Genomic DNA, 72,089 nt, shown 5'->3' on the forward strand with positions numbered 1-72,089 from the left:
TAACTGTAGACCTACAGTCCTACTAATAAACCGTGTATAGTTTTTATACGAGACTTATGCAGAGTTGAGACAGAAAACGTTACTAATAAACCGTGAATAAGCTATGGACGTATAAACAGGCTGTAACTATACAATGGGAATTGCTTTGCAGTAGTTATATACACGAAACCCCTTGTTTAAGCGTTGTATATAGGGAAAAAATGGCCGCCCCTTTAACAGCTGTTCGTATCGACTGTCATTTTATGATGATGTTTAACTTGTAACCACAGAAGAACAAACCAAAGATCATAGAATTATTAGATTAATATTGCTGTAGCTTGTACTCTTTGACCAAAATGTAGTGTGGTAATCGATCAGAGCAGTTGCACTATCGATTCTTAACACACCACACTAGAGCGCTCTACTGGATGCAATAGAGAACCTCAGATATTCTATTATCTTTCGTAACGAAGTAATGACGAAACTATGACGTAGCTGTGTAACAGTTATACTGTTATACACGACGTATGTAGTGATTATTAGTAAGGAATTTACACACGACGTATAAACGAGCTACTCATTGTATAAGTATAAGACAGTTAAACGTCTGTATATAGAGTTTTTATTAGTAAGACCGCTGGAATTAAATTGCATGGCACAGTACTGTATTTTCCTTTTTCGGCCTTATCTACTGTAGTTCAAAGTTGCAAAGAATTTACTGTAGTATGCTGTATTTAGAATTAAACTACAGTAATACATTTCATTTAAAGCATGGAGGAATACATAATGCATATTATAAATTTACTGTTAGATTGGGGGGCGTCCCTCCCAATAAAGGACACCTCCCAGATGCGGACAGATTGTTACGTCCCTTCGATGTCCGTAAATGAGAGGTTTCACTATATATATATATATATATATATATATATATATATATATTTTTTCCAACTTGTGTGTGTGCTTTTTTCAATTTCTACTTAAAATTGTAATACTATCATTTAACTTATGATATTATATCATGTAATATTCAATAATTCAAATTCCAAAAATTTATAAGGAATCACACTACTTGATAGCATATGATCCAATTATTGAAGATTCCGTTAGTTGTGTGGACACCTCAGGCCTAAACTCTAAATAAAATTGGGCACAGACTCAGTCTCTGTGAAAATATAGAAAAATCTCCACTATGTTGTCAAGGATGAATGTGGGTCCTATGGGTTCGTAGCTGGAAATGTTAACACTGGAGACGACCGACTAACATCGAAGTGTCGAGGAGGTTCAGCTGTAATGTGTATCTGCTGGCAGTCTTCTAGGAATAATAATATTACTGGCACTCGTGATTATTGACAACTTATCTCTCACCTACGAATGATGACACAACTAAATCAACTGCACGTGGCTTCGCTTCTGGAAAACCCTTATTTTGCAACATATCAGCATTCCACTCTGTTTGAACGACGCCCATCGTGTCGCTGCAACATCCTTCTTCGCAGCTATAATCAGACACTAACACAATTAGCAGGTTCAGTAACATGTCGTACTGGGGGGCTGTGTGTGTATTTCAGTTTTCCTTCTGGACATTCTTCCAGTTAATAATGAGGAGGAGCGGTGGTCTAGTGGCTAGAGCGCTGGACTTATACTCCTGCGGACCGGATTCGATCCCCAGCGTACTCCCGATTTATAACTTCTGTTGGACTTCGGGGTTTTCTCCGGGAGCTCCGGTTCCCCTGTGGAATTTCAAATCTCCAACATCATCTCATCTTGTGGGGATGTAGTGTAGACCAGCCTCCTATGGCGCACCCTGGGCAACGACTCTGTTGGTAAATTGGTCTAGACAACTGGCTTCATGTGGGTGAATGACGAACATTATAGATTTATGAATTTGTCCTACAGAATAATATCTGTAATATTGACAAATAATATTTGAGGAGAAAAATTCGCTCCGGCGCCGGAGATCGAACCCGGGTCCTTGGTTCTACGTACCAAGCGCTCTGACCACTGAGCTACGCCGAATTCAATCCACAGCACCGGACCGAATCCTCCTCCTTCAATATTTCCCTTTGTGGCCTGATTCTAAGTTCGGCATATATGTTGACGTATATGTCCAATGTCAACTGCCATTATACTAGGAGCGCACTCAGCTGAGTGACTTGTTTGGCCGGGATTCCGCAGTTAAGTGCACAGTAATCTGTACAGACATATGCACTGCAGCTATGAGAATATTATATATTTATTAATTTGTCCTACAGAATAATATCTGTAATATTGACAAATAATATTTGAGGAGAAAAATTCGCTCCGGCGTAGCTCAGTGGTCAGAGCGCTTGGTACGTAGAATCAGGGACCCGGGTTCGATCCCCGGCGCCGGAGCGAATTGTTCTCCTCAAATATTATATGAATGACGAACAGTCAAGTACCCACCATTAACAATAAATGAATAAACAGATAAATAAATAAGCAAATAAGCAACAAAGAATAAACAAATAAACAAAAAACTAAACAAATAAATAAACACGTACAGGAGTAAACAAGTAAACGAATAAATAAATAAATAAAGATAATCCGGAGGAGCAAGATGTGATCTTTGTAAAATTCTCACATTTTTTTCTGTAGTAATACTAGTTTTTCCCAAATGCATTTACGACGCCAGGGCATCTGTCCAGCATATTGCAATATGTCGATGTCAATGAAACTGCAAGAGGCAGTGGTTTCGTTCAAATATTTCTCAGTCTAAGAAATATACTTCGCCTCCGAGAGTACCCCACATGCCCAGGTATTCTTCGCTCCTCAAATTCTGTTCTTTTAAGAAATAATTGCCCACTGTAAATGTTACGCGTATCATACGGCTATCACGAAAATGCAACAAGACGTCACTTAGACTCAAGTCACACATACACATAATAGTCAGCGCGTCTGGCCGCGAAACCAGGTGGGTTCAAATCCCGGTAGGGGCAAGTTACCTGACTGAGCTTCTTTCCAGGGGTTTCTCTCAACCCAGTAGGAGTAAATGCTGGATAACTTTCGGTGCTGGACCCCGGACTTATATCACCGGCATTATCACCTTCATTTCACTCAGACGCTAAATAACCTGAGATGTTGATACAGCGTCGTAAAATAACCCAATAAAAATAAAAATAAATATATGCGCGCAAGCAGACCTTTCAAACCCTCCACAATATTAAAGCAAACTAGTTATAACATATCTGGCAATACTAAATCTGTAATCATATTAAAAACAGAGAAATATAGAAGTGATGGTATCCAACTAGAAAAGAGAGTGGAGGGACGTGATTCCACGGTTCATTCCCAAACACGGGACAGAAGGTAGAATAAATCAAAGGCGTCCTCTCAAGAGATTCCTGGATAACTGAGGTCCAAATACTCCATCATGGTTGTACCTAAAATTATCTGTGGCTCAATTCATCCAATTAGATCGGAGGTATCCTGTGGTTGGCACGATGATCCCCCAGCTGTTGTAGCTAGTTTTCGTAGCCGGATTTCGCTGCCTATCATACCTCCCCAAATTCATCACGATGCTGGGTGGGCACCGGTACCATACGAGAAAATTCCTTCCCCATGAGGATTCGAACCAGCGGTCGTTCCGTAACGCGAGTCCAGACATGATACCTTACACCACGACGCCACTGCGCCGAATCCTGTTTTTTTTATTTAAAATGTATTAAAAATATCGCAACTAATACATCTTTTGGTCAGTTTTATCATAATTTGTAAACTAACTGTATCCTCTGTTAATTTTTTAACATCTTAACCGACCCTTTTTGTGAAAAATAAACTCACATATACTTCTATTTTGATAAAATTAGAGTGCAATGGTAAACAAATACTCTTTCTTAACCTATTAGATGCAGCCTCTCTTTGAGAACGTAGTCATCTCATGTGTTACAAAAATACCAGTTTGTTGTCAGTATGTGAAAATATACATATATTTATTACACACGTTCATACCTAAACTTGTCACTGTTTCTAGACCAAAGTCTTTGAACCAAGCAACTTTACCATACCGTATATGTTAACACTTCTCCATAACACCACAGATACGAACTGAAACCTGTATTCCTAGACATCACCCAAATGAGTAATACTTGATCATTTCCTTTTCTTGTCAGACAAGACCTTACTTATTCAATGACCCCATGTATAGACTTACACTAGGAACAACGTATGACAAACACAATCAACAGTTCATAACATATATCCATATTCTAGAGGTGCAACAGTTGTAGTTCTTGACAATTCTGGGAATATCTGCCGCTGTACTTTTGCTCAAAATTTTTGCGTTCTGTTGTTAGTATTTTTACAAATTCCTCCATCGTATGGGATGAAGCCGTGAGTTGGTAATGCAAAACACCTGCGGCAAGCCAAGCTTTTACGAATACCGCATTGTCTGTTGGAGGATCCATTAACAATAAGGTTTGATGCCGGTCATTCAGTTTTGACGTAGGTCATATTTGCTGCAATAGGTTTTTTGCTCCGTTCCAAGTCGTTTTTGCAGTTCCACGGTGTTTCAATGTGTCTATGAAACCGCATGTTTTACATGCAGGCGAGTCCGTCAGATGGTGTCGGTGTTTCCTTTCTTCCGTCGGTATAATTTGATTGATATAACAATAAACCGTTGTCTGCCATGCCGTAGGAATATTGGCCAGATGTATATTGTGCCAGATTTGTTTGTACCTATAGCACCAATATTTGTGGTGGTGGTGGTGGTGGTGATGGTAATAGTAGTAGTAGTAGTAGTAGTAGTAGTAGTAGTAGTAGTAGTAGTAGTAGTAGTAGTAGTAGTAGTAGTAGTAGCAGCAGTGGTAGTTATAGTAGTGGAGTAATAGAAGACTTACTCTTGAAAGATTCTTAAGCTATTTGTAGTTATATAAAGTACTCTCAATTTTCAGCACATATAGGCTAACGCAAGAAAACTTCATTTTCAACAGGTGATTATTTCCTATAACACACAATAACCTTAGCAGTATCATCTGTACACTATTCCCGAAAAATTAAACTTTTACTATTATTAGAAAAGCTGTCATCTGCTGCACGGCATGGCGCGTCCTCAGGTTGCGGATAGAGGAGACGGCCTCCAGATATGGAGGGTAGCTGCGAATATATTGAATAAGCATCGTGGACAGCCGATAAGGGGTGGTCCTCCAGCTTGGGGATTGGGCGAAGGGCTAACAACCCATCACCGTAAAAAACAGCTTGTTACGAAACCTTACAATGAGTACTTGGACTCTCACTTTGAGAGAGGAACATAGGTTAAGGGTGTTTGAGAATAAGGTTATTAGGAAAATATTTCGAGGTAAAAGGGATGAAGTTACAGGAGAATGAGAAAGTTACACAATGCAGAACTGCACGCATTGTATTCTTCACCTGACATAATTAGGAACATTAAATCCAGACGTTTTAGATGGGCAGGGCTTAGCACGTATGGGCGAATCCAGAAATGCATATAGAGTGTTAGTTTGGAGGCCGGAGGGAAAAAGACCTTTGGGGAGGCCGAGACGTGGATGGGAGGATAATATTAAAATGGATTTGAGGGAGGTGGCATATGATGATACTGTTCTCCAACCAAGAGATTAACCGTGAAAGGAATGTGCTTACTATTGCGTCATCTATTGGAGCGAAGTAGATAGATAATATTACCGTTATAACATCTGTTTAAAAAACATGCGCTCTCTTGCATATGTTATTTCCTGCATGGGGGGATTAAAAGACCAGGGGATTAACAGTGATCTAATTTTGTAACTAGGGTAGCATAAATATGTGTGTATCAGTGTTATCGTTTGTGCTGTGAGAGCTAGCCAATAGAGATGCGTGTACCCACGTGTGTGTCCTTATGACATCTTATGACATCAACATTCATTCACAGCATTACCCCGCTGCGTCTCACTCCCCCGAGACTTTCTTGTGGTTGGAGTACAGTAGAGACTGGATTAATCTTGCACAGGATAGGGACCGATGGCGTGCTTATGTGAGGGCGGCAATGAACCTCCGGGTTCCTTAAAAGCCAGTAAGTAAGTATCTGCTGCTGTCACTTCGAATGGGAAGACATAAAAGCGATAGGAGAAGATAATGTTCTGTTATCACTTCAGTCTACTGGGATGTCGGTATCCAATGCTCCACCCACGTTTCCACTTCAATTCACCTTGCAGAGTGTTTCTGTTAATATTTGTAAACTCTTATAACATATTCCGGATAGTACAAAACAGTGTAGGCCTATGCAAATATTTAAGCTATCTTTACTGACACCGTACACAACGTCCGTGAATGCTCCTGGATATTACGCAACGAATACGCTTGACCTTATTCGAGTCAATTGTCTATTTACCTACACAAAGAAGAAATTATTGATAATCATCCATACTGGTCAGAAAGTTTTCGTATTTTTTAAGAATGGTCTGTTGAATATTGCACCATACCACATTGTTACGGGTTACTAATTTCAATCCACAAATGTTATCCGTAAATATCCGTCAAGTCTGAATGATATTTCTTTTAGAAATCACAGTAATACACGCACCATTCGTCCGTTATTTCTACGTAAACTTCTAAAAGCCATGTTCATAATTTTATGGAGAACTTTCATAGTAATTCTGAACTCACACGGACCATAACTTTGCGATTATTTTGTAGTTTTTGTGTGATTGTGTTGTGGGCGGAACCGACCACACTCGGACTTCTTTTTTGTGGTCGCTTGAAGTCCATATGGGCTATTCCTATGAAATCGAACAGTAAAAAACCTCGCATTTTTTTATACTCTAATTTTTTCTCTACTTATACAAGGTGCTGAGGGGAGTGCATTTTCAAAAATATATTATCGAAAATCAAACGGTTTTCGTGTTGTTGAGCGACAAATTTAGCGTATTTTATAAAAACAAGCCTCTTTCAGCGCTCAGAACTCTGGAACCATTTATTGCAGAACATTGAACGAGAGCTTATTTTGAAGCTGACATTTGGTAGGTTATGATAAGAAGTAATCCTTATTTTTATTGTACACAGAGAGACAGATAATCTGATTTTACTTGCTTTTAGGCTTTTTGGCCATTTGTAAAAATGTAAAAAAATATTGAGAATAAACCTTGCATTATTAAGAGGGATTCGGCATTGTTTGCTTAGTGGCTCGGCAATAGGTTTCGAGGATATTAAATAGATTATTTTCACACGCCTGGACTTGAACGGCGCAGTACCGCACGCACTGGCCGAGAGCTGAAGATGAGCGAGCGTTGGGCTCATTTTACTCCTGTGTTTATGAAAACTTGTGATAAAGGTAGCACAGCCATGACTGCTAGACGACACATTACGTGTTTGTCTCCTGGCCTTGCTTGTCTCGACTACCTCCCGTCTCACAGTCAGCTGGTTAGTTCACGCGCGTACTATTTATTTTCTTTATTTGATATTTTCAATACGTTTTTATCAACGTACCACCAGTAAAAAATATGTGTTTATTTGTACTTTCAATGCGGAGTCTAACCATATATTTTTAAAATATTTTTTTTTCGTGGCCAAAGGTGTCTTAATGAAGAAAAATCTAAATTTCTCCATTTCCATAAAAAGTAAGAAAAACTGTTTACATGTCAATATAAACTTTAACTTCTCAGCATCAAAATAAACCATGATTTTGATCACTGGGTGAAAGGGTTTCGGAGTCACAACAGTTTAAAGTTGCTAATTTTATGAAAATACGATAAATTTTAAATATTATTAATTTAAACACTATTAAGTTCTGATGCCTCAAACTTTGCACAAAGCATTGTATCATAGTTGTCTACGGACAGAAAAAATTTCATTGTATTTAAAAATTGCAAGGTCAATTTTCTCTATATTTTGGTCGATTTGAGATGGAATAGCCCGTATAGACCACAGACAACCACATCAATAGCCCGCTATGAAACACTGCAGAAGTCTATAATTTGCTATATTGTCAATTTAAAATGCGATTATTTTGCCGATATAAGTGCTAAAAATATCTGCTAAATCCTTATATTAGTCATACAAATTTTACCCGCTAAACTGACACTGAAAAACGCCAGATATAGCGGGTAAACTCTGGTAACTATGGTGATTTAAGTAACTCAATTACGCGTCATCTTGTGTATCTGCGATCATGCGCAGTGTCTTGTATCTGGGACTTAGAATATTCTAACTATCCAGTCTTTCTTTGGGTAACTGCCATTTATGTTAAATATATTCCACTGGTCTATTCCGTTTTCTTATCTCTCTAGTGAGCTATAGCTTTAAGAAATTCTATTTCGCTTATATGTAATCGACTTATATCCTTTTTATTTATTTATTTATTTATTTATTTATTTATTTATTTATTTATTTATTTATTTATTTATTTTCACTGCTAGTAAGTTTGAAATGAATACAAGTTAATAAATAAAATGAAAGATAAACTAGCCCACTCCTGAATGAGTAAGACTCGTGCTCAGGAGGGGATTCCAATACAGACAAAAATAAAATTAAAATTGAGAGTGAATACAGATTAAATAGTGTTTAATATGTCCTTATCTATACATCCCAAAAAGAAAAGCGTCATAAGATGCTATGTTTGTCTTTGCACATTAATATATTCATAATTACAAATTCTAAACAAAAATAGCCCGAAGTAAAGAAAATTATGAAATAAGTAACAAAATTAACCAACGAGTACATACGTTCATCTATGCACAATAAAATTACGTGTTTCCAAATTGGAGTATCCTCTTACGGAGAGGCGTGTAATCCCTATGTCCCCCTCAGATATAAACCCGGTCACAATGTGAAGAAAATAATTAGTGGGGATTAGATAGACTTACCATGAAGCCGAGACGTCCATATATTCCAAGTAGGCTTGAGACCTGAAGCAAAAAACGATTCTGATGTAAAAACTTGTTTAATCACAAAAGTATTACTATCACTACTAACCTTACCCAGATGAAATGTTTTATTGAAAAGATAAGAAAATGAAATCCCTTGCTATGAAGACAATGAGAAACAAAAATCATTCCTTAAAAACTAAAAAGTATGAAATTTGACTACCTATAGTATTTTATTAACTGTACTTGTAGGCCTACGTTATTTACCAATACTATCTAGTACTATTGTACTATACTACTAAAAAATTAATTTATAAATGTTCGAGGAATATATTACGCCCGTTTTCAGCATTCCTGATATAAAAAAGCTCTGCGGTGTATCCCTGGAGAATGAAACTGGAGCTGTGTTAGTCCAATGTTTTATTTTTCTTTCTGTTTACAAGTGGATAGTATGGATCTATGATAAGAGAAGTGGTTAGTGTAATATAGGCGTATTTTTTCTTCATATGAAGCGACATTCCGAAATCAGTCCCAGCTCACTCGCCCAGTCCATTTGGCCTTTTTTATGATTTATACATTGTTATTTAGTTAACTGTACGAAGCCATAAGTGACACCAATAAGGCAACTAGGCCAGGAGATAATGGGGTAGGGTGGCAATTCCTTTCCCCCTCCATTGCATACAATCGCCAATTAGCTACATATTACACTAATCAGACTTCAGATGTATACAAACAATTGTTCTTCCTCTGACACATGTCGTCAAGTGAGATGTACTGCCTGGTAATATATGTACATATCAGCCAGAACCTCAGTCAGGATATATATATGATTTTTTTATAACTTTATCATTATATTTTAAGCTTATTCTCTTCCAAAACAACGCTGTTATTGCACATGTCACTTTCTTATTACTTAGTATTGAATGACAGATTGAAACAAAGCTAAGTAAATCACAAGCAAGACATCAATCGGCATATATGAACGGAGGGTTATAAACTTGTCAATTCATTTCCGTAGTCTATTACAATAAATATGTTACTTGTTTATCCCATCTTAAGTGTTGATCAATAATAATACGTATTTTACATGCGTGGATTTTGTCATAATATTATAATAATTATAATGGTATTACATGGTAAACTATTACAATGTATCAATTTATATAGGTTATATACTTGAGGTGCATAATTTAACTCTTGGATTAGTAATAGAAGAGGGATATCATCCTCAGAGTGGACCAATGCCATAAAGATGTCCACAAACATCGCAGCAGTACGATCGGTGCCAGGTCGTTCCTTTCAAGATCAAAACTGTCGTCTCCAGGATGCAGACGAAGTAGAAACCCTTGGGCATGTTCTGGGTTATTGCCCTAAAGGAGAACTACTGAGGAACAATTGCCACCATAAAGTGAGAAGCCCCATCGCAACCACTCTTCGGAAGGCAAAGTGGGAGGTTTATGAGGAAATGCACTGCTTGGCTGAGAATGGGTCAACGAGAAGAGCAGACATTATAGCCATCGATCGCCGGAATCAAAGAAGCCTCATTCTTGACCCCACTGTCCGTTTCAAGGATGATCAACAAGCCAATAACGTTAACAATGAAAAGAAGTCTATTTACAACCCATGTATTCCTCACTTCAGTGAGAGATACAAAATGAACATTAATACATGGGAAGTGAAAGGACTTCTTTTAGGCGCTAGGGGACTTCATTTAAGTTAAACAAAACCATTCTCATTTCTCTTAAATTTTCTAATGAGGACATTAACAAAATTTGTCTAATGGTATTGAGAGATTCATTATCCATTCTACACAATCACTTGTATAATACTATGTAATTTTTTTTTTCGCTTCATCTCATTACTCTTCAATGTATTTGCATCTCATGTTTCTCCGAACTGAAATTGTACTTTATTTTTAAATTTATCATTGTTCCGTATTCTCTCCGCAACTATATTGTATTTTTAATTTAACCTCTGCTTTGCATTCTGGATCCTAGTGGTCAGCCGTAGATTTCGGCCACATGTCCCAAATTGTGGAATTTGTTGTAGCACAATATTCTTAATCCGGTTTATAAAGAGTGCCTCTTGTGTGTAAACCAGAAAACTAAAATACATTGTTATTGCTGATAGGAACGGTGAACGGGAGAAAAGTTTGGGGCAGAAGAAGGTATCAGATGATCGACGACATTAAGATACGTGGGCCGTATGCGGAGACTAAAAGGAAGGCAGAAAACAGGAAAGATTGGAGAATGCTGAGTTTGCAGTGAAAGGGCTACCTTGGGCAGAAAACTATGAATTACTAAATTGTTACTGCGGTGCATATTAAATTATTTCATTTATGCGCTTCCAGCAGCAGCCTAAGAAAAACTATAAACAGTAATATATTCACAACATGGCAAGGGACCTGAATCGGTGTTAAAGGCCTATGGGAAAGCATGTGTCATCTCCATGGACATTATTTTATCTTCGAACTAACATAAAGACACAATTTCTCCGTCACAAATGTGGAGCTATAAAATTTCGCTTCTTTTCTTAAATCATCGCAGCTCAACTCAATTCCACTTGAAGGATATAGGCTAGTTCAAATATTTTTTCAGCACTTCATTGTAGACATAAATTATCATAATTATAAAATGAGTCAGATAAAGTCGCAAAGTTGTAGATGCGCAAATAAACGGGTTGAACTTCTCACCTTCGCTAGTCAACACGGTAATGGATCTGTTAATGAAGCCGTCTGAATGGGGAGCGGACAGTATAAAAGCAGGGGCAGCTGATGGTGTGGCACAGTGTACTCGAGGAGATCCTTCAAGAATCTGGAAGCAGCAGCGCGGATGAATATGGGACTTGTTCAGATTGTGTGTCTGGTGTTGGTAGCCTGCACTGCTACATTTGTGGACTCCAAGAAACTACGTAAGCAAAACTTTGTATCTTGCAATTTCACGCCTCATTACTCCAATACATGTTGTCATAATTTTATAAATCAAGTTGCACGTGACTTCAAGTGAGTAGGTTAAGTAACACATGTAGAAGAAGAAATTATTTTAAGATAACTTGAAGCGTTATTTTCAAAACGGTATCTGTAAAGAAATTGGAAATTTATCCTTTGAAGAGGTGGAAAAATTCAAATACATGGGAGCAACAGTAACAAATATAAATGATACTCGGGAGGAAATTAAACACAGAATAAATATGGGAAATGCCTGTTACTATTCGGTTGAGAAGCTTTTATCATCTAGTCTGCTGTCAAAAAATCTTAAAGTTAGAATTTATAAAACAGTTATATTACCGATTGTTCTTTATGGTTGTGAAACTTGGACTCTCACTTTGAGAGAGGAACATAGGTTAAGGGTGTTTGAGAATAAGGTGCTTAGGAAAATATTTGGGGCTAAAAGGGATGAAGTTACAGGAGAATGGAGAAAGTTACACAACACAGAACTGCACGCATTGTATTCTTCACCTGACATAATTAGGAACATTAAATCCAGACGTCTGAGATGGGCAGGGCATGTAGCACGTATGGGCGAATCCAGAAATGCATATAGAATGTTAGTTGGGAGGCCGGAGGGAAAAAGACCTTTGGGGAGGCCGAGATGTAGATGGGAAGATAATATTAAAATGGATTTGAGGGAGGTGGGATATGTTGATAGAGACTGGATTGATCTTGCTCAGGATAGGGACCAATGGCGGGCTTATGTGAGGGCGGCAATGAACCTCCGGGTTCCTTAAAAGCCAGTAAGTAAGTAAGTATCTGTAAAGAACTGTAGTTGTGAAGAACTGTACTCCACATGAGCCTAATTACGTATTTTCTGAGATAGAAAACGACCGGTAGGCTTGGACTATTCTTATCAAAATATAAGCATTACTGCACCAAATAGCACAGTTGAGTGCTTCCGTCAATCCGAAATATAGATTTTCTTATGGATAGTCATCACTAGACTGGGATTTTTGGACACTTAAATGAATACAGACACCTAAAAGAGGCTTGTAAAATAATAAAATAGGCACTTAAAATGATAAAGTATACCCTCAAAATTGTATGTTCTTCTAATAAATAAAAGTTAAGCCACCTTCATTAATGTTGGCTAGCTCTGAGGACGACCACAGAGGATGGTCGAAACGTTAGCTCTAGCAACAGACACGACGCCGCAGAAGCCCGGATAGTCACAACCCATGAATATTATAAAGATGAATAGAGATGATGATTGATGATGTTCAATGAAGATTTTAAAATGGTTGATGCAACTGTGTGAAGAGTCTTAGCTTATTTTTGCTGAAAGTAGCGCTAAAAGTTGACAATTAGAAGAAATAAAATCATATTATCATTTTACACATATTAAACTACCGAAAAACGATAAAAAAACAAAATTTCGTTTTTTGTCAAAATTCGGTGTACAGAGCGAATGAATAAATGAATTTCAAAATTTACGAGGTTATTATTCACGTCTTCGTTTACAAAACCACTACTTGGATTTAAAAAAAAATTGATATGTTTTAAATTCTCGAAATTTGGAATTTTTTTACAACTAATCAACATTTCCATCCTAGATCCCATAATTTTAAAAATATTGTAAATGTGTTCTGTCCTGCCAATTCCAGAAATTTCTGGCAACAACGCGAATCAGCATCATTAAATTATTTGCAGTGTAAATAGCAATTTTTATTTTTTATTTGTTTTTTTTTTAATTTTCCTGAAAATGTTTACTCAGAAATATTTTTATATTAATAATAGGACAAATCAAAGCAACGGAAATGAAATTTTTGAGGAGGACAGCAGGATATACTCTTTTAGACCGAAAAAGGAATGAAGAAATTTTAGAACAATTAGAAGTAGAGTCAGTAGAAGAAAAAGTCAGCAGATACAAATTCAATTGGCTAGATCATGTAAGAAGAATGGAAAATTCAAGAATCCCAAAAATTATGATGCAGTATAAACCTAGAGGACATCGTCGACCAGGAAGACCTTTAAGAAGACTGCTAGATGGGGCCGAAACAGGTCTACAGAGGCCTAATTCGTGAAGGATGATGATGATGATGATGATAGGACAAATATATTAATTCATATTACAGATCATGACCTATTATACAATAACCATGCAAACGTTCATGCAATTATCTTTAATAGTTTTTTAGTTTCGAGGGAAATGGTTTGAAAATTTTAAGTTTCGGAGGATAAGCGACAAACATAGCTGTGTACTACTATCCTGGTGTATATTTTAGCCATAAATAGGAAAGTTATAGAGATAATTAGATAAATATTTAACAGACAGAAAGGGGAATTCTATATGCCAGATCTTGAACAAAACAAAAAAATCAATTTTTGACTAGTTAAGATGGATGTGCCCCTGAACTTTCAACACTACTGAATAGTTGTGAGTATAGACAGAGTTGGGATGTTAGCGTTATGTTAAGTAGTGGGTAAAAAAATCATGTCGTGACGTAATAATGTTTCTCGCATTTCATCAAGTAAACAATAAAATTACAAAAATGAATCACTAACACAGGTAGCAAATCCACTCAAACAAACTTTTAGTAACAGATGTGCAATAAAGTTTAAACTTGTACATGAATTATCGCCCACAATAGTAATAATATTATGCGTTACAAGAGCGGTATGATGAAGTTTTCATGTTCGAGTAAAAGTTTGAAAAAGCGAAACGTAGTTGAGTTTTTTTAATTTCCGAGAACATGAAAACAAACATACCGCTCGTGTATCGTACATTATTTTGTGCGAAGATCGTTTATTACATACCTGAAAGAGGAATTTCTAATTAGTTGCAATGAAATCTCCAACTTGGTTTCTGTTCAATGACGGCAAATTTGTAAAACAAAATTATCTTCAACATTGTTGCTTTAAAATGTTTTCTGTGTTTACTATATTCCAGCAGGCCGTGATATACGTCTGTCTTCCCCCCCCCCAGTCTATAAATGCTAACTTAAAACAAACGGTAAGGTTATGTAATGATTTATTTTTAATTTTAATATTTTAACAATATTATTTATATAACATATTGCAGTATTAACATCGGCATCTGGAATCTTGTTGATTTTTTCACGGCTTCCTTAATGTTACTTGCATCACGAATGCAGTAACTTTAGTGGAGTTGTAGAGTTTACTTAATTTTTGCAAATATTTAAAAAGAATAATTAACAGTGCAATTTAGGTGAAATTGCAGTGGTAAGTTTCCAATTTATAATTATTACTATATTGAACGTCTCTAAAAATAATATGCTAAAAGCCTAAAGCAGTAAAATCAATATGTCACTTAAGCGGTAAGAAGAGGGAAATTGTTATGGGAATACTGAATGTGGAATTTTAGACTTACCGCGGATTGGTTTTGTGCGGAAACCAAGCAAATACGCACGATCTCGCACAAAACAATATTATCAGTTTACATTCTCTCCATTTAACAGAACTAGACTAAAGAACAGACAATGTATATTCTATTATCCATGTGCTAAAAAGGATAAATGTTCATCTCCCCTCTTGCTTAAAAAAGTCCCTTGTGCAGACACTTGCATTTCCCTATTTCGACTATGCGGACATTTTACTGACTGACCTCTCCAGCGACAACAAAATGAAACTTCAACGTGCTCATAATTTGTGTGTACGTTTTGTAAGCAATGTTCGTAAATATGATCATATTACCCCATCCCTGGAAGCAATAGGTTGGCTTAAACTAGATAAGAAAAGAAATTTACATTCACTTCTCTTTCTCTTCGAAATCTTGAACTCTTCTATTCCTTCGTACCTGTCGTCTCGCTTCACTTACCTTTCTTCCCACCATAATCGGAACACACGCTCTCGTCATGAAACAATACTAACAATACCATCCCATCGCACCTCCTCATACTCATCTTCTTTCACAATAGCCCTGCCAAGACTCTGGAATTCGCTACCTGCTAGCATCAGGGACTGTCGAAATAAAATTGAATTCAAACGAAAACTTACTAGGCACTTGGTCAGTAATTGATTACTTGTAAATAGTTTCTTTAATCTATCACAAAATATTTCAATATTCAGTAATTTCATCACTATACAATTTTGTTATTCTAGATTTAATTTGTAATTCAGTAAATATAAAATATTCTTTGTTTCTCTATGATAAATTATCTAGCTTTAATTATTCAGGTAATCTTTTCGTACTTTTATTTTATTGTAATTGTAAATTTAATACTAATTGTAATATTATTTGTAATTGTAATTGTAAATTTAATACTAATTGTAATTTTATTGTTGATATTGTAGTTGGAATCTCCTGATAGAGGGGCAGAGAAGGCCTGACGGCCTTATCTCTACCAGGTTAAATAAATAAATACAAATACAAATACAATGCAACTCAACACATTAATTGCACAAAGTAAGGCAATACAGACAACGTTGTTTACATTTCAGCACCTTCCTTCAAAACCTGCCCAAGAGACGCCCCCAATCTAGACGAATGTACCAGGGCGGCAGTTGAAGATGCCCTCACGAAGACATTGTATAAAGGTGAGTTACCTTCCACGTAATCTGAAGGAGTAAGACAACGGGAGCTGAATAAAATGCCATTCCAAAATTCTGAGATTATATTTATCAGATTTTATTACTAGAGAATCAGAAATGGAGAAGGAAACTTAAATTCAGTTACATGAAATACTACTGAAGTGTTCTAAATAATAATTATCAATTTAATGTTAGTTTTAATGTAAGACTACCGGATGCCGAATCGGCGGAAAACCAGAGATATTTCAATGTTCCAATTTATATACCGCATTGAAATACTAGTTACCCTAACTGTGTTAAGGAAAAAGTTTATTAAAGCTTTTCTTGTAAAGAAAAAAGGGTGAAAACTCGATATCCTCTCACGCAACACACGGAACAAAAACGTACTGTAGACCTTCCTAAATCACTGAAGATAACCTCAAAATTGTAACATACCACACCAGAGACGCGATGTAATCTGCAAAAGATTTATTTACTTAATAGGTAACAGTTCCGTATAGTATACAACACTCCATACTGGAAAATTAGCAAAGCAACATCTTTAGCACGACTTCTGGGTCATCCCAAACTCCAATCTCCAACCTCTGAGAGCGAGACCTTATATTTTATACTGTAGGCCTACTCGGTCAGTCATGATCTACTAATAATTAACAATAGCTATTTCAGTCGTAAAAACCTCATAAAATACCACATGAAGCTATGAAGTAATTACATAATTAAAATATGATCATCTGGTCCAGTGGGCATCCGTTTTTGGTGCAAGGATAATCGTTTAATATGTTTCTAAGTTAATATTGAATAGCTAGAAATTGGAACTCGCTTCCGAGTGATTTAAGGGGTTGTTGGACAATAACTTCATTTAGGTCAAAATTACATAAATTCTTACTTAACAGATGAATTCCTGATTAATATTTGTTACTTATAATGAAACTAACATCTGTCCATTCTTCTTATTATTATTATCATTAATTTCTCTAAATAGATTTACAAAACCTCTAATGGCAATTACATTAATATTCTCATTATAGAAATAGAAATATATATATTCTCCCTGCAACATAGTCCTAGTAAGCTTATATTAAATTAATTTTCATCATTTTACTAGCTATCTCAAATATTAAATTAATTATAATTCATTGAATTAAATTAGCTCATAAATTAAGTTACTACTTTACCTTATAGATTTATCTAAATTTAAATAAATGTGTAGTGAAGAATATTGCTGGAGAACCTTTTAAGTGTAGTGTAAATATTTGTAATTTAAATTTATGTATTGTATTGATTAAGGCTGGTTGAGTGGAAGAGATGGCCTTATGGCCTTAACTCTACCAGCGAAAATAAAACATTATTATTATTATTATTATTATTATTATTATTATTATTATTATTATTATTACATTGTTTAATAAATCACTTCAAGTCAATGTGAATATCCTATAATGTGAATTGTTTACGAAGATACTTTTTTGTATCGACCTGGTTGGCGAGTTGGTATAGCGCTGGCCTTCTATGCCCAAGGTTGCGGGTTCAATCCCGGGCCAGGTCGATGGCATTTAAGTGTGCTTAAATGCGACAGGTTCATGTCAGTAGATTTACTGGCATGTAAAAGAACTCCTGCGGGACAAAATTCCGGCACATCCGGCGACGCTGATATAACCTCTGCAGTTGCGAGCGTCGTTAAATAAAACATAACATTTTTTTTTACTTTTTTGTGTTAGCGCCGTTGTGCATCATTGTTTACATATATAACAGAAAACGAAAATTAATTTGGCACACAAACATTATTTTAATAAATAAAGGGAACAAATCCTCTGATTGAGGTTCTGTCTGATATCTTACATCTATTATCAGGCAGTACATCTCACTTGACGATATGTGTCAGAGGAAGAACAATTGTTTGTATACATCTGAAGTCTGACTACTGTAATATGTAATCGGCGACGTATTCAATGGAGGGGGAAAGGAACTGGCTACCCTACCCCATTATCTTCTGGCCTAGTTGCCTCATAAGTGATGCCTTCTTGGTATCACTTGTAAGGTTCAGACGTGTCTTCGAACAGTTGTCTAAAGGAAAAAGGGGAACAAATATGCCAGAAAGCAATACAAAATGTGTACTTAGAGAATAATGAATAGGTCTACTTAATATGTGCCACGTGTATACTTGTAAAGTTATTCCATTTCTCACTTTCATTTGATCATGAAATAACGTAACACAAATCAGACATCAATCCCGTCTATGTGTGATGAGGGAGGATAACGAAGTTTTAATAAAAGGAAAGTTACAGGTCCATCCATTCCATTGAAAGAAAAGTACTGTAGACCTAACATGAAATATGGAACATAAATAATTTATTCTAATCTTACCATCGCTCTCCATCCTCTTTGTATTTCCCCTAGTATTATATTATTATGAAAACAGTTTTTACTTCGTACATGCCTGCAAATGTCCTGGGAACGACATAACCACACTTTCGTAACTGCCGGTCTGCACTGTCGAAGAACATACAGTTTTGTAGTTATGGAATAGATGTGATTACAATAGAAAGTGATTCCTAATGTGTTGAGAGAATATGTGTGGAGTAATTTTATGCAGCAATTTACGTGAATTAAATTGTGAAGGATTTACTGGAAGCATGAATCCACGACTGAAAACAAGTGATTGATTGAACTGAATTTTGTAGCTACGAAGCTAGACGATACTAGCGCACACAAGTAAAATAGTGTACGTATGCTTTAATATTATTTGTATGTATTTGTTACAGGCGATCCCAGCTTAGGAATCCTACCTCTCGATCCGCTGGCTATCACTACTCTTGCTATTGGTAGAGGGACAGGCAGTGTGAACATCGATATTACGTTCAACAACCTCAAAGTATATGGGCTGAAGAACCTCAGCGTGGCCAAATTCCAGTAAGTCTCTATTTCTGTTGTGTTATTTCACCTTACGTTGTATAGTCTATTTTTGCAACTAATATACTATTTCGCAGGTCTTCGAAAATAAACAGTCATTATCAATTCTGGCTTCCTGAATACTAGGCCTATTCAATTCTAGTCTTCAGGATTTTACATCTTATCAGGGGAGATTTATACAATTTTGGTCCCTAGGTTGGCCTCGATTTCAACAGGCTCTCTCACTTCTGCCCCTTTACCGCTTGTCTGTATTAGAGATGGGATAAACTGTTCTTTTTAAGAAACAGTTTCCACTGTAACTGTTTCATGAACGAAGCTGTTCCAAAATAACAGTTCAAAGGAACAGTTTCATAAGAATATGTTTACAACATCAGTGCCAACTGTTCCAAGTGTTCCAACTGTTTCAATCTCTCAGCTGCTTCGGGAACATGTTTCAAGGCCCTTGAATCGCCTTTAAATCAGCTGTTCAGTATATTATGACGACGAAAATCATTTTTCGTAGGTTACTGTTAAAGAGTACAGTAAGTAACTACAATTCTTGGAGCAACAGTAACAAATATAAATGACACTCGGGAGGAAATTAAACGCAGAGTAAATATGGGAAATGCCTGTTATTATTCGGTTGAGAAGCTTTTGTCATCTAGTCTGCTGCCAAAAAATCTGAAAGTTAGAATTTATAAAACAGTTATATTACCGGTTGTTCTGTATGGTTGTGAAACTTGGACTCTCACTCTGAGAGAGGAACATAGGTAAAGGGGTTTGAGAATAAGGTTCTTAGGAAAATATTTGAGGCTAAAAGGGATGAAGTTACAGGAGAATTGAGAAAGTTACACAACGCAAAACTGGACGCATTGTTCTTCACCTGGCATAATTAGGAACATTAAATCCAGACGTTTTAGATGGGCAGGACATGTAGCACGTATGGACGAATCCAGAAATGCATATAGAGTGTTAGTTGGGAGGCCGGAGGGAAAAAGACCTTTGGGGAGGCCGAGACGTAGATGGGAAGATAATATTAAAATGGCTTTGAGGGAGGTGGGATATGATGACAGAGACTGGATTAATCTTGCTCAGGATAGGGACCTATGGCGGGCTTATGTGAGGGCGGCAATGAACCTTCGGGTTCCTTAAAAGCCAGTAAGTAAGTTGCTTCCTTTTCGAGATAAAAGTTGTTTTATATTAAACTTTTCATACAATTGGTCTTCCAGTGCTGCAGTTGTAGCCAATTGGTAAGACTTGTTTCCCCATATATTATAAAAATTGGGACCTTTGGAACATTAATATACCGGGTGTAGCTAGGTTCTGGTAGACCCCAAACATATTTTACGATTTACGTGAAAGTGTTTATGTGATATGAAAGTGTTATTTAAATCCAGTGGCGGCTCGTGATAAAATATTGCGTGTGTTCCAAAATCGAAGAGAGTTAGAAATCGTACTTTTAGCCTAATGTGAAATATCATGATTCCAATATTTCACTAGCGAAAAAAACCGTATATAAATTCAAAACAACATGTAATAATAATAATAATAATAATAATAATAATAATAATAATAATAATAATAATGAAACCCAGTCTTTTTATTTCCAATTTTTCCTGGTAAGCCAGTTTACCCAGTTCTTTACTATTCAAAATTACTTGAACAGAGTTAATTGTTTACGTTTGTTAAAAATTAATACATACCACAGTGCCGTTATTTACAAACGCGTGTGTTCGGTAATATATTTTGATTCACAACACACTGATACACTGTAGCCTATACCAGTACTGTAATCCCATTCGCAAAGATTGATTTCTATAAATACATGCCAGTAAATATTATTCTTAAATAATATACACCACATTCATATATTTAAATTCATACCACCATCACATTCAGCCAGCACGTGTTTGAAAGCCAAACTATGCTATAGTATAGTAATTCACAAAATACACTCTCGTAGCAGCACTGTACACACACCCACATGAAGTAAACGTTCTGACAGTGAGATGCTGACACCTATAGGCTATTAAATTTCCTCCTCGAGATATGGCACGTGAACGATAGGGATCGATGCACCTGACATCTGTAGGATAGATTCACTGTTCAATTAACGCTTTGTGCTCTTGACGAGTCATAAGCGGCCAGCAAAAGACACTTTTCTCCCGCGCATGCGTGAAATTCCTGTAACCTTCTTGAAAAGAGCACGGCTTGTACGTGAACGGATGTTGCCAAGTTTACATAAGAAGTTTATGCAAGATGCGGGAAGTTTAAAATACTGGATTCTGATATTATACATCCCCACTACGTCAATACGGTATTAAATAATAAAAGTAGTCGTGCATTAATGGAAACAAGGTGTTCACGTGCTCTTGTGCTCTTATTGACGCACCGCCACTGTTTAAATCCCATTTCCGCCTCGTCTTCAAATTCTGAATCTAATGTCCAGGTTTGAATTGATAGTCTTTTGCCAAGGAAACAACAATATCTGCTACGGAGTTATTGGGGTTTAAAAAGGGCGCTACTATGGCTATTTGCGCCCTTATCTGGTATGGAAGATCGCGGTTGAAACAAATGAGGTTTGTTGTAGCGGATGTGGACAAATTATTGCACAATTATTTAGCAATTAAAACCATCGGTGATGCAAACTGGAGCGTTACTATTATACTAGTGCAGAAGAGATGGCTATGCTTAGGCTATTAACATTTGGCGAGTGCAGAAGAAATGCACAGACAGCTTGAGTTTTGAATACTGATCGTAAACATCCAGCTACAAATTATTCGGCGATACCTGGCTAGGGAACAATGAATCTGTTTTGTGGCCAGCTAGGTCACCTGACTTATCAGTGTTAAGGTACGATCACACGTCGCTACTTTTGCAGCGATCCAGTACAAAAAACTGCGCAACTCTCGTACTGCGACGTGTGAACAACGGTGCAACCCGAAAAGTGGCGGCTGCCGAACCTGCTGCCCGCTACTTTTCCATGCTGCGCGCAACTTAAAAGTAGCGACGTGTGAACAGGGTTCTCAGGGTTGCAGCCGCAGCATTTTTTATATCGGTTTTGTTGAAACTTTTGCTGCGGTTGCAACCAGCGTTGCCACCCAAATGTGCCAATGATACTTTTATTGTTTGGATGCATTTTAATGTTAGATGTGATGAAAATAAATTATTTGTAACACTTATTAAATGCACAACACAGTCTGAGCATATTTGCTGATGATATAATTCATTTTTTTAATTTTCTGTAGCGTAGTTTCAAACAGCAGGGCTGCCAACATTATTACGTGAATATGCTGTTGGTTATCATTTAAGTATATAGGCGTTTTTAAAAGCTTTATAGTAAAAATAATGCCAATTTCTGAATACTAGATACGACAGAAAAGCAAATAATAGATAAGTAAGCTTTCGCATGAGTTTCTTAATAATGCGAACATAACCACAAAATGTATATTGGGAAGTCAACACGGAGATGGAAACCTGCAGCATGACTGCGGCTGCAAAAGTAGCGCCTTGCGTGTGAACAGACTCGCAACCTCCAGTTGCAACTTTTGCAGCACTCGGGTTGCGCAGCACGAAAAGTAGCGTGCAGCGCGCTACTTTTGGCTTACGTGTGAACACGACACGCAACTTTTGCAGCTGCAGTACAAAAGTTGCGCAGCAAAAGTAGCGACGTGTGACCGTACCTTTAGACTTCTTTGTGTTTCATCACTTAAAAAATTTAGTTTATTCAAAACCATCAACGACTTTACAAGACTTACAAAATCGACTCACAACAGCAATAGCTGCTAAAAATCCCGTAAATGAAAGAACTAGGTTATGTCAAGATGCTGATGGTAGACATTTTGAATAACTACATTAATTAATTAATAATTGAGGAGAAAAATTCGCTCCGGCGCCGGGGATTTTTTTCCTCAAATATTAATTGTCAACATTACAGAGATTATTCTGTGGGACAAATTAATAAATTCATAATAAACATACATTAAGTCATGCATTATTAATCAGGATTAATGCGTCGAAATGTGTTTGTTCTGTGTAAAGAACCCAAGTTTCAATAAATTATTATTCAAAGCCTATGTTACTTCTAATTTAACGTCATTTACAAAAAGACGAACAACACAAATTTCCTTCATTGTATATCATTGAACTCAGAATCTATAGATGATACGTCACATGAAAGAAAATACAGGGTGCTCCATTTGAAAATATGGAAGTTAACACCATGTCCTGTTAAACCGAAAATGGTAGTTAAATAACACTTGCAAATGTTGGCGTATTTTATATCATATAAACACTGTTCTAAGTTTCACGTAAATCGAAGCATAAATGTAAAATATACATATTTGGGGTGTACCAGAATCCACTTAACACCTGGTATACGTTTCGTATTATTATTATTATTATTATTATTATTATTATTATTATTATTATTATTATTACCACCATTTCAGCCACAACGTAGAGGAATATACAATCACTGCTGAAGCCATAGTTCCTGACTTGCGTTTAGAAGGAGATTACGACATGGAAGGAAAGATTCTTCTGTTACCCGTCACAGGCAAAGGAAAATCCACCATCTCATTCAGTAAGTACATTACTTTGAGAATGGTACTGTACAAAGCGCGCCCAGATTACACAGTTACAAAAAGCTTGAGATTAAAAATTAATTTCTTCGACTGTAGAAATTTTTTCAAAGGAGACATAAAAAGTAGATAACAAAATTGTTTAACAGACTTTCACGATGTAACATTTTATTTGGTGACTAATAACTAGAGTCCTGCGTTTGGTTACTTTGAATATAAGTTGGCTTAAACTAGATAAGAAAAGAAATTTACATTCACTTCTCTTTCTCTTCGAAATCTTGAACTCTTCTATTCCTTCGTACCTGTCGTCTCGCTTCACTTACCTTTCTTCCCACCACAATCTGAACACACGCTCTCGCCATGAAACAATACTAACAATACCATCCCATCGCACCTCCTCATCCTCTTTCACAATAGCCCTGCCAAGACTCTGGAATTCGCTACTGCTAGCATCAGGGACTGTCGAAATAAAATTGAATTCAAACGAAAACTTACTAGGCACTTGGTCAGTAATTGATTTCTTGTAAATAGTTTCTTTAATCTATCACAAAATATTTCAATATTCAGTAATTTCATCACTATACAATTTTGTTATTCTAGATTTAATTTGTAATTCAGTAAATATAAAATATTCTTTGTTTCTCTATGATAAAGTCGACCTGGTTGGCAAGTTGGTATAGCGCTGGCCTTCTATGCCCAAGGTTGCGGGTTCGATCCCGGGCCAGGTCGATGGCATTTAAGTGTGCTTAAATGCGACAGGCTCATGTCAGTAGATTTACTGGCATGTAAAAGAACTCCTGCGGGACAAAATTCCGACACATCCGGCGACGCTGATATAACCTCTGCAGTTGCGAGCGTCGTTAAATAAAACATAACATCATTATCTATGATAAATTATCTAGCTTTAATTATTCAGGTAATCTTTTCGTACTTTGATTTTATTGTAATTGTAAATTTAATACTAATTGTAATTTTATTGTTCATATTGTAGTTGGAATCTCCTGGTAGAGAGGCAGAGAAGGCCTGACGGCCTTATCTCTACCTGGTTAAATAAATAAATACTAATACTAAGTTAGGTGTACATCGATAATACTAGCAAGTCAACAGTTCACGCTTCAACCTCGCAGTTGATGCAGCGTCGTCAAATAACCAAGTAAAAAATACAATGCAAGCTTGTGTATCTTGTTAGCAATTTCTGACAGGCTTGCATTTCGTTAACCAAATAATCGGGAACCCAACAGTAAATTAATAAATATATCGATTGGGAACTGAACTCTCTGCGTTGAGATATTACTATAATCAGTTTACTGTTGCTTATTACAGCTGAATGATTTACTAAATATCCATTACACACAATTAACAGGTGACCTTAAAGCCGTCGTGAAGCTGGTCGGGGAGCCATTCACCAAGAACAATCAGAAGTTCATCAAGATTACCGTGTTCGATGTCCAGATGTTCCCGAAGAAAATGCAAATGCATTTTGACAACCTCTTCAATGGAGACCAAGCTCTTGGTAAGTTTTTATATTCACTTAGTAAACGTTACTTTTACTTAAAACTGCTGGATTGTACTAGGTGACCATTTTGTTCGTGGAACGTAAACAGCTGCGCTGAGATCTTATGTTGTTACTATGTTGGAAAGGGAAAGATATACAGTCTTACTAATAAACCGTGTATAGTTTTTATACGAGACTTATGCAGCGTTGAAACAGAAAACGTTACTAATAAACTGTGAATAAGCTATGTACGTATAAACAGGCTGTAACTATACAATGGGAATTGCTTTGCAGTAGTTATATACATGAAACCCCTTGTTTAAGCGTTGTATATAGCGAAAAAATGGCCGCCCCTCTAACAGCTGTTCGTATCGACTGTCATTTTATGATGATGGCTACCTTGTAACCACAGAAGAACAAACCAAAGATCATAGAATTATTAGAATAATATTGCTGTAGCTTGTACTCTTTGACCAAAATGTAGTGTGGTAATCGATTAGAGCCAGTTGTACTATCGATACTTAACACGCCACACTAGAGCGCTCTACCGGATGCAATAGAGAACCTCAGATATTCTATTACCTTTCGTAACGAAGTAATGACGAAACTATGACGTAGCTGTGTAACAGGTGTACTGTTATACACGACGTATGTATTGATTATTAGTAAGGAATTTACACACGGCTTATAAACGAGGTACTCAATGTATAAGTATAAGACAGTTGAACGTCTGTATATAGAGTTTTTATTAGTAAGACCGATAGTCTATGACTAGAATAAGAGAGCGATCGTACTGCACAAGCTTCGTAACAGCAGCACGCGGTGTTAGTACCAGTGGCGTAGCATGACATTTTCAGCAGGGGAAGCTAATTCGAGTTGTCTTCATGCAATATGAGAAAACGTATTACAAAAATACAGTCTTAAAATAAACAGTAGTCAATATCAAGTCAGCAGTCGAAGATTGGTTGGAACCTCGTAATACCAATAAGACATGACCTCAAATGGTACGTAGTAAAATATGATTTCCAGTGGCGTAGCGTCAATGTAAGCTAAAAAGCTAAGCTTCCCCAGTTAATAATAATTTCATAATAAACCTGCAGTTTATGAACAAAATTATTTCTTAATTTTAATAGAGTTTATATTTATGCGTTAAATATTGTGATGCGGCAGCTCAGGATGATTTGTGATGCAGCACTTTTGTTCGTAAGTCAGTCTTGATAGTACAATTGTCCTAAAAAATTCAAGTATATTAGTGTCAGAAACTGTTATTTCACTCATTATTTATTATATCAGCCACAATGCACACTAACACTTCAACTGAACACAACTGACGAAAAGGAATAACTCGGAAACTACTTATTTTCAATGTCAAAGCTAGCTTCTTGCTAGCCTTGCGACCAGGATAATTTATTAGAAAGGGATGGAAAATCTGCGGGGTGGGTTACACAGAAGAAACCAGTCTGCTTGGAAGCTGGTGTGTGCAGGCTTCTTGTTTACTGCTGCATCACAAATCATCCTGAACTGCCGCATCACAATATTTAACGGGTAAATATAAATTCTATTAAAATTAATAAATAATTTTGTCCATAGACTGCAGGTTTATTATGAAATTATTATTAACTGGGGAAGCTGAGCTTTTTAGCTTACATTGACGCTACGCCACTGGTTAGTACAGACCCAGAAACAAAATTTGGGCCACCTGAATTTTGTTTCTGGATCTGTACAAGCGACTGCCATTATTATTATTATTATTATTAGTATTATTATTATTATTATTATTATCATTATTATCCCCATCATCATCACTGTCACAGAAGATCTGATATAACATTCATTAAACAGACGGACAGAGCAACTAAGGTTTACAGTAACATGATTCTCCGAAGTTCCAACTTACTCGTACAGCAAGACCAGTCTTATAGACTTAAGCGTAACACCGGTATGCAACCATTTTACTTCAGAAAAATTGTTCATATTTTTCAGTCCCCCATTATGGGTAGTCACAAAACCCACATTTCATATCATTCACTATTATACCGTTGTTATTTAGTCAACTGTCCGAAGACAGGTCTGAACCTCGCAAGTGATACCAACATGGCACCACTTATGAAGCAACTAGGCAAGGAGATAATGGGGTAAGGTGGCAGTTACTTTCCCCCTCCATTGCATGTATCGTCGATTAGCTACAATTCACTATAATTACTTACTTATGGCTTTTAAGGAACTCGGAGATTCATTGCCGCCATCGGTCCCTATCCTGAGCAAGATTAATCCAGTCTCTACAATCATATCCTACCTCCGTCAATTGAATTTTAATATTATTCTCCCATCTACGTCCCAGTCTCCCCAAAGGTATTTTCCCCTTCAGCCTCCCAACTAAAAACACTATATACAATTGCATAAATATATTATTATTATTATTATTATTATTATTATTATTATTATGTTAAATGTGGTAATTTATACAAAACAATAATTAAAACTTAATAAAATGATATAAATGAACAATTATAAACAATGTATCTCTCAACGTCTTTCATAGAAAATATTGCTAAGAAACATGAAAAAATAAACTTAATTTTTGCATTTATTTGCATGGCTTTTCCTAGGAACTGGTAGGTATAAGCCTAGATCATATATGTAACAGATATGTCGGAGTTATAGGCTTTGAGGTTAACAACTTTTGTCAGGTTTACTACGCTGCCATCTAGTTGTTACATAAGGAGTCACGTCATAATTCCCATTTGAATTGCATTAGCAACTGTGCTGCCATCTCGTGTTCGTTTAAGGCGGACGGGTGGCGATCCTGGCGGTTGTTCTCTTCAAAGTGCTGCCGATTTTAACGTAGCGAGTAGTTATCTGTTACATATATGATCTAGGGTATAAGTTCCTTCAATTTATGCTTCTTTTGTGAAAAGGAAAGTTTTTTAAGAGGTGCTTAAAGTTACTTCGTGTTCAAGTGTACCGCCAAAGAAAATAATTCCAAAAGCACGTGCAGAGCTATATTGGTAACCTGCATAATGAAGTCGTTATTGTATCTTCCTGTTTGTCGCTAGTTGCAAGTAATTTACTTTATCAGAGTTTAAACGTCGTTGGACTTTTTTTTAATGTTTGTTTAAATTTTGAAGTTCTTCCTTAAATAATTACACAAAACCCTGACGTGATACAGAAGATCTGAATATAGAATCGGATTCAGGATACTTCATTTTCCCACAACAATTGACTGTTGCATGGTTACTAATTATGACGTGTACATATGACGTAGGAACAATATTTAATTATATTACTATCCACTAGAGGTACATATGTATCTTCAATGCTAGATATAGTGTTAAACTGAACGCACTGTTCAAACATTTCATAAGCCGTACTTTTTTCAATAAGCCTAATATGAATTTTGATCTTCTGTAGATTCCAGTTTAATGTTAAGCCTATCCTTGAGTCTGTTTTCCTGTCTCAGGCAAGACAATGAACAAGCTGCTCAACGACAACTGGGAAATAGTGATGGCGGACATGAGGCCCGGCATCGAGGCTGCCCTGGAACAAGTGTTCACCACCATCTCCAACCAGATCTACACCAACGTCCCCTACGACGACATCTACCCTCCGACATCGAACTGAGGCTGTCTCTGATGTGGACAAACGCGATGTCTAAACATGCTGTATTAAAAATGTTATGTTTATGCTCTTTCAATAAAATGTAGTAACAATTTAACAGACCTTCATCTTTAGTTAACATTTCAATCTACAATTCTTCCACAAGCCTTTCGCTAATTTAACAGTCCGTATCATGAAGATGACACACATTTCCTCCACATACTTTCCCGAGTATCGTAACAAATTGAGACAGGAAAATCAAGAACTCTCTAACTCCAATAAACCAAATTTTACTTATTATTTCTCTTACTAACTTTAAATATTATACATTTATCTATTAATATTGTGTAAAATTACATTATTTATTAATTAAATACTTCAAAACCTAAATTTTCACATTATCTTACGCTACAATTTGAAATAAACACTGCTGGAGTTAGTGGTTTTCTGACTTCCACAGTGTGTGAATTAAGTAAAGTGAATAAATATGAGCCATGTGAAGAAAAAAAGATAAGTATATCATAGTTCCCTTATGACACATTGGAAAATACGATAAAATGGAAGTTTATTATTAAGATTAACATTGCTATATTCTTTTTTTAATTTCAAATATATGAGACAGAAAATCACAAATTACCATAAAGCACATCAAATTACACAAATAAAACCACAAACAATATTAAAATGTTAACACAGTCTCATTCATGTTACAGATTATGTTTTTTTCTCTCACTCCCATGTTTTTCCTGTGCATCCAGATTCTAGATTATTCCTGTCCGCAAACAGAGTTTGGTAATTCATCCCACTTTCCTCAGAAATAAACTGCATTAAATTTTGCAAGTCCTTTTGCTTTCTTCTTTCAATGGCAATGCTGAATTGTACAGGGACATCATTTTATTTTTACTTCAATTTTTATTGTACCTGAGTTTTTGAATGTACTTCACTCCCACCCCTTCTACTAAGGAAGTTCCAACTCCACACAGAACCAAGACCGCAGATAGTAAGCAGTACTGAGTTATTGGGTATAGTACGTTCCAGAAATATGTTCGCGTTTTCCAGTGACGAAAGAGCTTTCAATATTGAATCATATTTTCGCACAGGTACTGTCCGTTTGCCTACGTCGCATCCCGATTTCCCCCACCTGCTTCTGCTCGCCCCTCTGTAAAAGATGGGCTGTCTTAGCTCTTATCTGAAAACATTAATTTCTCTTAGGAATTGGACGTTTACGTAATATTATACAGCTGTTTAATTTAACTTAAATAAAAGGGCCTCGTTAAGTAATTAACTGTCACGTGATTTCCTTCCTTTCTACAATCCTGCGGCATAACCACTTGGACGGACAGTGGATAGCATGTCTGAGTAATTTTATATTTTCGGGTCGGGCAGAAGTGAAGATTGAATTTACAGTACGTAAGGTACTCTTTTATAGAATAGGTACAGAATTATTTCAACATGAGTTACTAGTACGAAGGACGAAACTGGCAATTGGAATTAGATGCAATAGTCTATAGTGCGATAATATGCACAAAAGAACTGAAGCCTGTATCGAAATGAACGGCCACCATTTTCAAAATTGTGTTTAAATATCCATATTATGATTATTTTTCAATTTAACTTCTTTCTCTATATTGTACGCTAATGTGCTGTAGACAGTATAATATACACCGCATAATGAATACGTTCGAATGGATAACTCACTTCGTGAGTAAAAACACTTATTCTTAATACAGTACTGTACTTTGATTAAAGAAAAACCTAATGAAAATTATCAAACTCAAAATCGCGATATTTCCTAGTTTACGTAAATGGATGAACTACTTTTCTTCCATCCTATACCTAGTAGAGTGATTTGTGTTTTACGCCAGTATCATCGAACTCCAGTCTTGGAGGGGGGAGCAAGCGGTGTTTCCGGTTCTGTAAAGGTATAGACAGGTTAATATTAAAAATGTTAGTAAAAATAAAATGATGTCCCTGTACTTTAGTTGACTGGGGAATGATGCATCTGTATTGGGTTTCTGGAAGTTAATCGACTCGATATTGTGCCTTTAATAGTCTTACTTACGTGGATTTCATTGATTTCTGTCACATTTTGAATACCGTATCGTATCACTTTACTCAGCTGGTTGAGCGACAGTGTTGCCACCTACGGGAAATTAAGCTTTGAATGCAAAAACTCTCTTATTCCATGGAGTAAATGGAGTTCTGACTTCCACGAGTTTTAAAACAGCCCCCAGAATGCAGATGAATGTCGATATTAGTGTCTTCTTGCCTTCCACGCATGAGGGACAAACTGAAAAGCATTATCCAGCCCGTAACTCAATTTTGTCAAAAATTGGAGTTAGTGGATTTTTGATCTCCCTGTCTGAATTATTGGTTGCTTTATTCTATTGAAAGTAATGTTCCCGTTTAAAGTATAATTTTCATGAAGTAACATACAGAAGACATAACCTACACAAGTGCGAACACTCAGTTTAAATTGACGGTCTTACTAATAAACCGTGTATAGTTTTTATACGAGACTTACGCAGAGTTGGGACAGAAAACTTTACTAATAAAACATGCATAAGCGATGGATGTATAAACATGGGAACTGCTTTGCTGTAGTTATATACACAAAACCCTCTATTTAAGCGAAAAATAGCCGCCTACAGCTGTTCGCATCAACGAGTGCTCGTTGGTTCGAATCAGAGTGCTGCATCGGAGTTAAATCGCTCGCTTCAACTCTGCCGAGTGTCGCACCCTCGAGTGAGATACGATCGGTCGTGATACGCTCGTAATAAATAGAAGCACAGTACAAGGTCATCTCACCGACATGTCTTATCTTGTATGGAAGGCGACAGATAAGATACACTTATGTTTTGCTCACACAGTAAAAATAAGGCTTTATTTTCTGCGTTTATGACAAACGTTTAATGGAACGTATCAAAACAGGAATATGAAGTTATAAATAAAATAGTATGAAAAACTTCGATATACAGTTATTATTGCTAATCAATAATATTATTCAATATTTGATTTACCGCATTATAATATGATAGGTCCATACATAGTGTTCCGCCTATATACTGCGACAATGTAGAAACGTTTTACAAAATATTATTGATATAGCAGTAGAGTAATAACAATATTAGTACAGAGATAACGTCACAGAAAATATAACAAAACGAATAATCATGCTGCACAACTGTTACAGACGCAAAGATTGATACACGAATTATTAACGATTATTATTATTATTATTATTATTATTAGTATTATTACTAGAAAACTTGATACAATTCTTGCATTATCGTGATTGTGTTCTCCGTTTATAATAATTACATTTACATCCAATAACATCTATCAGATGTGGCAAAAACAAAATCATTCCTGTGGGGGGGAGGGACATTTACCTACAACATTTATATTACATTTTAAAGCAAGTTTTGTAGTTGTACTATGGAGAGGTTAGTTAAACACTGCAAAGTTTTGAAATGATAAACATCTATGATATCACTACACAGTTCATCACTGTAACAAGAACGAATGTCTAACGCTCGGCTTATACCGTTCGAGGATTTATCGCTCGTGACAATTTTACCCATCATACATGTGCGCTACCTATCGGATTATGCTATGAACTACTTGGCGCTCGAGCGAAAACGTCCGATGCAAACCTCTGGTTCGAATCGATTGTCACTTTAAGATGACGGTTGCCTTGCAACCACAAAACAACAAATCAAAGAGCACAGGATAATTCGAATAACATTGCTGTAGCTCTACTCTCAGATCAAAATACGACGTGACAATCGATCAGGCTCAGCAGTACTATCGATACTTAGTGCGGCACACTAGCGCATACTATCGGATGCAATAATGAATGTAAGTTATTCTCTTACCTTTCGTAATAAAATAATGACAAAACTATGACGTAATTCTATAATAATTATATTGTTATGCATGACGTATATAGTGATTATTGGTCAGGAACTACACACGACTTATAAACTAGCTGTTCACTGTGTAAGTACAAGACAGTTAAACGTCTGTATAAGAGTTTTTATTAGTAAGACCGAAAATATTTAACCACAATATGCACACCACACAGTCTATGGTTTTTGGTCTGACATACGCATATGCTAAGAGACTACTGAAGTGCTTTGTGTGGAGTATAACGCTGTAAGGGGGAAAACATGAATATTACGACGAAGTGGAGAGAAACGATCGGAAGCATTTGAAATGTGGATATAGAGAAGAATGGAGCTTGTGAAATAAACAGAATAAGAAATGATCTGCTTAGTCGCGTAGTGGTTAAGTCACAAATTTATCTAAATTGAGTTGGTAGTGCCCTCATATTCTCCATATGGAGAAGTATTGATTTCACAAGTGAAGTAAGTTCATAGCACATACATCTACAAACAGAGCGCACGAGTAAGGTCCTAGCACATAATCTAGGCCACAGTCTAATACATACAGTCGCGCAACTCATACGTATAAAATATGCCAACATTTGGCAACTGGCGCGACAGTAGCGCTCTAACGGCAGGCAAGTTAAATGTGTGTAGAGTATATAAGATAACACAACAGAGAAATGATACTGTGTAGTTTATTTTATATTTTTATGCCATACAGTAACTGTATGTGGTTCTTATTAATTTTATTTTAGAAAACTTCAAGACTTTTACACCCATGTAAAGTAGGTGTAACATTCCACAGAAGTTTCTTGCTCTCAGCATCCATTAACATAGGCCTGAACACAATGTGATATTATTGTAGGCCTACAAATAAAAATAAATCGAAACTTTTGTACGTTAAATCTGATGTTCCAAAATTTATCAGTATTTTCTACTCTTGAAAGAAAAAAATACAAGACGTAAGGTGGACAACTAGGCCTAAAGGCAAATAACCTGTAGGGTAAACATTGGTAATTTCGTGATCATTTCATGAAAATTAATTTATAATGCAAATGTGTAAATATATCCTTATTCCGATTTTTTCATCTAAAAGACGATAATTTGTTGTACAAATCTGGAGACATAAAATATTGGACACGTTCTTGAAGAAGTGCAAAAAACCACTTTTACAACTTAAGCTAAAAGGGTGGTTATTTCGTGATAACTTTGGTAATTTCGTGAAGGGTAGAAGAATTGTGTAAAAATTCATTAAAGTCAAATAGAATTCTCATTTATTGTTACAAGACTTCGAACATAGTAATTCCGTCTAATATTCATAGCAAGAAAACATAGAAATACTTATCAACACATAATAAGAATGAAATCAAAGTAAAAATTGAAATGGCATCTTCTTTGCCCTGAAAGGGTGAACACTTTTATTACGGACTTTACTATAGCCTATATTACTAGAGTAACTCCAAAAGTAATCCATAACGTTTGTTTAAAAATTATATTTTTATCCTACAGCTTTTCTATCTTCGCAGAATGTAGATACATCCTTTAGGAACAAAATGTCACTTTTCCACATAATCCCCGTCCCTTTCAACTGCCTTACGTAACCTAGGAACGAGGGCCTGTAGATCAGCACGGTAAAAGTCTGGACCAACACGTCTGAGCCACTCTTTAGCAGCGTGCACAAGGGAGTCATCTTCTAACCTCGTTCCGCGAAGGGATCCTTCAGTTTATCAAAGAGATGGTAATCGCACGGTGCCAGCTCAGGACTATAAGGCGGATGTTTCAGTGTTGTCTATCAGAATTTTCTGATCTGGTCTGTGGTCTTGTGACTGACATAGGCTATGGCTGTGCGTTGTCGTGCAATAGCAGAAAATCCTGCTTCTCCCGATGTCGTCGAACACGACTCAGTCGAGCTTGAAGTTTCTTGAGAGTTGCAACATACGCGTCAGAATTAATGGTGGTTCCGTGTGGCATGATGTCCACAAACAAGAGTCCTTCTGAATCGAAAAACACAGTAGCCTAATTTTTCCTGCTGAAGGTGCACTTTTGAATTTCTATTTCTTTGGTGAATTTGCATGATGCCACTCCATTGTCTGCCTCTGTCTCCGGTCCAAAATGGTGGAGCCATGTTTCATCTTCAGTCACAATTTTTGCACGTAAGTCATCTAGCACTTATCATTGACACTTAGCATGATAACAAATCAAACAGAAGCTACACTGAACCCATTGCGTCCCCCTTTTCTTTTTTGTTATCACATCTAATCTTCAGATTTCTAAAATTCGTATTGTAATACAATTTTTAAAATAATATAGAATGTAACGCTTAATACTCAACAAAATTTCGCCTCAAACAGCTAAGATTTCTATCAGTAAAGCTAAGCCTATATGGCGACTACAGATGTATCTAAAATTCCAAAAACATTTCCTAAAATTTCATTAAGATATAATAAATTTTTGTACCAAATATCATATGCTTATCTTTAGTAATAAGCCTGTAATGTAATTACAAACATCCACAAAATTTGTACAGCTCGACCAAGTTAAGTCTGCGAGCCGAGAGGGGAAGTTGGAGGCAGTTCTGTAGTGAAAGGAGGCGGTAACGAGAGGAGACCAGTACAGTCTCATATGAAGCAAAGTTTTCCTATTGCGCTTCAGTTCATAGAGCGGTAACAATTTAAGACGCTCTGAAATAGACTGTACTTCTACTTTTGCTTGACAGTGAGGTTTGGCGTTCTGATTGGCAAGCGTGGGAGTAGGAGAGAAAGTTGCAGGAGGGGGGAGGCTGGGAGGCAGCGTAACTGTTGCTTATCTGAAGACAAGGACAGCAAATGCGTGCGATCCGTAGTGTATTTTAAACGATGTGCACACGTTGAAATCTGAGCGTCAAGTGACCTATGTGGCAACTGTGTTTTGCCTCTACATTCCATCCCGATATCCCCACTCGCGTACTTGACGTGGACAAGCTGTACTCCTCAGAAGTCGACGCAAACTTGCTCTCTCCAAACATAAAAGCTCACTGAAGCAGCTACAATAGTCACACAAAGCGTAGCTGTATGTTTCTGGAAACTGGACAACATAAGGTTCGTTCCAACAAGCGATTCATGGATCAGTTCATGTACGGTTCCTGTACCATCTTATGCGCATGCGCTAGTTGAGCATCTGCTGTGGGATTGAAACTGGACTGGACGCTGTTGGAACGCTTTCGCGGATCGTTTTGTACTAAATCCAGAGATTCTGTAACTGTCATCATCTTTGCTAAGAACGGGATGCTTAATTATTATCGTTTCGCAGCTAATTCTAATTGCAGAAAATAGAATTTCGATCATTTTCTATAAAAAGATGACAAAAAATATGGAAGGCAAGAATTCCGCTAATTCAATATCGTGTACTGGGGGACTCGCATCTAAAAATAGTTCTTTTTTTTAATTATTAATATATGTACGTTATTTATTATACATTTAATCAAAGTTGCATGTTGAAATTGTAATTAACTATTTCAATACCCAAATAATTTCAATTCCCTTTCTTTTTGGCGAAAATTTGAATTAAATCTCTAGTTTTATTATTCGTCTGTACTGCCACTTTTCATCTTTGACCTCATTGATGTGAACAGTCGATCAAGTCTTTCTTCAGTATCCAGGAGACGTTGGTGAGCTTATGCGCATGCGCGTCTCGCGTACTCTTCCGTACATGCCTCAATCCGCGGACTATTTCTGACCGTTCCGAACCTGTGTCAAAAGCTTGTTGGAATGCCCGAATGCAGTACATGTTTCCGGTTCAGGACTGGTTCGGATTGTGTTGGAACGCTTTTTCTGTACTGCGCATGCTCACGATGGTTACGGACGGTTCCTGACTGTTGTTGGAACGAACCTATATGCAATCCCTTGGCGGAAATTTTAATCTCGTAACACCATTGGTTAGTTTACGAAAGAGCAAAGAAAAAGTATCACGAAATAACCACTGCCACGAAATTACCAATGTTTACCCTATTACTTTAAAATAATATTACATCGATTGTACGTCTTTTTTACACATGTATTTAAACTATTCTTTCTGACATACGAATAGGTAACTGATAACCAAGAAGTGTTTTATAGAACCTAATACTATCATGTTAGTCATGATTATGAGTTATGACTTTATTTTATGACCTCTCTTGGTCTTTAAAGAATCTGAATAACTACAGATTAGGACAGATTTTAGTTTGTTGTTACTACAGTTTACAGCACTACACACCTTTATCTTATTCAGAGACATTATTAGAAGTTATTAACAACCCACGCCCTTTTCATAAGAACGTGCTGGCATTAGCAATATTGGTCTATGGTAGCAATCCTATGATCTATTGCTACAATTTATTTGTTAATTGAAATTAAAATTTCTTCATCAAACCTGTGTATTCATTTGTTAGCACGTACGTCATATTAGCAGTAAGAGCATGTAAATATATCGTATAAGTAGGATAAGTTGAAAGTAGGTCTACGTGTGGAAACTGGACATTTATTGCAAATTGCGGTAAAGTTACCATAAAAACCATAATACCCCTACTGTGGCTTAAAATAATAAAAAAAATGCCGATATTTCAGGAAATAAAAAAGTGAACTTGAAAATATATCTCGTATGGGTTAAATCTCCTTTTTTATTATTCAGTTTATGTATATCAGCTGTCGAGTTTACCCCAATTTATGATATGGAAAATAATTAAATTCTGAGATGGCGTCCTTGTTTTTGAGGCTACTAATATTGATTTTTCTCACAGGAAATACGTACAGAGTTCAAATTATGCATAAATATATTTAGAAATAAACTGAATTTGCTACCCAGGTTCGAAAAATTATTTATCTAGAACTATGATTCACTTGAAAGTAAGAAGCAGAAGGATTTAGTTTATTCTCAATTTTTCGAACATAACTTTTTCAGATTAACTGGGTGTAAAAGTATTATAGGTTTCTAAAATAAAAATAATAAGAACCATATACAGTTCTTGTAAGGCATAAAAATATCAACTACATCTTATCATTTCTCTGCTGTGTTATATTACTCTACACACATGTAACTTGCCTGCCGCTGGAGCGCTGCTATCGCATCAGCTGTCGTGTGTTGGCATGTATTAGATTAGACTAATTATCTATTAGACTAATACATGGGCTTCACTGTAACTACTCGTATAAGAAATAGCACCACTTGTGGTAAGAGACCACACGATCCAGTCACTGTAGATTCTGCTACATTGTAATACTGAGACTCCGTCAGTAGTGTGGTCAGTGAAGAACAGACAAATCACTGTCAGGAGTGGGTTAGTACTCTTGACTTGTAGCCGAGAACGTTTTCACTACACAGCGGCAGACTAACGACAAACATCCAAGGAAGTTTGGAGAAGTTTCGAGGAGGTTCAGAGGCAATGTGTAAGTGGTGACAAGATGTTAAGAAAAATAATGTTCTTATAAAATTGTTGACAAATTTATCCCTCACTTATGAAACATGACACAGCTAAATCAGCTGCTGCATGTGTTTCAATATTTTTCAATATGTCAATGTCAATATTTTACATTATGTATAACCCTGCGGTAGCTGAATGATCAGATATTAGAGCCTCTTGTGCAGGCGACCTGGGTTCGAATCCCAGCTGTTTGGCCGTCTCCCGTTTTCAAAATATATAGGAATTTACATCATTCCATCAAATCTCCTCTTCGTTGTCATTGTCGACTGGAGACGTACGGACGGACTGGCCTAGAGACGTGTGGGATTATGTACACGGAATCTAGAATCGCAGTAGACCTTAGTGTAGTCAGCCGGTGTGGATGAGAATGAGTCTAGCTAAAGGGATAGCACTGTAGATAGTTCCCGCCTGGGATTGTTGTAGTGCAATGCCTCCTTGACTCAAGAAAGAAATGCAGTATACAATAAGTATTTCAACGACTAACAATGCTTAGGCCTAATTGTACCTTCCCTCACAGCTACCTACATTCAGACTCTAATACAATTATCTATGTTGCGCGAAGAGTGGAACTTGTGGAGTGTTAATTGTGATAGCAAAACTAAAAGGCATCTACGAAGTAATGAATAGTGATAATGTTTTTTTTATGTGTAAGCAAGGACAGAATTATGGGGTGGAACTGAGAATAAAGAGTGAGAAGCAAATACAGAAATTTTACAACTTGAAGTAGAAATTACAGATAACAGAGAAAAATAATTATGTGTATGTATGTATGTATTTATTCACACTGCAGTGGGTATATACCCAGTGGCAGTGGTAACTAATTACACTCAATAATGACAATAATAAACTTATTAATTAGAAATACAATTAATAATAATACTAATAATTAATACTAAAAATAATTAATAATAATAATAATAATAACAACAACAGGGAATATACTAAATTAAATGAAACGATCACTTAAAATAACATTTGAAATAAATCTAATTTTATTTTAAAACTAAGATCGAACTAAAACCCACGAGTATGATATGTTCATATCTGCACAAGTACCTTTCAAAATACACTCATTTCGCTGTCAACTCACTCACTGCAGTGGAACTACGACACATTTCACTGATTCTATCCTGATTTCACTAACACTTCAAAAACATTTCACTGTTCAAATACTTTGCACTGCCACTATAAACTATAAAGCTTCACTGACAGGAACACGTTTCACTTACACAGCACACTTCACTGACACGACATACTTCTTCACTGATACAACACACTTCACTGACACAACACACTTCTTCACTGATACAACACTTCAATAAAAACATATCATTTACACCCTTTAAATACTGTGTATAATTACCGTCTATTAGTAAGGTCCTTAAGCCTATTTTTAAATACGTTTTTGGTTGTTGGTAAAGCCTTTAGTAAGTCTGCAGGTAAAGCATTCCAGTCCCTGATAGTACGATTGAGAAAAGAAAACTTTCCAGTGTCCGTCCTCTCCCTTCTTTCCCTCAATTTATTATGATTATTGACAAAACAATGCGATGGAAAAGTAGGAGAGAATTATTAAAGAAGGATAGAAAGAGTAAACAGTATTATAGATGGCATTTAGAAAGGGCGAATATTAAGATTAGTGCATAAATAGCGAGTAATCAAACGAATGTAGTAGGGAAATATTAGTTACCATACCTTCGAAATAGCAATAAAACTGTAGGAAAATGTAAATAGAATTTTACAGTGTGGCCTAAACACAGGAATTTGAAGGCATACCATGACGGATACTGACGTTGATATGTTGACAATAAATGTCACGTCACGTAACGTCATGTGTCACGTCATGTCATATATCATATCATATCATATCATGGTTTTGGCTGATATGTACATCTATTATCAAGGAGTACATCTCACTTGACGATATGTCAGAGAAAGAACAATAATAATGTTTGTATGCATCTGAAGTCTGATTAGTGTAATATGTAGCTAGTCAGCGATGTATGCAATGGAGGGAGAAAGGAACTGCCCACCCTAGCCCATTATCTCCTGGTCTAGTTGCCTCATGAGTGGTGCCTTCTTGGAATCACTTGTGAGGTTCAGACCTGTCTTCGGACAGTTGACTAAACAACAACCACCATATCATAATTATACTCTAACGCAATTATCTACAACTACACTATGCAATCCTCTAATCAGATCAAAGAACTTTCTATAATCACAAACTCAATGACATATCTAACACAATAATTATCTATAATTAGAATAACACAATTGTGATTATTATAAACAAACCCTGATACATCTATAGTCACACTCTAACCCTACTGCTGCAATCAGCAAGCTCATACATCGCTCAGTCACTAACTAGTTGACGTCATTTGCATTTATTCCAAATTTTTCTTCTGGGGCTCAGGTAGTAGCTTTTCCCATTAACAACCCCGAGGAGTAGAGTTTGATTTGCAGCACACACGAGATATATCTATCAGTTGTTTGCACTTCTTCATTTTATAATCTTCTTTCACGCTAATTTATAAGAGACTTCAACGCAAGGTTAGGTGTGAAACTTCTTTATCTCTAAGGCGAGCTGTCTGCGTCTTCCTTAATGACAATAAGAAGCTCTTTTACTGAATGACCAAGATTTGTTGAACGTGCTTGTGATAGATTAGGTTGCACTCATATATTAATGTGTTGTGTTTTTTCATTTATTTATAGTAGACCTACTTATTTATTATTTATTTATTTACTTATTTATTCATTCATTTATCCATTCGTAAGTACGTAAAATGTTGGATAATCGTTCATATCTACAGAGGAATGTCCACCTCGGGTAAACAATCGCCTGCTCGGTTTTGGCCTTCTATAGGCTGTTGCGCCACGCCACGCCACGCCACGCATTATAGTATTATTATTATTATTATTATTATTATTATTATTGTTATTGTTATTAGTGTTATTATTAGGGTTATTATTATTTTGTTATTGTTACTATTATTGTTATTATTATTAATGTTATTATTAGTATTATGGTTATTATTTTTGTTATTATTATTATTATTATTATTATTATTATTTTATTACTGTTACTATTATTGCTATTATTATTAATGTTATTATTAGTATTATGGTTATTTTTATTATTATTATTATTATTAATGTTATTATTAGTATTATGGTTATTACTTTTATCATTATTTATTATTATTATTATTTTTATTATTATATTACTATTATTATTATTATTAGTGTTATTATTATTAGGGTTATTATTATTTTGTCATTGTTACTATTATTGTTATTATTATTAATGTTATTATTAGTATAATGGTTATTATTTTTATTATTATTTATCATTATTATTTTTGTTATTATTATTATTATTATTATTATTATTATTATTATTATTATTGGTAAGATTTCATATTATTGATTAATATCTGATTCATTTTATAGGATACATTTTAAGTATCATCTAAGTACATAACAACCTTTCACAACCATTCAGGACTTGCAGGACCCCTAGGATTTGCAAACACACTTTGAGAAAAGTTAGAGTAGGCCTACTCTCAATTTTCAACATTCATTCATTCATAGTTTCCTGCCTAAGGACAGGTCTTTCACTGCAAACCCAGTAATCTTTCCTATTTTCTGCCATTCTCTTTGTCTACGCATATGATCCATATATCTTAATGCCGTCTATTATCTGCCCCGAACTCTTCTCCCGTTCACCAATCCTTCCAGTGCATCCTTCAGCAGACAGTTTCTTCTCAGCCAGTGATCCAACCAATGCATATGACACAAGGGAATATTTTCTGTAACTATAGTAATCTTAGCAGTATTATTCGTGTATTTCCTACTACCGCAGTTAGTTTGAATGCGGCATTAGTCATGAGAAGACATGAACTTGATGACAGGAATTTCCCTGGCACTCACTTGAGTTTCTTGCGATTCATGGGCAGCTCAATCGCGTGTTATGCGGCAGGATGTGCATGTTAGAAGTGCTTCTGTTAATATGGGTGCTTGTCAAACAAAACAGCATGTGCAAATATTTATGCCATCTTTATCGACAAAATACACAAACACAAACATCAACGTCCTGAATATTAAATAACATAATATGCTTCAACTTATTCAAGTAAACTATCTATTACGCCGAGGGCAAGAAGAAAATGATAATCATCCGACTTGTTGGAAAGTTTCGTACTTTCAAGGAATAGCTTGTTGAATATTGCACCACACCACACTGCCACGGGTTAGTGATTTCAATTCCCAAATTTCATCTGTAAATATCCGTAAAGTCTCAACGGGAGTCTTCTTTGAAATAAGTGTAGTAGGCACATACACAGGGTTCGTAGGAACATCAGAAAAAATAGGGACACTCAGCACTTATTTTACAATTTGACCTTTGGTGTATACTTTCCATCGCATTGCCTCTGAACAGATTAAATCGATTATTATACTTTTTCTACGTCATACTACTTTTGACCAATAAAACGATACGGAACGAAGTGTTTCAATCATGGCTGCTTATCCTACTATTTTTATCACCTCCCTAGCATTTGTTTCTTTGTTTGCCAACATTGTACTTTCAATAATTGTACCTTTTAAAATTATTCATGTTTATTTCATCATCCTTAATTAAAACTTTTCTATTATTTAGCTTGTTTACATTATTTATGTGAAAGATTACGGCTAGTCACGTACCAGAGATTGTTTAATATATATTTATGATTGAATGCAACTGTTTTAATAAAAATGAAACTGAATTAACAAAGCCTCTTTGGCTAGTAATCGTCTATAGAGTTCAATGAAGATTGTACAGTTCGCACAACTGGTAACAAGAGAACAGCTGATCACAACACACTACTGTCATCTAGCGGAATATTTGTAATGATGAGATGGTACAATAATACATAAGACAATTATTAGTAAGTCAGTTAATATTTTATTGTGTTAGAGTACTATATTTGTTCTAATCTTTATATACTTTCTTCTAATCGTGTAATAGTCTATTAAATCCCACTCGAGTTTTTATTTTCTCTAGATAAATAAAAATCTCTAGTGAGATTACTGTTGATAGAACAAGTACACTTTGAGTTAACCATAGTGAAAAATTTGTTGTGAGCTAGGATTACATTCAGAATGTCGTTTCATATGAAGAGAAAATTACTGCATGCCCTTTATTAATTAATAACTTCTCTCATCTAGACCCATACTCTCCGTTTGTATGAACGGAAACAAAACCACAACATTCAAACCAACACAACTGTAGTTTCATTCCCGAAACTAGATAACGTATTCTATGTGCCAATGTAGCCCTGAAAGAGAGCAGAATTTTTGTTCATCCAGATAGCTTAGCATCGCATTCCTAAAAACACTACCATCCCTTAGTTGCAATCGTAGCATCCCGACAAACTCCCGGACATCTGACATATTACACAGCCCATGAATCACCTTCCTACAACATCGACTTTAACACGCTGACGGTCTAAGTGGACACCCTGATCACATATACAGGGTGATTCACGAGGATTTACCGTCCCCTATGGACTTTATTTCCAAAGACATTCTGAGCAAAAAATGTCATATAAACATTTGTCCTAATCTCAATATTTTCAGAATTACATTAATTTGAAGTTGTTTGTAAAATACCATTATTCTTTAGTTTTAAAGGCAAAAGAATATTACAGATAAAGAATGAACTATTCAGGAGTATCATTTCTTTACTTAGCTAGTATTGTGAAGCTAAAAAATGCGCTGTGAATTCCATAGTTGCTTCGTACAGAATTTTTTTTATTTCGATTTTTAACTATAAAATTACATTTTATCACAATTGTTACAAATCACGCCACTCTTGTAATTTCTTTAACATTGTTCATTAGGATGCATAATTCTGCAGTGCTTGGGAAAAGTGACGTAAGTCAGTTTCCACAAAATTTTTTTTGATAATTTATTGACAACTTACACTGGTTTATGTCGATTTGATTTTTTTCTGTACGAATTATTGTAATGGGAGAAATACTTATGTCTCTTTTTCCAAGCGAGCAGATGTTCCGTAAGTTGTCAATAAATTATCAAAAAAGGTTTGTGGAAACTGACTTGTGTCACTTTTCCCAGGCACTGCAAAATTAAACCGAAAGGAATCAAGTTCCTAAAGTCGTATGATTTGTAACAACTTTTGTGGTAAGTACGTAAGAATGATGTCATTTTTAGTTAAAAATTGAAAAATAAAATCTGTACAAGGCAATTAACAACACATTTTTAGCTTTAGAACACTAGCCAATTAATGAAATGACACTTCTGAATAGTTCATCCTCTACTTGTAATATTTTTTTACCCGTAAAACTAAAGAAAAAAAAAAGGTATTGACGGTAAATCCTCATGAATCACCCTGTATATCAGATTGATCATTTCCATGTTATGAAATGGCATTCATTGGTAACGACCACTAGATGGAAGTAAGTTACTCCATGCAATTCCACAAGGGTTATACCGTGATTTCTTTTGTAGGCGCTAGATGGCAGCATAGTGAAATTGATAAAAACGACTGTCTTGAACGTCCTCTACACTGATCAATCTGTGATCAGGGCTGGACATCACTGCTTTTCTCGGTGTACTTCCCTTTTCTCGTCCGTCCTTTATATACAAGACATGTCCCTTTTCATTTTCTTTTCCTTCTTCACTCCTATACAGAAAGGATGCCTCTACATCACTTTGTAGGTCCTTTATCTCTCCTGCTTGTTGGCTGGAATATAATTACTCTTACAGATATCGTGGATGCGTTCATTCCACTAATGTATTGAAGTCTATCACCTACGTGTGTGTGTGTGCGTGTATGTATATCAGAATTTTACTATTTCACTCGTTTCTCACAGTGTTGGATACTTCTATCGTCTCTCTTGTCAGTTAGAGCTTTAAGAAATTCCAATTTGCTTGCACGTAATCGATTCCTCTCGCTATATTTAATAACCCAGTGTTCTTAATCTATACAGTCAAGGTGAAACACCTTACAATAGGCTATATTATGTTTCTATTTTTCACGTTAATGTTCTTAGAATTGTTAACTATAAACAAAAGTAGCTCACAATAAATAAAATTATGAATATTTTGATATGATACCTCTTGCACAAAAGGGGAGATCTATAACTGAAACTTGATTAATATATTTCAGGATTATTTGTATTTATCCTGGTAATAATGAACAGTTTGACTCGTAGACATTTTGTTTTTCAGCATTAACTTCCCAGGATTGTATGAGAAGATTCGAAGAGAACGGCAGTTACGTAGACCTTCGACCCCCCCCCCTCCCTGCTACCAATAATGCATAGCACAATGTCAATACGGCGGTTGCTGTCGTCTGCGATACAACGAACTTTTCTGTTGATTTTCGAGTTCATTTTTTTTCTGATTATTATGCTTATTTAAGTTGTGTTAACTCTCGCTAGTGGTTTTATATTTTATTTTATCCGTCTTAGTATTTATTTTATTATTGTAAATATTTTTGTTTTATTATTATTATTATTATTATTATTACTATTATTTCTAACATCAACTTTATTATTGATCTCTGTACAATTTATGTAGACTACTGGACTATACCTGAGCACGAGCATATGCTCATTTCGGGTATATATTCATATGTATCATGTCAAATGTAAATTGTGAATAAATTTGAATTGAATTTGAGATAACAAAATTAACAAATGCGTAAATATGCTTCTTTGTATCACAATAAAATCATATATTTCTGATTTCTAATTTCTGGCTAAAGAGGAGCATGTATCTCTTATGCCCCCTGAATATAAACCCGGTCAATATAACATAATTATACTAGACTCACCATGAGATCCACGCATTCAGAACAGCCAGGAAACCTGAAGCAGAAAAAGAAACGATTCTGTTATAAACACATGATTAATCACAAAACGTATTACAAACCAATATTCATCTTACCGACATGAATATTATTGTCAGGGACAAAATCCAATACGACGAATTGAATTAATATGCTGATAAAGACATAAAGAGCATTGTACCTGATACTCTGACAGACCTTTGTGATAATAATAACATATTTAACTTCATTTATAACTAAACTGTTAAAGGGGACACTGTAGCGAAATTTCTAAACCCCATTCTTTTTAAAGGGTCCACTATAATGAAATTAATATGTTCCACATTTGTAAAGCCTGATTCACAACATTTTCACCACTGGTATAGCTGGTTAATAATGACAGGTGTACAAAATCGTATCCCCCTATGATAAGTTGTTTGATTTTATTAACATTTTAATACAATATTGTATCGCTGATATTCACTTAGTATGAAGTTTTGCTCTAAAATGAATCAGTAAATAGGTTAACCAGAAATTTTTATTTAAAACATTTAATGAAACAAAAATAATATACCTAATTAAACAATGATAGTCACCGATTCAATTTATAGCAAGAACTCATCCTAAGTTTTGTTTCCATGTATAAAAGGAACTACATAAGTGAATATTAGTTAAAAATAATGTAAATTATGGATCAAGTTTTAATATAAAGTGATTCAATATGTTACTAAAAATTTAATAAAATGCAAATTACTTATCAAAGACACCAGTGATAAAAATTTTGGTGAACCTAGCGTTACAAAAATATGAAGTTAGTAACTATGTGAACAATACTCTCATTCAGACAGAATTTTATAACACTAATATGATATTTAATTCATAATTTTCTGCCCAAGGGCAGGTATTTCACTGCAAACCCAGCATTCTCCAGTATTTCCTATTTTCTGCCTTCCTCTTTGTCTCCACATATGATCCACATATCTTAATGTCGTTTACCATCTGATTTCTTCTGCTCCGAACTTCTTTCCCGTTCGCCATTCTTTCCAGTACATCCTTCAGTGGGTAATTTGTTCTTAGCCAGTGACCAAGCCAATCCCATTTTTCGTTCTTGATCAGTTTCAGCATCATTCTTTCTTCACCCACTCTTTCCAACACAGCTTCATTTCTTATTCTGTCTGTCCATTTCACACGCTCCATTCTTCTCCAGATCCATATTTCAAACATTTCCAGTCGTTTCTCTTCACTTCGTCCTAAAGTCCATGTTTCTGCCCCCCATGCAATGCCACACCCCACACAAAGCATTTCACTAGCTTCTTCTTTAGTTCGTCCGCAGAAAATGCTTTTTTTTTTATATATTAGCTTCATTTGGCATTGCTATCCTACTTTTGACTTCTTGCCAGCAGCTCATGTTACTGCTTACAGCACACTCCAAATATCAAAAGACATTTGACTTCATTTATAAAATGTAAACTGTACTGTTTAAGTAGATTACATCAGCAATACTGTCATTCAGTTGTGTCCTGGACAGTAGCCTATTTACATCTAGTGCGTAAAACACATTTTGCATCTTATTACATAAACTAGCCGTACCCGTGCGCTCCGCTGCACCCGTTAGAAATAAATATAAAGTAATTACATAATTAAAATAGGACATTTGATCCAGGGAACATTCGTGTTTGATAGAAGAATATGTTACTTAATTTAAATTTTATTTAAAAAATTAAAATGCGATCATTTTGGTCCAGAGACCACTCATTTGGTGCAATGACAATTCCTTTAACACGTTTCTTAATTGTTATTACATGCAACCATAGTTTAATGAAGATTGACATACCATTTAGTTTTAATGTGTAAACTTTATATTACTTGCTATATGTTTCCATTGAATTATGGTAATAACTTAATTTTAACCCTTGTTTTCTACATCTTCAGTAAATGGCGCTTGGCCCACTATGGTTCTGAACTCTTCAAATAACTTAAATAGTGATACAGCATATATAGTGATATGTAATTATATTTCTTTCTTTCGAAAATGTAAGAATTCACGATCTCCTATGCACCATTGCCATGGAATGAATAAATGTGTTTTTTCTTCCTACTCAAAAATTTTATATTTTGCACATAGGAGTTATTGCAGGAACAACAACGCTACAATCTGAGGCGGCGGTGAAAATGTATTGTATTGTTATTTTAAAAGTCTTGCATATCCTTAAATATCAGTCCTATCAAAATTTTGCATAGAATAAAACTTATCGGAAATAAGTTTCAAAGAGGCTTTTGTTATGTAACATTTTTCACAACAATCAATAATAAGCGAGATATTTCGATTTATTTAATTCAGGCCCCCTTATAACCCCCCTTTTAAATAACGTATTTTGAATGCCATATAGCCTAAAATCTAAGTTACACAAACTTAATTTATATTCCAATAATCATCGAAATCCGTTCAGCCATTATCGCGTGAAAAGGTAACAAACATCCAGACAGACAGACAGACAGACATACAAACAAAAATTTCAAAAAAGCGATTTTCGGTTTCAGGATGGTTAATTATACATGTTAACACCAATTACTTTTTGAAAATCGAAAATTATCAGAAAAATTTTGGCTACAGATTTATTATTAATATAGATGACTATTTAAGCACTTCAGTCTAGACAATTATCATTTGTCACATAAAATCACTCATACAAGTCGCGAAATTGTAGATGCACAAATAAACGAGTTGAATCTTTGACCTTGGCTAGTACACACAGTAACATATCTGTTGATGAAGTTGTCTGAATGGGGAGCGGACAGTATAAAAGCAGGGGCAGGTGACGGTAGTCACAGTGCATTCTCGGAGTTACATTAAGAATCTGGAAGCTGCAGCGCGGGCGAATATGGGACCTGTTCAGATTCTGTGTCTGCTGTTGGGAGCCTTCACTGCTACACTTGTGGACTCTAAGAAATTACGTAAGTAAAACTTTGTATCTTGCAATTTCACGCTTCCTCACTTCACCATACATTGTCATAATTACAGAAATAGAGTTGGTTAAGTAATATAGGGACATCATTTTATTTTTACTTCAATTTTTATTGTACCTGAGTTTTTTAATGTACTTCACTCCCACCCCCTCTACTAGTAAACTTACAACCGTCCTCCACACAGAACCAAGACCGCGTATGCAGTACTGAATTAGTGAGTATAGCACGTTCCAGAAATATGTTCGCGTTTTCCATTGACGAAAGAGCTTTGAATATTGAATCATATTTTCGCACAGGTATTGTCGTCCGTTTGCCTACTTCGCATCCCGGTTTCCCTCACCTGCTTCTGTTCGCCCCTCTGTAAAGTCTAGTAGCTGGGCTGTCTTAGCTCTTTTCTGAAAAATTTAATTTCTGTTAGGAATTGGACGTCTACGTAATATTGTACAACTGTTTAAAATAACTTAAATAAAAGGGCCTCGTTAAGTAATTAACTGTCACGCGATCCCCCACCCCTTTCTACGACCCTGCGACAAAACCACTTGGACGGACAGTAGATAGCATTTCTGAGTAATTTTAGCTTTTCGGATCGGGCAGAAGTGAAGATTGAATTTACAGTACGTAAGGTACTCTTTTATAGAGTAGGTATAGAATTATTTCAACATGAGTTACTCGTACGAAGGACGAAACTGGTAATTGTAATTAGGTACAATAGTCTATAATGCGATAATACGCACAAAAGAACTGAAGCCTGTATCGAAATGAACGGCCACCATTTTCAAAAATGTCTTTAAATATCCGTATTACAATTTTTTTCAATTTAACTTCATTCTCTATATTGTACGCTAATGTGCTGTAACAGTACAATATACACCGCATAATGAATACGTCCGAATGGATAGTTCAATTCGTGAGTAAAAACACTAAGTGTTAATACAGTATTGTATTTTGATTAAATAAAAACCTAATGAAAATTATCAAACTCAAAATTTCGATATTTCCTAGTTTACGTAATTGGATGAACTACTTTTCTTCCCTCCCATACCTAGTAAAGTGATTTGTATTTTACGGCAGTATCATCGAACTCCAGTCTTGGAAGGGGGAGCAAGCGGTGTTTCCGGTTCTACATTTTTAATCCCAAGATATAGCCAGATTAATATTAAAAATGTTAGTAAAAATAAAATTATGTCCCTGTACAATGTAGAAGTTTAATAAAAGTAATTGTATTTTATTAGTTTTGAATACTGTACGTCTTTTGTGAAAAGGCGATTCTATTATTATTAGTTTCTTCCTGCTAGAGGCGATTCGTTTATGTTTGTTTTATTAGTTTTGAACACGATAGGTTTTTGTTAATAACAAACAACAGCAGTACTATGAGAAATATAAAAACATTGTTAAAATGAGTTCAAACGAGGATTCATATATTGAAAATGCAGCAAATTCTGCAATTCTGCAATTCTGCAATGTTTAATACCATCGAAATCCCGCGTAAGATACGAAGTGGAATGTAAAAAATTTGAAGATTGGCATTCCAAACAAAAAGGTATCTTTTCAAAAGAGAACATTCACAGCAAATGGAAGCAAATGACAAACGTTATTTGATGATCATTACCTAACTGGTTTCGTAACAGAAGTATCATTTCCTAACTAGTTGCATAATGAATGTGTTTACAGCATTTTTATTAGTGAAGTAAAGTCGACATTACATAATAAAATTGGATATAATAAATTTAAGCGTATTTTTAAAAATCTGTAAAGCATGTATTTTCTGAGATAGAAAACAAAAGACAGCAAATTTCTACAGACATAAGACCATTTAGCTATATTAAAAGAGAGACATTACTGTCGCAATTAATATCTTTCAGCCTTTCTATCTATGTTAAACCAATAGATTTTCGTAAATAGCAAAGCAATGCAGCATGTGAATGTTCACGTAGACATCACATAATGTAAAATAGTTACAAATCAATTCCATGCATCTACTTGCACCATACAATCTGTAAACAAATTCTTAAGTGTTACCGTACTTCTTGTGATTATGTGTTGCATTAAATATAGCGAACTGAAATTCCTTTACTTCAATGTCAGTAAATTATTGAATGGTGCAGATAGTTGAGGAGGTGGTGCAATTTATGTTGCCACTACTGTAACTGTTTTATAAATTCTAACTTTCAGCTTACTAATAGTATAGTATACTAGGGAAAACACGGGGATTTTACTGGAAGCAAGTAAAGAGATAGGTTTGGAAGTAAATCCCGAAAAGACAAAGTATATGATTATGTCTCGTGACCAGAATATTGTACGAAATGGAAATATAAAAATTGGAAATTTATCTTTTGAAGAGGTGGAGAAGTTCAAATATCTTGGAGCAACAGTAACAAATATAAATTATACTCGGGAGGAAATTAAACGCAGAATAAATATGGGAAATGCCTGTTATTATTCGGTTGAGAAGCTTTTGTCATCTAGTCTGCTGTCAAAAAATGTGAAAGTTAGAATTTATAAAGCAGTTATATTACCGGTTGTTCTTTATGGTTGTGAAACTTGGACTCTCACTTTGAGAGAGGAACATAGGTTAAGGGTGTTTGAGAATAAGGTTCTCAGGAAAATATTTGGGGCTAAGAGGGATGAAGTTACAGGAGAATGGAGAAAGTTACACAACACAGAACTGCACGCATTGTATTCTTCACTTGACATAATTAGGAACATTAAATGCAGACGTTTGAGATGGGCAGGACATGTAGTACGTATGGGCGATCCAGAAATGCATATAGAGTGTTAGTTGGGAGGCCGGAGGGAAAAAGACCTTTGGGGAGACCGAGACGTAGATGGGAGGATAATATTAAAATGGATTTAAGGAAGGTGGGATATGATGATAGAGAATGGATTAATCTTGCTCAGGATAGGGACCGATGGCGGGCTTATGTGAGGGCGGCAATGAACCTCTGGGTTCAGTAAGTAAGTAATAGAATAGTATACAGTAATGTTGCTTAAATTTCAGCATCTGCCTTCAAGACCTGCGCCAGAGATGACCCCAACCTGGACGAATGTACTAGGGTGGCTGTTCAAGATGCTGTCAGGACATTAGTTAACGGTAAGTCTACCATGTAATGTTAAACGGCGAGAAAGTGGAAGCGAACTAGCTACAGCATTTCCCTGGAAACATTTTACATTCTAAGAGAGAATGTTCTGCATATTTAGACCAATCAACAAGTGGAGTACTAGCTGAACATGAAGGACTCAGCAAGTCTGTATTCTGAATATGTGAACACTGATTATCTGGTCAACAAATTTAAACTTTTGTCTGTTAAAAGGGAAACAATGGGTGATTCTAAGTGACTTTTTTGTGCTGATTTCAAATCTTTTTTACAAAACTTTTCCATCAAGCAGGGTTTTAGAGTAATCACATGAAAAACATTTTTCGGGTCTATACATTATAGTATTATTATATCTCAGCAGAAATTACATTTACTGACCTAAAATGTATGTGAAATAGATTTTTGGCTGTACTTTGCTTGAGGATCTTCTCTCTCCAGTATCCAACAGTAGTCTGCTAACGTATTTGGACACCATTTACCCTGGTAGCACCTTTCCATTTCCCCGATGTCCTGATGAAAACGCTCCCCGTGTTCGTAATTACAGCCCATAGGTTTTCAGGGAAGAAATCGAGATGGGGGTGCAGAAAGTGTATTTTTAAAAACATATTACATTCTATGATCTTATAGTTCTCAATCACTGACAAGATCTCTGTAGTTCTCAGACCTGAAGTTTCCTAGAAAGTTTGTGAAAAATTTTTTGAAAGACAACCGTGCAGCTGCTTTTTGCATATTTAAGTGGTTTTCAGATTGCGGATCTTTCATCAGTTCCTTTATTTGAGGATCAACAAATATTCCTTCGTTTAGTTTAGCTTCACTGATTCTTGGGAACTTATTTTTCAGGAAGATAAATGGACTACCATCACGATCCACTGCTTTCACAAAATACTTAATCAAGCCTAGTTTGATATGCAGCGGAGGCAATACCCTTAATTTTGACTGCTTACATCTCCTGCCATCAGCTCTGGACAGAGGATGGGTTTAGTATTACTGCATTACGAAAATAATTTTTATCTCACAGAATACTGTGAGTGATTCAGGGATCCTTCTAGTCCTCAAATCACACTGTGATTTACACTATAGAAACATATAGCTCTGATCCTGAAATAAAGGCCTATTTACAATCTAAAGTACGGATACCTAGCATGTTGGCGAGTGAGAATGTGTGACGTGGTTTCATGCATGAGAATTTTAATAGAATTTGTTAGCTGCACAATCCTTGTAGGTAATTAACGAGTGATTGGAGAAACTGAAAACAAAAAGCTGTAATATATTATTGCATCTTGAAGCTGGCCTGTGTGGCATAGAATGTCTCTACCTTTTGGTCCGAAGGGTTGTGGGTTCGAGTTCCACCTCGGGCATGGGTGTTGTGTTTGTATTAGTTTACGTAAAGGAAAACAAATGGAAAGAAAACAGAAAAACAAAGATAACTTAAGGGAAAAAGTGGTTATGTCGCAGGGTCGTCGAAAAAGGGGGAAATCACGGGACAGCTACTTAATAGGACCCTTACCTAATTTAAAAAATATATATCAAATATTACACATTATATATTGTTTGTATTTGTTACAGGTGAACCTAGCTTAGGAATCCTACCTCTGGACCCGCTAGAAATCACTACGCTCGTTATTGGTAGAGGGACAGGCAGTGTGAACGTGGATCTGAAGTTCAGCAATCTCAAAGTCTACGGCATCAAGAATTCCAGCATGTCCAAGCTACAGTAAGTCTCTATTTCTTTTGTGTAGTGGTAGTAATGGTCTTGTCTATGCGGATGACGTGAATATGTTAGCAGAAAATCCACAAACGATTAGGGAAAACACGGAAATTCTACTTGAAGCAAGTATAGCGATAGGGTTGGAAGTAAATCCCGAAAAGACTAAGTATATGATTATGTCTCGTGACCAGAATATTGTACGAAATGGAACTATAAAAATTGGAGATTTATCCTTCGAAGAGGTGGAAAATTCAAATATCTTGGAGCAACAGTAACAAATATAAATGACACTCGGGAGGAAATTAAACGCAGAATAAATATGGGAAATGCCTATTATTATTCGGTTGAGAAGCTTTTGTCATCTAGTCTGCTGTCAAAAAATCTGAAAGTTAGAATTTATAAAACAGTTATACTACCGGTTGTTCTGTATGGTTGTGAAACTTGGACTCTCACTTTGAGAGAGGAACAGAGATTAAGGGTGTTTGAGAATAAGGTTCTTAGGAAGATATTTGGGGCTAAGAGGGGTGAAGTTACAGGAGAATGGAGAAAGTTACACAACGCAGAGCTGCACGCATTGTATTCTTCACCTGACATAATTAGGAACATTAAATCCAGACGTTTGAGATGGGCAGGGCATGTAGCACGTATGGGCGAGTCCAGAAATGCATGTAGAGTGTTAGTTGGAAGGTCGGAGGGAAAAAGACCTTTGGGGAGGCCGAGACGTATATGGGAAGATATATTAAAATGGATTTGAGGGAGGTGGGATATGATGATAGAGAATGGATTAATATTGTTCAGGATATGGACCAATGGCGGTCTTATGTGAGGGCGGCAATGAAACTCCAAGTTCCTTAAAAGCCAGTAAGTAAGTAAGTATAAGATAGGTAAGACACTTTACTTTACATAATACGAAAATCCGTGGACACAATCAAATGTATTGAAATAAATGTAATTACTAAACACAATAATAGAACATGGAATTCACCAAGGATGAAGAATGAAACTGGGGGTAGGAGGACTATGCCGTATGTCGATGTAGATTTTGTTACTCCGACAGTGAAAAATTAGACAAGAGAAAACTATTATGGACAAAAGAAAACTTAAATCTAAATATGTCATTTGTTTAAGTTCAAGGGAGTGGGGGTTCCTAACCCTGTAACTCACCCCCTCCCCTTGCGTACGTCCCTGATTGTAAGAGTAATAGCTACTTTTGTGTTTTGTCATACAACAGTGCATAATTCTGAAGAACGATCATATTACTAAATTGTAATTTTCTCTATACGTACTATTTCATCAATAACTTTCAATAAACAGATTACGCTACCAAAAATGGATATTGCTCATTTGTTTTTTCACGAAGGCTTCACGAGAATATACTAACATACCCGAAACAAAAAATTCTGTTCCGGCAGTGAAATAATAGTACATTATGCAACGAGCCTATAATGATAGTAATTAAGACGCGAGTATGTTTGTTTATGAAACGAGCGCAAGCGAGTTTCATAATTTTCATACGAGCGTCTTAATTACCATTATAGGCAAGTTTCATATGACTTTTTATGCTCGACCATATTTCTAACTTGAAATTATTCAGAAGTAGGCCTATTCATTTTATTCGTATCTGACCTGAGAGCGGAAATGACCTTGTGCATAGCTCGTAAATTGTGAGATGTGCGCAGACGCGAAAGTATTGATTTTTTCCGAGGAACAATAATGTCATTGACCTTGTTATAATCTACAGAATAACATGAATAATTTTGATATAACCTGGAAATTGATTTAGAATTGAAAAACGAGATGACAAATTGAATTTATTTGAATATTATTTACAATTAACGCTAATTATTATAGTAACAGAACATAACCTTCTGCGATAGCACTGGATTTCCAGCCTCCGTGACGTTTTGCTAGTTGTCTTTCGATTGCATATCCGAGAATAATCGAAAACCTGAACTTTAATGAATAGGTGTACTTTAATGATATGTATTAAAGGACTGCTACCAGGTGTATAATTACTACATTTCGGCATGGTCGAGCATGAAATATATTCTTGCTCATGAATTCTATTCGATTTGGTTTGATTCGAAGCATTGCTTTCTGCGGTCTTCCATTTAAATACATTGTGAAGAGGAATTCTGTTCTATTCGATTGTGCTAAGTGGGAGCGCGCCTTCAGTCTGTCCTTGATAGACGACAAAAAAAGACAAGCAGTGAGTCAGTTAAAAATAAGTGCAGCTTATTGCGTTGTGTTGTTTTTTGCAATGGTTACATATTCAGTAAGTGAACGAGTACACATTCTGAAAATGTACAGTCGCAGAAAAAATAAATGGGTCATCTAATTTTGCTAAGTTCCAGATACAACGCAATGCGCATGTGCAGTAAAGAAGAGCGCCTATATGTATGCTATTTGTGGACAGTCTTGCGAAGCTTGTTGCCTATATAGAGGAGGACCGCTACCAAAATTCGGCCCATCTTTTAATTCCGTATCTGTATATGCAGGTGTGATTACACAACGTCCTTCACTATATTATTATTATTATTATTATTATTATTATTATTATTATTATTATTATTATTATTACTGGAAGCAAATCCCGAAAAGACAAAGTGTATGATTATGTCTCGTGACGAGAATATTGTACGAAATGGAAATATAAAAATTGGAGATTTATCTTTTGAAGACGTGGAGAAGTTCAAATATCTGGGAGCAACAGCAACAAATATAAATGATACTCGGGAGGAAATTAAACACAGAATAAATATGGGAAATGCCTGTTATTATTCGGTTGGGAAACTTTTATCATCCGGTCTGCCATTGAAAAATCTGAAAGTTAGAATTTATAAAACAGTTATATTACCGGTTGTTCTTTATGGTTGTGAAACTTGGACTCTCACTTCGAGAGAAGAACAGAGGTTAAGGGTGTTTGAGAATAAGGTGCTTAGGAAAATATTTGGGGCTAAGATGGATGAAGTTACAGGAGAATGGAGAAAGTTACACAACACAGAACTGCACGCATTGTATTCTACACCTAACATAATTAGGAGCATTAAATCCAGACGTTTGAGATGGGCAAGGCATGTAGCACGTATGGGTGAATCCAGAAATGCGTATAGTTGGGAGGCCGGAGGGAAAAAGACCTTTAGGGAGGCCGAGACGAAATTGGGAAGATAATATTAAAATGGATTTGAGGGAGGTGGGATATGATGGTAGAGACTGGATTAATCTTGCTCAGGATAGGGACCAATGGCGGGCTTATGTGAGGGCGGCAATGAACTTCCGGGTTCCTTAAAAGCCAGTAAGTAAGTATTATTATTATTGTTATTATTATTATTATTATTATTATTATTATTATTATTATTATTATTATTATTATTATAGTGATCATCTTGTAATTGAGACTTTCCCTGCAATAACTCAAGGTACATTACGTCGTTTTTCTGTTTCCAATATATAAGAGTCCTTAATAACATATCTCCCTCCTGACGAAATATTATTTCCCTCCGACAAACACAGCACCCTCGAGGAACATTTGAATGTCGCTCTGCGCAATGCTGTTATACCAGATCTAAAATGTTTGTATCTTAAATTCAAGTTTTTATAGTTAAGTTCTTGTTCCGGAGAACGCCTCAATTACTTATGGTTTCGTGAATAGCTGATCGGAAGTTGTTATTATAAAGTTTCTTTCTACCGTCAATACAGGTGTGCCTACCTATTTACTTTCTATGAAGTAATTCGAAGGGACAAAATCCTACTACATCAGGGACGGGAACTCGTTTTGTAAACAGAGGAGGATTCATGAGTACCTACATACAGCAACTAAGTTAGCAGAAGGAGCTGAGCTCTCTGAGACAGGCTGTTTCCGTCGCTGTACTACATTCTCCTTGTGAATCAATAGTTTTTCCTCAATAATTTTGTCATACTATCATCATCATTGTATTGTATTGTATTGTATTTATTAACATTCCATGGTATTCATACATGCTTACAGCTAGAATATGGAACAAGTCAAAAAACTTAATACTATTATAAAATCTTAATTTATAGTCACAGTCTAGATGAAATATATACAGACGAGATTTACAATATAGTCTACTAATACAAGACAAAGTTTTAGTATCAATTTCATGATGTGTTATTGAATGTCATGAATTCACCTACAGAATACAAGGCGTGAGAAATTAGGTACTTCTTTAATTTGGCCCTAAATAATTTGATGTTTTGAGTTTCATTTTTTATCTCGATAGGGAGGTTATTAAAAATTTTTACTGCCATATAACGCACTCCTTTTTGATAGCACGATAGACTTGCCGATGGAGTATGAAAGTCATTTTTTGGCGTGTATTTATGCTATGAGCTGTTGAATTAGTTACAAAGTTTTCACGATTACATAAGAGGAAGATTATTAATGAAAAGATATACTGACAAGCCATGGGCATTATTTGTAGTTTTTTTAAAATAGTCCTGCACGATTCCCTAGATTTGGCACCTACTATCATTCTAATTACTCTTTTTTGTAATAGAAATATACTGTTACTATCTGTGGAATTTCCCCAGAATATTATTCCAAAACTCATTACCGAGTGGAAGTATGCAAAGTATATTGTTTTTAAGGTATTGATATTTACTATCTTTTGCATAGATCTAATAGCAAAACAAGCTGAATTTAGTTTGGGGGTAATTTCTTTAATATGATTTTTCCAATTTAACACATTATCGATTTTTAAGCCATCATCATCATCATCATCATCATCATCATCATCATCATCATCAAAGGACATATTTCCAAAAATCTACGATGGCCTTTATATTTTTAAGATTCCTTAGTGAACACTTTTTTGAACTGAAATACCGATTTGCAAATATTTATTTACTAACTACAAATTATATTTCGCATTATGAACAATGCATTGTGTGTACAGTTTCTGCAAGGGTGATTTTCTTGCAATTTTTTATGCTGTGTCTCTCAAGACACTTTTCAATCATTTTACACTACTGGTATTACTGAAACTATTGGTATGATTTTTCTTTCAGCCATAACTTGGATGAATATACAATTACTGCTGATTCCGCAACTCCTGAATTGCGTATAGAAGCAGATTATGAAGCAGATGGAAAAGTTCTTCTGTTGCCAGTCAGAGGCAAGGGAAAATCCACTATTATATTCAGTAAGTACGCTGCAGTATTCGTTGTACAAACAGGGCCTAGAATACATGAAAATGCCACTTTAGTAGGTACCACTAAGTTTCGATTAAAATTAATTTCATTGTCTGTAGGAATTTTTACACAGGTAATGTGAAAACTATCAGATTGTTGAAAAGAACATTTTATTTGGTGACAAGCTAGCAATTCAAATTTTTAATGCCTTGTTGCATTTTCATAATAATTTTTGTGATAGTGCCAAGGGAAGCCAACTGATGAAGTAGTAACTATGGCATGGTGAAGGTACATGTAGGAATAAAAAAACTGTATCTTAATAAGCTTCTTGATTATCCCTCAGAATGCTGTATTCTGAATTTAAAGTATTTAATATTCATCAAATTTATAATAATGTCTTAGATAGTGAAAAAAAATCTAAAAATGCATTTAAAATTGCAAGCCTCATCCAGATCTCAGCTGTTCTTCAAACTGTCAGATAATATCCTGTGTAATTTCTATAAAATAAACAAAGAAAAAATACCAATCTATATCACAGATACACTCATTGCTAAAACTCCAGTTGTGAATGAAATTTCTCCATGGAAAGGATAATTCCAGAACATAGTATACAAATTCCAGGAAATCATTCCAAAAATGATCCTCCATACATTTTTAAGTTAGATGCCATGGAACTAATCTGCAGCACATATAAGGCTCACCTTCAAATTTATACAGATGGATCTCTAAATACTGATGATGGGACATCAGGAGCAGGGTATTATATTCCAAAATATCAAGAAAGTTGCTTCATACCATGTTCATTCTCCTCCAGTCTTGACACTGAATTGCTAGCTATTGATGCTGCTCTTCATTGTGTTACTCAAATTTCTGAAAAACCTATTTGCATATTTACTAATGCCAAGGGGGCTATATTTAATATAATTAAATATGTACCAAACCTATACACACATAGAATTATTCCAATTCAGAAACAACTAAGTAAACTAAAAGAATTCCAAAAGGAAATAACATTTCAATGGATACCTAGTCATTGTGGTCTACCTGGAAACGAGAAAGTCGATAACATTGCAAAACAGGCAACAAACTTGCAACCAAGACCTCTTCAAGTGATATCCAAAAATGCTTGGTTAATGATTCAAAAACCAGTGGCCCATTAAATTCCTCTTCTGCAATCCACTAACTTTAAAGGTGCACTAACCAATAGAGGAATATATTATTTACAGGTCTCTTTTCTTGCAATCCAGCATGAATATCTGATATTTGATATAGGTCTAACCTAATTGGGAACTGAACTCTCTTGGACTTAAATCTCGAATACGATTTTAATTAATCTGTTCATATTTAAAAAAAATATGTTAGCTAAAATAAATATTATGTACATTCAACAGGCGATCTAAAAGCTCTCTTGAAACAAGTCGGAGAGCCATTCACCAAGAACAATAAGAAATACCTTCGGACCACAGCATTTGATGTCCAGTTGTTCCCAAAGAAGATGAAAATGCATTTTGAGAACCTCTTCAATGGAGATGAAAAACTTGGTAAGAAAATAAAATACTAGGCTATCTCCTAAATAATGTCCTTTCTTAAATTTTTATTCAGAATATGTTCTGATATGAACTGTACTTAAACTTCGAAGTCAATATCATTAGATTCTATGATCTTGAGCCACCTTTCAGACAGTGCCATGACCCCAATACGATACCAGGTCTTCCTTTTTGATGTGAGCAATTGCAAGTATCCATTCAAGCTTCCACGAAAGAAATGACTAAGTAATGAGAAGAGATGACAATCCGAAGGAGAAAGTCAGGACTATATGCCTTGTGTTGTGAGAGTTCGATTCCTGGGGTTTTACTTTGTCCTAGTGTCGGATGCTGCACAAACTCGTACCAGTAGTTGTTCAGAATAAAACTTTGCATCAACAGCACGCCCGTTTGGAAACAGATCAAAAAATATATATTAGTGTTTTGCCCAAAGGCAGGTCTTTCATTGTAAACCCAGCATTCTCCAATCTTTCCTACTTTCTGCCCTCCTCTTAGTCTCCGCATATGATCCATATATATTAATGTTGTCTATCTGATATTTTCTTCTGCCTCGAACTCTTCTTCCGTTCACCATTCCTTCCAGTAGGCAGTTTCTTCTCAGCCAGTAACCCAAGCAATTCCTTTTTCTCTTTCTGATCAGTTTCAGCATCATTCTTTCTTCATTCACTCTTTCCAACACAGCTTCATTTCTTATTCTATCTGTTCATTTTACACACTCCATTCTTTTCCATATCCACATTTCAAATGCTACTAGTCTAGGGTGACCAGACGTCCCATTTTTAACGGAATTGTCCCTTGTCCCGCGGAAAGTATGCTTGGTATGTCAAATGTCCTTTTTTTTTAATGGTTTCCCGTTTCCCTAAATTATTGTTAAAATATTTCTTTTATTTCATTATGAAAGATTAATACATTAGTTTTACAAACATAATTCAGATTGTAAGTTTTGTGTTAGGAATACCTGCACCAACGCATCATCAGAAAGAGTGTTTTCATTGTTGAATTCAATTTGGTCTGACGAAAGGAATCGGTTTTCAGTTAAAACCATAACGGCCATGTTAATCACAAAATGTAATTTCAAAAATGTGTCTTGCGTGGACTTCTATAGTTTCCTAAAGAAAGGCCAACACTTCTAGAGCAAATTCACTCATCAAAGAAATATGAAGCAGATTGTACAGTTCATCTTCATGGAGAATGTTAAAATAGTTAAAAGGTAATATGAGGCAAAAAAATTTTGTCATGAAATAAGTTCAGAATACAGTGACATGGATATGATGTAAGGTCCAATTAACCTGAAGTATTTTTAAACAGATATAAGTTAACCTATTTAATCCAAACTAGGTACAATGTAAAAAATTGTCAACAATGACTTAAGCCAAGTATCCATGCTACTCTATTATACATTTTTATAATTATTACAGCCTAGTTATTATAAACAGTGTAGTATTTATTACTTTAAAATAAATAAACCTGGACCTTATTGCTTATATAAACACAAGTAGGCCTAATAATGAATGTTTAGATAAAATGTTGATTCATGTCAACTTTAATGTGGCCCGTTTTTTTTTATTTTGGAAATCTGGTCACTCTATTCTAGTCACTTACCTTCACTTAGTCGTAATATTCATGTTTCTGCCTCATATAATGTTCTTTTTTCTATTAAAAGTTACTTTGCCATTGCTATCCTCCTTTTAACTTCCTGGCAGCAGCTCATGTTACTGCTTATAGTACACCCCAAGTATTTGAAGCTGTCCACTTGCTCTACTGCATCATTTAGTATTCGCAGGTTTACCTTTTTTATTTTTCTTCTTCGTCTTGTTTGCATTTATTTTGATCCCATACTGCTCACAATTGAGGACATCACCCGAATAAGGGAGTATACGGCAAAATGTAGTTCTGATATAAACTAATTTGATTGTTTGTCAGCTGTCAGGTTCATCATAGTTGTGTCGAAAAAGTTTTTCATTACTGTTAAATACTTTCGAGGATATTTAAAACAAAATTATTGAAACATAACAGCAAATAGTATGTTCTGCTATTAGCAAATAAATATAATATGGAACTCTGTATACGCCCTTTTTTCGGCGACAATATGTTTTAGTACTGTTTTTAATTATCCTGATGTTCTAGGTGTCTAACTTTGCATGAAAATTAATTATGTATGGGAACATCTCGTACTTTAGTAATAATTTTGTCTGAAAAGAGTAAAATAAAATAAATTCAATAAAATAAAATATACATTTACCATAATATATTAAATAATATTATTTAGTAATTACACAAGTAGGCCTACAGAATAACATTACATTTTTAGTTTATGGTTTTCTTGTTCTTATGTCTTTTTCTTCTTTATGCATCATCACTACTGTTGCTAGAGTCATCTTCATTGTGTGATGATGTCCTGGCTTTATTCAACATTGAGTTCAGTCAGCTTTGGCTATCTTCATATGAAAACTGTAAGAGATCTCTTAAGTCCATCGCCTTGGAGGGTTTCAAAAGCACTGAGTTCATTTGTGTTGGACTCAAAAGTTTCAGCTGCGACACTTCCATTCTCGTCTTTCAAATATATAATTTGTTTTATTTAACGACGCTCGCAACTGCAGAGGTTATATCAGCGTCGCCGGATGTGCCGGAATTTCGTCCCGCAGGAGTTCTTCTACATTCCAGTAAATCTACTGACATGAGCCTGTCGCATTTAAGCACACTTAAATACCATCGACCAGGCCCGGGATCGAACCCGCAACCTTGGGCATAGAAGGCCAGCGCAATACCAACTCGCCAACCAGGTCGACCGTCTTCCAAATGTTGAAGGGAACAAATGATGCAGATTATGAGGTTCAAGCTGAAAATACCCCTGATGTACTGTATTGCAGTTGTTTATACTTTTGCATCATGATTGTATAAGGACGATTTAAGTGTGTATCTTTTTTATTATTGAGGATGTCATCTGAAACCAGTTTATTCTGAACTGTTGTTAATCGTTTCTCTGAAATTTGCAATAGAAAGTATTGATAACATCAAATTTTTTACCCCCATTATAGAAAACACTATATTTCCACAAATTATCCCTATTCTTGATTCTCAGCTTTTAGATTCACTCTTTCAAGGCAAAAAGTAATAAAATTATATTATTCGAATTTCGAACCTATATCCCAAAAGCGTTTAAAAATAGAGAGTTTATCGTCCTTTGAAATTTCATGTGTACACATTTTCATACATCATCTTCTTACCGGTGTAAATAACTTCTTTTCCATTTCCTTGCCTGCACAAGTTGTGTATAACTTGCCACTGTTTCTATTCATTTTCCTTTATTCAGTTTTCCATTTAGTTTTGCTCACAAGCTTCTTTTTTCCCATATTTTCGGTCATGATTCACTGCTGCAATTGATGTAGGCCTAACATCGAATATTAGCCTACTACAGCACGGCTTGCAACAGCACGTGACTGCCGCTGTAGTAGGTGCGTTCACCTGTTCAACGTAAATGCGTAACTATGTGTCCTGTGTTATGTATTGAAGCTAGACTTATGAAAATTTACTATAGTACACTATACGCATTCAACTATCTAATCCCTTGATCGTCGGAAAACGGGCGTATAAGGGTATACGCCGTTATTCGGGTGAAGTCCTCAATTGTCATATAGCTCCAGTAGCATATCCCTTAGTATCATCTCTTCTTCTGCTAACAAAGCCATATCAGCAGCAAATCTTATGCTCTTCATAAATTCTGCCTTCGTAATTCCACCAGACATGTAACATTACGTTCAAGTCAACTTCGTTTAGCAATAGCCTTAGTCGGTGTTTTGAGGTGTCAGAATTAAGGTAATATACTGGTATCATTTTTATTACATATGATTATTCTCTTGATAAATATTTTGTTCAAGGTATTAGACAAGATATCCATTCTGCACTGACCTTGTTCTCTCATTAATTCATGAGATGCAAATCTACAACTTGTGTGTGATTTTCTGACGGTCTTCATGTGGTGATGTATCTGTTAATGCAATAAGTTATTCTGACTTCCTATGAGCGCTCGTTGAGTTTCTTCCAAAGATCTGCAAGTGTTCACCACGTCCCATATGCTAAGCCTTCTTGGGTGTTATGGTAAATCTTTAATGTCTGTATCTCCATTATTGAAATACTGAAAACGTTGTAAGCTTACTACACTCACAGACGACACCGTCGCACTCCACCTCACAGATTTTAGAGCTGCATCAGCTTCATAACCTTGTTTCCAACACAACCAAGGACTCTATTCTCGAAATGTATTTCTATGAGAATGAATTTTGATCTACTCTCCTGTTCCGGTTTATATACATTAATTCTAACCGTATATTATAATAAATTTATTTCAATTTAGTTGCATTGTGAAAACGTAAAATAGAACGACAAAATCTGCAAGCCAAGTGCTTCAACATCTATCGCTTTCCTGTCATAGGTAAGGCGATGAACAAGCTGCTAAATGACAACTGGGAAGTAGTGATGGCAGACGTGAGGCCCGGCCTTGAAGAAGGTCTGGAACAAGTGCTCACCACCATCTCCAACCAGATCTACACCAACGTCCCCTACGATGACATCTACCCTCCAACATCGAAATGAGACTGTCTCTGATGTGGACAAATGTTATGTCTAAACATGTTGTATTTAAAATGTTATGTTTCAATAAAGCCCAATAACAATGTTAGTAGACTTTTATTTCTACTTAAAGTCTACAATTCGTCCACTCATTTAATGGGTGGTTGCACCATACAGGTGTGGGCTGTGCTTAGATTGTTTGTGTACACTCATTTAACAGGCTGATCAGCCTAAAGTTTCACTATGCTGCCATATAGCTACTGCAAAAGAACATTTATGGAAATGCATAGAACAACTGTACTTCCATCTAGCGGTCGTTACCACAAAATGTCTTTTTGATGGCAGAGACTCTGGTGGTTGTTCTCATTTTATGTTTCCATTTCATAACATGGGAACAGCCAATTTGATATACAGAGCATTCGCCTATGGGTGGGGCCAGAAAAGCGGCCTGCCTGCGGTGTCACTTGCAGGAATCGTCTATCCGTAAGCTTCCGCTTTCTATACTATACTCTGTAGGGTTTTAATTTTAAAAGTTTAGCAGCAGTAAAGACTGATGTTTCTGAAACACTAACTTCCTGTGAGACACTTCTTACAGATTTATTAGGAGAGCGTGTAAATGATGCAGTGATTTCATTAATTTTTTCTCCCGTCAGTACTCTTTGTTTTCGCTTAGGAATTGTAGCATTTATCGACCCTGTTGTCCTTAATTTGTTAACAAGACGTCTAACAGTTTCTCTACCCTGAATTGGAGCACCCGGATATTTCACTTCAAATTGCCTACGCACCTCTCTACATGACTCTGTTTTCACATATGCATCATACATAAAAATTCTCTGTTCAAGCGTGAATTTTGCGTTTTGCATTGTTAACAAATTTTACACACACGCTGAATATTTAAGCAACTGTGTCAAGAACGTGTTAAATACTGCAACATCTGGCTCACAACTGATAACTTGTTGACCTTGATTGTCGAGCATGTCTCAACAACTGCGCGCACAAAGCGGCGTATCAGTACAGGCTGCTTTCCTGGCCCCACTAGCAGACGAACGCTCTGTATATGTGATCAGAGGTGCACTAATAAGACTGTAACAAAACACTGAATAACAAATACATGAAGTTGTAGACGAGTTCATGGGCATCGTTCCTGTTGAGCTAAGCATGTCGTAAAATTAATGATTGAACGTCACATACCAGGAATTTGTTTCAAAGATGTGTTAAAATGCTTTTATTATTTTTTCCGAATATACCAATATTTTGTTATCTGTAATTTTTAGGAAACAAGAGTACGACAAATGGTGTGCGCTTCCACATAAAGGAAAAGGTGTTATTTTATTTCAAGAATATTCTCCCGGAAATAAATGGATTTTTTCTAAGGAGGGTCTGTCTTCCTCTGAATGGTGCGACGCAATTAAGATGAATGCTAACGTAGCACCAGTGAGAAGTCTTCATGGGAGATCCTTGGACAGTTTCTGTTGCAGATACTGCAACGAGATTGAAACCTTAGCACACGTCCTAGGATCCTGTCAGCATGGAGAACTCCTGAGAAATTCACGCCATCATAACATCCAAAAACTAATAGCACAAGCCCTTAGAAAAAGATCCTTCGAGGTCCATGAAGAGGTGCACTGCGTTGCGTCTGAAGGCGGCGGAATTAGAAGAGTGGACATCGTGGCTCTAGGCAAGACTAATAGTAAAGGCTTTATACTGGACCCAACTGTTAGATTTGAGATGAGCCAGACCCAACCATCTGAGGTCAACAAAGAGAAACAACAAATTTATGAGCCTACTATTCCGTATTTTCGAGAAAAATATCAGATGGAAGGCACCTGGGAAGTACATGGTTTAATGATCAGAGCAAGGGGCACCATCCCACGATCAACTGTAAACACTATCAAAACATTTGGAATCCGTGACATCGTTCCAAAAATAATTACTTCTAGCATTAAAGGGTCTGTGGCGATTCTGAAAATTCATTTATACGGAATATCATAATCCCCCCCCCCTTTTTCTATTCGTTAGTGTGTGATTGTTACAAATATATGTACAAATTTACTATTTCTTAAATTTAAGCTCCTAGTTCACATTTCAATTTGACTCATCTATTTTACTGTAATCGTTACTATTCTTATATGTGTGTTATTCTGTGTTTTTGGCAACCTAGGATGCCTGGGCAGACTATTTCTTGGAAATAAATTATATATATGTATTAGTAGAATAACAAAATCAACCAACATTTTTCTGATTTTTAATGGTCTACTTACATTTAAACCAAATGAAATGAGAACATTTAAACCAACCTTGGTACAGGAATACACTCTCACTATACTTTACAAAACAGTGGCATGTTATGTTATGTTATGTTATGTTATGTTATATGTTATGTTATATGTTATGTTATATGTTATGTTATGTTATGTTATGTTATGTTATGTTATGTTATGTTATGTTATGTTATGTTATGTTATGTTATGTTATGTTATGTTATGTTATGTTATGTTATGTTATGTTATGTTATGTTATGTTATGTTATGTTATGTTATGTTATGTTATGTTATGTTATGTTATGTTATGTTATGTTATGTTATGTTATGTTATGTTATGTTATGTTATGTTATGGTAGTGAGGCCTGGACAATTCGTAGTATTGACATACAGAGATTAACTGCAGCAGAAATTAAATATATTAGAATACACACGAATGAACCACATAAGAAATTGTAACATTATGAAGGAACTGCAATTGAATCAACAGTACATAACCTACAAAATTACAGGCAAAACTGGAAGTCACATGTAAACTGAATGCCTCGATCTGTAATTCCACGTCAAATATTGAATTATGGTCTTATGGGCAGGAGATCCTTGGACAGAACTTTAAAACGTTGGCAAGAGACCATAACAGGCCACCAGGTGCAATACATGGAAGGATTTTGTTGATGAAATGAGAACATGGGAATGTTACACTCAGACGGGGGTTGAACTACCTATGGCACACCCATGTGACAAATTCTGGTTATGCCACAAACATGGCACACATTTTCTCATAATTCTTTTCATGAGTACCACAATTCATTCCTATCGTCCTATTGAAAGTATTATTCCCATTTAGGGTTTATTTTCATTACCGGTAACTAACATCCGGAAGACATGCACGAGTAAAAACACTTTACCATCACTCAAATAAAAAAGTAGTTGTTGGTAACTGATGCTGAGTTCTTGGCAATAAAGTCATTAACTTTCTTGCTCTCCAATATAAGAGAGTGATGCAGAAAAAGTATACTAACTGTTTCAATGTAGCACCATACTTTTATATTATTATTCTATCAATAGTCTCTAAACACACACCTTCATTTCAAACAGCAGAAATAACTAAAATGCTCTCTCAATTAATATCACTCAATAAAAGAATTGTATTCCAATGGATACCATCCCATTGTGGAATCCTGGGAAACGAGAATGCGGATGCTTTAGCAAAGAAGGGCAGCACTGCTACTTACAGACCTGTCACTAAATCTATGTATTACTCTGTGAAAAGATTTATTAAATCTACATACTTAGACTTCAACAAACAAAATTTGATAACACAATCACAAGGGAAAAAATGGAACTCTCTGCATCATAATCCACAGTTAATTCCCGATTTACCACGCAAATCGTCTGTAGCTGCATTTAGATTGGCAACAGGCCATGACTGTTTGGCCAAACACCTGCATAGAATTGGAATATATCAGTCCCCTAACTGCCCATTGTGCAACTCAAACCAAGAAATGGATTCGGAACACCTCAAAATCTGTGTTTCAGTGGCTGACCATGATAATATCTTTGAAAAATATTGGAGTGCAAGAGGTCAAATGACTTTATTGTCAAATGCCTGGCATTAGAAAACAACAACTTTTATATTATGGTGGTCATGTCACCAACATGAAACCCCAAACTGTTTGGAGGACCACACCTGCCGCTGGTTAGTGGGTCCACATGACCTATCCAGGAAAATTGTCAGACAACTCCACCAAACATTTCCCTTTTCACCGCTTATGAATGTCATAGCAGGTCAGCATGCTGAAATGGCATTTCCTCCATTTTTGATGGAACATTGTACCACTCTGACTCGATCCCTAGAGTCTCATTTGTTAAAAACAGGTTGCATCACAGGAAGGTAAGGATGGGATTTCAGTAGGAGAAGTTATAGAATGCACTTCATTACTCCTTACAACCCACTAGCTAAATACAGTTGTAAAAAAAAGTAGCATGAGTACAAATTCAAGTAAAACTTATATCAAATCTTCCCACTAGTCCAAGTAAACCTAAGATTAATACCTAATATGTTATTGTTTAAGCAAATGTCCAAAGACAGGTCTGAACCTCACAATTGATACCAACAAGCACTGTTGCCAACATATCGCCCTACAATCTCGCTAACTTTTCAACAAGAAGTAGCTAAATCTCTCCAAAGTTTGTTAAAAAATCCCCAGAAATGTCACTAAAAATTAATAATAAATATTACTAAATAAAAATAAGAAAAAAAACATACATATGCGGAGAAAAATAGCATTTCCTCGTCGTCACCCTCTTCTGCGGAGTCTGGTTGTGTTGTTGGCGGCTGTGATGTGGATGTGGAAGGTGTGGGAACAACTGATTGTGAATACACTGCACTTGATCCAATCATTGACACTACACTTTCTGGCAAATTGTAAGTTTAGTGTGGAAATTTTCACCTAAGCATTTGACCACACATTTTTTATGAAACCTAACACTTTTTAAATATGAGCCTTGTTGTCAGCATCTTGGAGCACAATACCACATCACACATTGGACAGTTTTTGGGCTCATGTTCGGTGCCCGTGGCACGATCCCACGTGAAACTTTAAATCAACTTAAACAATACAAAATTTCTGATGCAACGATTGATGCCATAGGATCTCACGTGTTAAAATCATCCTTAGCTATAATTAGTAATCATTTGTACCCAACAAAATTTTTATTGTAAATGATTTCCTACGTTTTCTTATCTTAATGTTTTTTCTTTTTCTTTCCAAGTGTCACAAAATTGTTTTGTTTACTTATTATTCTTTATGAATTGATTAGTAGGCCGATCTATCGAACCCTTATTTAGGGTGGCTTTTGTTTATATAAATTATCTTAAAATATAAGCCTATTAAAACCAGCAAAAACTAATCTCATTTGCTTCACATGAACTGTCGGCACAAAATTCCAAAACTCAATTGCCTCGGGTCGGTTCGGAGTGGAAAACCTCTGCGTTGCAGGGAAGAACCAAGATTACATTAGCTGCAACTCGCAACTCGTCATATGTCAATCAAAGTTGCCACCGTTTATGGGAGTTGGAGCAGTAGCATTGAGAGAGAGAGAAACCTTATCCGTGAGAATCATTGAATCAGCATCTTTCATCACTGATCACATATATGTGAGATCAGGGCTTTCACGTATGAATCATCAGACGACTCAGTCATGCACCCAGGCCTCTTCTAAAACTAAGAAGTGCATGACTTCAGTTGAATGTTTTAACATAAAAGAAAGAAAAAAGTGGAAGAATATAAAAATCAGCAGAAAAGTCGCTAATCGTATTTTACAAAATTTGTCGCCGAGACTGATTCAAAATTCCCTAGATTTAGTGACTTATCGCTAAATATGGCAACACTGCCAACAAGGCACCACTTATGAGGTAACTAGGCCAAGAGATAAACTTTACTATATCAAATCATTATTAAATATCTACTAACTTTGAAGATATTCATCTAGCTATTCATAAGAAATTTCTTTAATTCTTTATTGATTTTTACAGTTGCAATTAATTGTTTAATAATGCAAGGTAATTTGTTGAAAAGAAGTCTGCCAATCTTAATAAAAAAAAAAAAGAGAGAGATATGTAAATTTGACTTATTCCTTGTGTCATTTCAGTTTTTTCTCGGAGGGGGGGGGGGGGAAAGGTGAGAGTATATCGCATGGATACTCTTTCCATATTTTCTTTGAAATCAACTATTTCCTATACCATAAACTGGAGGGTAAACTTAATCATAAAAAATTAAACTATGATATCAGATACAATGGATAAGTTATATTTTCAAAGTTCATTATTTTTCTCAATTTCTTAAGCATTTCAATTAGGCATTTTAAGTCACAAATAGGACTGATATCTTTTTTTTTATAGTCAAATTTACCTCACTTTACAGTATACATTTGCAGTTTCCACACATAGACCTAGTTTTAATTTTTTATCCTACTGATAAAGAAATTTTGGTAACGTTTTGATACATCTATCATCAGGCAGTACATCTCACTTCACGATGTGTCAGAGGAAGAATAATCTGAAGTCTGATTAGTGTAATATGTAAACTATAGACAGCGATGTATGCTATGAAGAGTGAAAGGAACTAGCCACCCTACACCATTATCTCCTGGCTTAGTTGCCTCATGGCTGATGTTTAATTGGTGTGACTGTCTTCGGACTGTTGGCTAAACATGTAGACCACCTCTTCCCGCAGTGAAGATCCAGGGCACACACTTTCCCGTTTGAGTGTAAAGAGGTTGACAATACATCAATCATAAAAATGTTGAAAATTTAATTAAAATATATGTACCAGTATCTATTTGATGATGTATGTGTCCTGGACCTCTACATAATGATAGAAATTTCAATTTCAATTAACAAAAAAAAAAAAAAAACTGTAGTCTACTTTTATTTATAATAGGTACCACTAACGCTTTGCTTTCATTTAAGCGAAATCTAACAAGCTTATCTTTTATTTCCTTTATAAAAGTGAAATACTTTAATATTAATAGTAGTTCAGTTCTAGCATATATTTTTTTTCAATATAATAAAATTCAATTACCTATTAAAATTTAAAAAAAAAAAAAAAAAAACTTAAAATTGTTTAACGACACGTTAAAAGTGTTAAAATTTAAAAAAAAGGTTATGTACCTTAGACAGACGGCCCGTTTCGACGCCAGTTCTGCGTCATCTTCAGTGTCCTATGAACTAGTAGGATCAGTAGTTCGTAGGACACTGAAGATGACGCAGAACTGGCGTCGAAATGGGCC

The 72,089-nt window shown here is 35.6% G+C and overlaps 2 protein-coding genes across 2 annotated transcripts; both read left to right on the forward strand.

Moving 5' to 3' along the window:
- The first annotated feature begins 11,544 nt into the window (after positions 1-11,544).
- On the forward strand, positions 11,545-28,957 carry LOC138702122 (protein takeout-like). The gene is made up of 6 exons (XM_069829716.1): positions 11,545-11,702; positions 16,186-16,281; positions 19,038-19,185; positions 23,616-23,749; positions 25,111-25,260; positions 28,703-28,957. The coding sequence occupies exons 1-6, from the start codon at positions 11,624-11,626 to the stop codon at positions 28,861-28,863; spliced, it is 768 nt and encodes a 255-aa protein (XP_069685817.1). The 5' UTR covers positions 11,545-11,623; the 3' UTR covers positions 28,864-28,957.
- A 19,839-nt stretch (positions 28,958-48,796) lies between these two features.
- Positions 48,797-65,143, forward strand: LOC138702123 (protein takeout-like). The gene is made up of 6 exons (XM_069829717.1): positions 48,797-48,952; positions 51,963-52,055; positions 53,626-53,773; positions 58,799-58,932; positions 60,313-60,462; positions 64,898-65,143. Exons 1-6 carry the CDS (start codon positions 48,880-48,882, stop codon positions 65,056-65,058), a joined length of 759 nt encoding a protein of 252 aa, XP_069685818.1. The 5' UTR covers positions 48,797-48,879; the 3' UTR covers positions 65,059-65,143.
- The last annotated feature ends 6,946 nt before the right edge of the window (positions 65,144-72,089 follow it).

The sequence above is a fragment of the Periplaneta americana genome, chromosome 6, assembly GCF_040183065.1.
Source record: "Periplaneta americana isolate PAMFEO1 chromosome 6, P.americana_PAMFEO1_priV1, whole genome shotgun sequence".
Taxonomy (NCBI): Eukaryota; Metazoa; Arthropoda; class Insecta; order Blattodea; family Blattidae; genus Periplaneta; species Periplaneta americana.

What these genes read in the sequence shown, in the direction of transcription:
- LOC138702122 (XM_069829716.1), top strand. Translation starts at nt 11,624, where the DNA reads ATGAATATGGGACTTGTTCAGATTGTGTGTCTGGTGTTGGTAGCCTGC. An exon ending in CACGAAGACATTGTATAAAG is followed by an intron (nt 16,282 to 19,037) that starts GTGAGTTACCTT and finishes TATTTGTTACAG; the next exon opens with GCGATCCCAGCTTAGGAATC. An exon ending in AAAATCCACCATCTCATTCA is followed by an intron (nt 23,750 to 25,110) that starts GTAAGTACATTA and finishes CACAATTAACAG; the next exon opens with GTGACCTTAAAGCCGTCGTG.
- LOC138702123 (XM_069829717.1), top strand. Translation starts at nt 48,880, where the DNA reads ATGGGACCTGTTCAGATTCTGTGTCTGCTGTTGGGAGCCTTCACTGCT. An exon ending in TGTCAGGACATTAGTTAACG is followed by an intron (nt 52,056 to 53,625) that starts GTAAGTCTACCA and finishes TATTTGTTACAG; the next exon opens with GTGAACCTAGCTTAGGAATC. An exon ending in AAAATCCACTATTATATTCA is followed by an intron (nt 58,933 to 60,312) that starts GTAAGTACGCTG and finishes TACATTCAACAG; the next exon opens with GCGATCTAAAAGCTCTCTTG.